The 69,754-nt window shown below is 53.2% G+C and overlaps 1 protein-coding gene and 1 pseudogene across 2 annotated transcripts; one reads left to right on the forward strand and one right to left on the reverse strand.

The window, feature by feature from the left end:
- Positions 1-372: 372 nt before the first annotated feature.
- SLX9 (SLX9 ribosome biogenesis factor) lies at positions 373-34,868 on the forward strand. 2 transcript variants are annotated; one of them, XM_054579114.1, is made up of 7 exons: positions 545-647; positions 2,666-2,879; positions 7,397-7,505; positions 19,615-19,683; positions 32,307-32,457; positions 33,464-33,532; positions 34,564-34,868. In XM_054579114.1, exons 2-7 carry the CDS (start codon positions 2,808-2,810, stop codon positions 34,685-34,687), a joined length of 594 nt encoding a protein of 197 aa, XP_054435089.1. In that variant the 5' UTR covers positions 545-647; positions 2,666-2,807; the 3' UTR covers positions 34,688-34,868. The 2 variants fall into 2 exon arrangements, with proteins under 2 accessions (XP_054435085.1, XP_054435089.1); XM_054579110.1 differs by lacking the exon at positions 2,666-2,879 and having other exon boundaries at positions 373-647.
- Positions 21,393-22,349, reverse strand: LOC129073612 (heterogeneous nuclear ribonucleoprotein A1-like; annotated as a pseudogene).
- Positions 34,869-69,754: the final 34,886 nt, after the last annotated feature.

Consider the following 69,754-nt stretch of genomic DNA (forward strand, 5'->3'; position numbering starts at 1 on the left):
CAAAGTATAGGTTCAATCATAGTTAATAAAACAAATGAACTCGCTCAGACAAGGGTTGTTTGGGCTTCTGGCAGATTCAACCACATTCAGTCCCAGATGTCCCAGGTCACCACGTCTGATAATATGCAGGCCCCAGCTCCAGTCCTCTGATTCTTTTTCTCCCCCAGAGACTGTATGAAAGGCACAAGTGTCGTGTGCTGCACGCAGTCGTGTGTTTTCAACAAGCTTGTTCATCCAGCGACACATGCACCATCCACAGATCACAAGGACTCTGCTGTATTCCTGCAATTAGACCTTCTCTGCCTGAGAGGCGGGGCTTATCGGGGCGGGGTCGGATACACGGCCCCGCCTCTCCTGAGCGACTGCGCAGTCGCTGAGGGGAGGATCTCGGAACCCAGGCGTCTGGGCCCCAGTTTCCGCCGGGCTGAGAGCGCGCGGGATCAGCTTCCGGCAGGCTCTGGCTCGTGCGCCCCGCTTTTTCCGATGCAGTGTGATTCTAAGCCAAAGAGATGGGGAAAGTGAGGAGGCTGCGGGCCCGCGTGCACCAGGCTGCCGTGAGACTCACCGGGGAGGCCGCGCCCGGCCTCGCGCCTCCGGCCCAGGAGGCGGCCCCACCGCAGGCCTCAGCTGGCGGAGACGGGAGGAAGGTAAGGCAGGGGCAGCCAGCGGCCTTGGTGGCAGGAGTGTGTGTGCAACGGGGGTGGCTAGGGTGGGGGCAGGGTCGGCGGGGGTGGGTTGAGGCGCCTCATTGTGTCGCCTGCGGGGGGGGATCCCGGGCTGGCTTCGACCCTGTGGTGCCCCGGGAAGGGTCTCCCGCGACCCCGAGCCCACTCTCGGCCGTGTCTGCTGTGCGACCTGCCGCGCCTTCTGGGTCCGTGACATTTGGTGGTCTCCAGGCTCATTTCACGTTGAGATGGCGGGCGAGAGTTGACTTTCCCCGCGCCTTGAGCTGCGCGCGAGAACCAGACACCTTCCACAACAGCGTCCAGAAATGCTGCGCAAATATGAACTCTTAGGAGTGGAAAGGAAATTCTCAAGGTTAAAGAAAAAGTGAGGACCGAACTGCAAAGAGACCCTGTGCCCTGTAGCAGTCACCCCTGTTCTCTTTACCCTGCCCTAAGCGGTCACTGATCTATTTCCTGTCTCTCTTATGAACATTTCACACAGATGGAGTCATATATGTTGTGGTCTTTGCGGTAGTGTTGTTGGACTTAGGTTTTCAACATTCATCCTGGTTGTATCATTGTTTTTTAAGTCAGGATAACTTTCTAGGGTATGGATAGACCGCGTTTTGTTTATCCAGGGGCTGACCCTTGAGCTGCCGTGGAAGCACTTAGTGTGCAACCAAGGGCTTGGGGGGTGAGATGGGGGTCGGGGGACAGCAGATGAGCCCTTGTAGGTCCATGGGGAGGAAGACTTTGGTTCAGGTGTGTTAATGAGAACAGTCATGTCTGTTGAGCACTTGCTGTGTGCCAGTCACTTTACACCTTCCCGACTGCCCTAGCCCGCGTTTTGCAGGTGAAGAGGCTGAGAGTTTAAATAAACTACCAAGGACACTCAGCTGCTGATGCAGGAGCTGATGTTCGAACCCAGGGTCTGGTACCAGTGTTCTAGCTTTTATAAAAACTATTGAGTTATAATTAATATGTTATAAAATTCACCCATTTAAAGTGTAAAATTCATTGGGTAATTTTTTAGTATATCCACAGAGTTGTGCAAAAATCACTACAAATTTCAGAACATTTTCATTACCCTAAAAAAAGAAACCCCACATTTATCGTTAATCATTCAGAGCAACCACATATCTACTTTCCATATCAACAGATTTACTTGTTCTGGACATTTCATATAAATGGAATATGACAATGTGTGGCCTTTTGTATCTGGGTTCTTCCCCTTATGTGTTTTTTGAGGTTCCTCTTTGTAGTATAATTTTTGCAGTACTCATTTCTTTGTTTTCATTTTTTTAATGGCTGAAAACATTCCGTAATATGGGTAGATTACCATACTATACCACATTTTATTTTTCGATTCATAAGTTGATGGATAGTTAGGTTGTTTCTAATTGTTGGCTATCATGAATAATACTTCTGTGAACTTTCCTGTGCAGAGTTCCCAGTGGACATATAGAATGGAATTGCTGGGTGGTACGGAATGCTGTTTAATTTTTAGAGGAATTGCTTGACTATTTCCCACAGTAGCTGCACTGTTTTACGTTTCTACCAGCAATGTAAGAGGTTTCCAGTTCCTCCACATCCTCACCAACTTTGTTGTTATTTTCTGTCTTTTTTTATTATAGCCATCCTAGTGGATGTGAGGTAGTATATTATTGCTCTGGTTTGCATTTCCCTAAAGGCTAATGATGTTGAGAATCTTTTCATGAGCTTTTTGCTATTTGTACAAGTTTGGAGAAATGTCTCTTCAGGTCCTTTGCCCATTTTTTAATTGTGTTGTTTGTCTTTCTGTTGAGTTTTAACAGTTCTTTATATATTCTGGGTGGCAAACCCTTATCAGATATATATGGTTTGCAAATATTTTTTTGAGTTCTGTGAATTGTCTTTTTACTTTCTTGATGTTGTCCTTGGAAGCACAAAGCTTTTTGTTTCTTTTTTTGTTTGCTTGTTTTTATCCTCACCTGAGGACTTTCCTTTTTCATTACTTTTAGAGAGAGAGGAAGAGAGAGAGAGAAACACCGATATGAGAGAGCAACATTGATCAGTTGCCTCCTGCGTGAGCCTGGACCAGGGATCAGACCTGCAAACCAGGGGTGTTTCCCTACTGGGAATTGAACCCACAACCCTTCGGCCATGGGACAGCGCTCCAACCAACTGAGCCTCACCGGCCAGGGCAGCAGCACAGTGAGGTCCAATTTATCTCACGTGAGCGTCTGGGGGTGGGGGTGTGTGTGTGTGTGTGTGTGTGTGTGTGTATTTAAGATTTTATTTATTTATTTTTAGAGAGAGGGGGAGGGAGGGAGAAAGGGGACAGAAACATAGCTATGCCATGCGCGATCAGTTGTGTCTTGCATGCCCCCAGGCAGGCTGCCTGGTCTAACAACCCAGGCACGTGCCCTGTGCCCTGACTGGGGATCAAACTGGAGACCTTGTAGTTTGCAGTCTGAAGGCCCACCCTTGTGGTTTTGGTGTTGGGGAAATCCAAGGAAATCACAGAACAGCTTGAGCAGGATTTGGTCATGGAGAGAATCTTTGACAGCGAGTATCCTTTAGGGCTTGATGTAGTGCCAGGGATGCATGTCAGTATGTCTTAATTCCCCTGAGAGATAGAATTTGTATAACTCTATTTCCTGTCATCCCTTTGTCCTGCTATATTGTTACACAAATTGTATCTACATGGTATATGTTTTAGCCCAGCCTGAATTTGTTATAATTATTGTTTTATAATTGCTACAAGTTTACCTTTTCTAGGCTCCTTGTTTTGTTTTCGTGGATTAGAATTAGTTTTACTAGTCATTCAAAATCATTTGCTTTCAGCCTGAGAAACTTCCTATTAGAAGGCAGGTCAGTTAACAACACATTGTCTCAGCTTTGGTTTATCTGGGACTTTTATCTTGAAAGATAGTTTGTACGCTTTGCATATGTCATCCCACTGCCTCCTGGTGTCAATGAAGGGGGACCCCCCAAAACTGAATTTATTTATAAAATTTTTGTATTAATTCTCACATATTTAAACTTCAGTCACTTTCCAAGTACTCTCCAGTTAATGCAATTCATTATTGAGATATTTTTTCCCACTGCTCAAAGCAGTTTTTGAACTTGTTGATTTTTATGCCTTTTAGTGCTTCTGCTGACAGCAAACTGTTTCCCTTTGAGGACTTTTTTCATCCAGGAAAACGAAACAAAACAGAAAGTCTCTCGGGACAAGGTTGGGTGAATAGGAAGGGTGGGAAACAGGGGTTATGCTGTTTTGGGTCAAAACCTGCTGAACACTCAGCACAGTGTGGGCAGATGTGCTTGTAAATCACCCACCATGAAATGGGCAAACCCTTTGAAAGAGTCTTCTAAAAAAAAGAAATTCACTGAAGCCGAACGTAGCCTCTCACAGCAATGCCTGCTGGTCCACTGATGCAAATGGGCTCCTAGAACTCTGACCTAGCGGGGGAAGCCTGTTCTACCAGGGGCCTGCTCTCCAGGAGGTAATTCTGGGGTTTTTTATGTCCTCCCTTGTTGCACTGCATGGCGGCTATAGGGGCGCGCCGCCGCGGGGGAGCGCCGCAGGGAGCGCAGCGCTCCCTGAAACCTGGAAACCGGCTGGGGCCCGCTGAGGTGGGAGCAGGGCTCTGAAACCCACAGAGCCCGTCCTGGGGTCATCACGGATGAGGGTGAATAAACACAAAACGTCTCAAACACTCAAACGTCTCCCGTCTGTTTGCTGGGAGAGCAGAAAGAGGCACTTCCCTCTTACTAGAGAAGGCCGTGGCACATCCCTCTAGTGGGGAAGGCCCTGTTGTCCTTTGTTCCAAGGCTTTTATTGAAAATCTTATCGGTGGGGTATGTAACAGGAATGCATACATTATCTCATTACATCGGTAGGCTAAGTTTCACAGTGAATATATGATGCTTTTAACAAGACAAGTGACAGGAGTACACTCATTTACATGGGTCCAAGAGGAGACCAGAGTCAACAATAGAGACTATAGATAAGGGGAAAGTAGACGTAAAGGCGCCTTAAAGATATAGGGTGAAAGGTGTAAATAAAGTAAATGTCTTAATGATACCAGGTAAGGGGTGTAAAAAAAGGTCCTTTGCAGCATGAGCTCACCAGAGATTTGAGGGAGGAACAGAGTACACTCTAAAGAATTTACTTTTAGGCCTGATTACCCCGGGATCTGCCAGATCTGATTTAGGGCTGTTTTTCCTGCACTGTTTCAAGCCTGAGCCAGGCGGAGGAGGGAGCCACAAGGGATAAGGAGACTGCTTCTCGGCTACAGTGAGGACCCCGGCCATGTCCAAGCCAAGCCGAGAGGTGCAGGGGCCATTTTGCCCCTTCTCTGTGTCCCCCAATTTCTGGTCTGCTGCCAATGTCGGCCAATACCTGTCTTAGGTCATATACCTCAGCGCAAGGTAACTTACCCGTCGTTGGCTATTGACCATCCATGGCAAAGCAGAGAGGCAGGGGCTATACCCTTGCCTGGTGGGGAACAGCCAGTCCTCCTCAGGAGCCTGCTTTCCCAAGGCCTCCTGATTATCTCCAGCCTTGGGGCCCTCCAGCCTGTCGGCAGGGTTACAGCTCCTGACACCAGGCCGGGCGTCTCCCAACACTCCCCCCCGGGTGACTGTTCAGCCAGTGCTGGCTCGGAGCTCATGCCTGAGCCCCGCTCCTGGGGCCGTGTGCGCTGCATTGTGTTGGCTTGGGCGGTTGCTCCCAAGAGGGTGCAGCCTGGGCCCCAGGGTTGGCTGCGATCCCAGGAGGGCTCTTGGCTGTCTTTGTGGTGTTCCGTCTGTTATACTCTGTGTGCTCTGCCACATAGCTGGTTGCTGCTAGTGCTTGGTGCTGTGAGCTGCACGGTCTGCACCGATCCCTAGTCCCACAGCTCCCTGAGGCCTGGGTTTTTCCCCGTTCTGTCCTGATCGAGTCGGTACCCTTCTCGGAGGGCAGGGACAGCTTCAGCTTCTCCCTGGTGACACCCCTCTCTACAAGTGGAGCTCTCTACAAGTGTCCCTAATCTTCTTGGCTTGTGAGTAGCCTCACCCTACAGAGCTGGGTAAGGACAGTCAGAACCCGGTATCCTAGACCTTCCCCGCCTGGGGTGGAGTGTCTGCCCAACCAGGGGAGGGGCTGGAGGGGAAGGAAGCCCTGGTTCTCTGGCCTTGCTGTCTTGGAATAGAGTCTTGCAACCTGGTGGGGTGGAGGACTCCGGCTGCCTCTGCCCCGTGAATCCATAGCCTTGGACTGGGAGCTGGGGGAAGGGATAAAGCTCCTGCGGTAGTTCTGCTGTGCTGTAAAGTCTTTCTCTTGTTAATGAGACTTACAGTTTTCACCATTTAAATGGTTGTTGAGGAGAAAGTCTGCCACACCCCTTACTCTGCCCTTCTGGATATGGGTTCCCCCCACAGCCCCAGCTTTTATTTCCTGTGCTGGCCTGGTCAGGTGGGACCTGCTCAGCAGATGAAATCCTGCCAGACTCAAGACGGCAGCTAAAATTGTAAGGAAGCAACCCCATAAGGGAGATTTAGCAGACAGTGTAAGCATCAGAATTAGACTGCTCGGAAGGCAGAAAACAGAATGATTAGACAGAGACTACAAAGTAGGTATGCCTAAAATATGAAAGACATAAGGGAACCAGATAGGAGAAAGGAAAAAAGAAAACCTGACCAAGACTAGACAGATTTGGAGACAAAAAGCAATAAAAAGACCTTGTATTACAAAAGAAGTATGGCATTGAACCTTAACAAGGAAGAGAAAAGTAAACAGAGTCCTGAATTTTAGTTACGTAATGACATTGTAATCTGTGGAAAACAGTCATTGTGACATCCCCTTTTGTGCTCCAAAATGTGAAGTAATGCGATACAAAGTACCACTGTGGAAAACGCCCAAGTGACAGAAGTTGAGTATCAGGGTGTACAGGCTTGCATATGTGACCTGGGGCTCCCCTTTGAGGGGAGGTGTCAGCTGGAGTGGCCTTCCCCTTCCGCCCAGTGTCCCCAGGCTCCTGCACTTTTCCCCCTGTGAGTTCTCTCAGGTCTCCTGTTTACTGCCTCTGGGAAGTCCCCAAGAGCCAGGGCTTGTCCGTCAAGCGCCGTGGATGGGCGCATTTAGCCTGACACCGCCTTGGGGCTCAGGCGAGTTTCTGTTCCATCCCTGTCCTGTCTGTTGGTGTGTGACTCCCTGGGGGTGGGTACTGAAGTCCCTTCCAGGCACCTGTCCTGGCGTTTGGCCCTGGAATGAGCTGGATGGGCATGGGAGGAGGGTTCTGGGTGAGCGCGGTGTGATGGGCAGAGTGACTTGGAGGGTTTTGAAACCTTGGTACAGGGATGCATGCGGGCTGGAAACAGACCAGGGAGAGACAGTGCTGAGGTGGGAGAAGGGACGTGAAGCAGGAGAGCGCTGTAGGAGCGAGGAGATGTGAGGTTTGGGAGGAGATCCTGAATCTGGTCTAGGGTGGTTCTTAAACCAGGAGCACAGCCCACCTGGTGATTTGAGGCAGGCAGGCAGGAAGGTGCTGCCCTAGGGCTCTGGGGTCTGAGCTCCGAGGGTCCTGGGGCATCCCTGCTAGGGAGGGAGGGCAGTTCCCCCAGGTCCTCCTCCATGGATACCTGGCTCCACCCTTGTGCATTTTGAGGCCCTTTCCCTGGGGTCTCCCTGCCTCGTGTTGGGCATTGCTCTTCACCACAAAGCCATATAGCAAGTCTTACATCATCTTCTTTCTCCTTTTTAGGAGTGGGCTTTCGTGAACACTGACATCTTTGCCAGGACCAAGATAGAGCCCAGCGCCTTGGTGCAGAAGCTGGATCTGGACACGAGGAGCATTACTTCCATCAGGAGAGGTGAGCGGGCGTTTACAGGGCCTAGCTGGCTTTGAGTTATTCTTACGCATAGGCCAGAGCAAGTTTCAGTTGCCTGTACATTTTAAAAAGGTTTTTATTAATGGACCAATTTAAGATTTACTAAAATAGAAAGAATGTTATAAAGAAATCCCATGTGTCCCTCAACCATCTTCAACACACATATACTGCATTATTTTGAAGCAAACAGTGTCCTTCATGAATTCTTTAGTATTTGTTTCTAAGGGCTCTTAAAAAAAAAAAAAAGGCATATCTCCAATGCTGTTATATATCTAAGAGAAGTAGCAGTAATTTATTTTTATCAGATAAGCACACAGCGCTCATAATTGCCTTATAAAGTTTCTTTGTAAAACTCAGAGTGCAAACAAGGGCTCGCACTGCGTTGCAGCCCCTCCCACCTTTTCCTTCAGGTCTTCAGCATGTTTCTCTGGTCCAGCAAAATTCTTGGCTAGAGCTTTTTAGCTGAGCATCCCTGGAGGTGGTGAGTGGCTCTGCTCCCCTCCGCGCTGCACTAGGGGGAGCGAGCTCTTGAGGCCTGGAGGGCGCACCACCCCATCTGGAGAGCAATCGTAAGGCTGCCTGGGCGTGAGCTGCACGTATACAGCTGAGCATTGAAAGTAACAGCGGCGTCTTGCCTTGTTAAGAGTACTCAGCCTCCAGAGCAGGGCTGTCTGCCCTAGTCTCTTCGTAACCCTACTATACTTTACCTGCACAACTGTTGCCATTGATTTGATCCTACTGTACGTTTTCATCTTTAAAGTTGTAAGTAGCTGTCCTTCTTGTCTTGCTGCTTTAACAGTGTTTGTGTTCTCATGGTTGGTTCTCTAGTGAAATGATACACAGACTTCTCTTGTTGGAGGATTAAGCAGTATCCAGGTTTTTAGTATCACTTTCCAGGTTTCCGTCTACAGTTTGTAAACAGCTTAGAGTTGTAAGATAGGACTATTTCATTGGTTTGACTTACAAGGTCTGGCTGGACTTTTCCGGACCTTGTAGCAAAGTCCAGCCATTGTTAATATAATGAGAAAGGTTTGCATGACATTGATGTAACGTGGCAGCCAAGGAGAGTGGACTGGAATGCACATGAGTGAATAGTGATGATTTCACTGTACTAGCCAGTGGGGGCGTTAGACCCGTTGAGTGAGCATGTGCACTATATGGCTGTCGCATTCAAAATGACTGAGTGAGCAGGGCAGCGACTCTGCATCAAATTTTGCATTTAGCTTGAACATTTCCCTACGGAAACCATTCAGATGATTCAGAAGGCTGCAGCTGTGGGGAACTGGTCATTGGCAGCTTCATCACAACAACGCACTCGCTCATACATGACATCTCGTGTAGAGTTTTTTGGTGAAACATCAAATCACCCAGGTGACTCAGCACCCTTACAGCCCAGATTTGGCACCCTATGACTTCTGGCTTTTCCCAAAACTAAAATCATCATTGAAAGGGAAGCGATTTCAGACCATTGATGAGATTCAGGAAACTATAACGGGCAGCTGATAGTGATGGGGAGAACTGTGTGAGGTGCTGAGGCGCCTACATTGAAGGGGACTGAGGCATCATTGTCCTGTGTACAGTGGTTCTTGTGTCTTGTACCTTCTTCAATAAATGTCTCTATTTTTCATATTACATGGCTGGATACCTTCTGGACTGACCTCATGTTATCATGCATCTTCTGTGGGGTCATGTTTACATCATTGCTCTGGATTTTTGTTGTGTCCCTGGGGAGATGTATCTGAATCTCCTGGCCATTCTTTGTGTGTTGAAACTGCAGAGAGCAAACATTTTCCCCCCTACCCTCCTAGGGAGCCTGCAAATTAGATTCATAAAGGACAGATCAACAAGAGAAAAGCAGTTTATTAATGTGTACAGTGCACATCATGCGGGCGAAACAGCAGTGATGAAAAACTCAAAGGTGTTGGCTCCCGTAACATCTTGGCAAAGAACAGAACGTTTGTAGCCTTGCAGGTCCCCAACTGTGGGAGGTAAACATGCGGGGAAACGAATGGAGGAAGGTGTTTCGGGGGGAAAGCTGCCACCTTCCCTCCCCTTCATGGCCCCAAAGCTTCCTATGGAGAGGGTGTTGCTGACACTCATTTTTCAGAAGTCTCTTTGGTGTCTGGGTATTTGGGGCAGTTCTGATTGTCTTTCTTAACCTTGAATGAGTGCTTTACGTATTGTCATGGTTAGCTATTTGTCATTTCATACAAAAACTCTTGTAGGATTTTTTAAATTGCTGAGAAAATTATTCTACCAGAGAGCTGACTAATGCTGTCTTCTGACAGTTTCCAGTGGCGGCTATTCCCACCTCTCCTTGCCTCCTGCCTTCCCTGCTGGTTGTGAGGCCAGGTTTGCCCTCTGTAGGATAGGCTCTGCCTTCTTGGTCAAGGTTGGCATTCTGCCTTGCCTGTTGGTGCACAAACCCAGAAGGAGAAGCGATCTGTGCAAAGCCACTGTCCCTGAGCAGTTTGGAGGGAGTTGAGGGGACAGAGCATTAGTTTGCAGTTACAGAACCTGAGATGGAGTCCTGGTGTTGTGCTCTGTTGGCTGTTGGATTTGGGGGCATCTGTGTAGCTTCCCAGACAGCTAATTCATCACGCATCAGATGACTGTGGTGTCTGCTGGGCAGGTGTGCTACACCAGCCTGCCTGCGGGGTCCTTCTGGGCTTCTTCACCCAGGCTGACCAGCGGGACTCTCATGTCAGTGAGGGGCTGGCCCGCTTTGTCCCCTTTCGCAGACAGGGATGCAGTGCTGCGAGAGGTCAAGCCCCAGTGTGGGCGCTGGCCCCTCCTGTTGCTGAACTCAGAGCTGTGAGGCCCCGGTTGGGAATGGGAAGGCCATTAGGACCTCCGTCTGGCACTGCTGGATGGTTCTCTGCAGGACATCGTCATAGTTCCGTGTGCACAGAGAGAGGAGCTAAAGCTCTGCGCCCACCCTGAGGGAGCCCTGGCTCAGCACTCGCACCACCTGGGCCCCACCCCCACCAGACCTGCTGGGCCCTGTTTTCACGCTCCCTTTAGGGGTTTCTGATGCTGCCAAGGGCAGAACCCTGGCCCAGAGCCAAGTGGGTCCTGCTTGGCAGCTGCAGGAACACAGAAGCCCCTTTATCTCTTGTCTCTGAAGATCCTGGAGCCCAGACAGGCCCTGTGGTCCTGAGCTGTGCTCACCCAAGTGCATCCTGGTCTCCTAATCAGGCTCCGCAGCTGCTGGACCTCCCGAGGGAGCCCCCAAGGTGTCCAGATGCTCCAGGTTCCTGGTGGCAGGCGTCTGTGTCTTGCCTCTTCCCTACCCGAGCCTCCCTCTTCAGCAGCTCTTCAGTCTTGCCTGCTTGTTGGCCAGTGCCTGGGTCATGCAGGGGAACAGTGGGCCCAATAGTCGCCAGGCCTGAGCTGGGGCTGGTGGCTTGGGGCAGGGTCAGGTTGTGTGGAAGGTGGCATCTGGTGACTCATGTGCTCACTGCTCAGGAATCTGCTGGGCAAGGTGAAGGTGCCTGACTGCCTGGATCAGCACAGGCACGTCCTTCCTTCAGGTCTTCACCCTGGGCCAAGCCACAGGACAGCTCCCTATGTCTCTGCTGCTCAGTGTCTGCCTTGAAGCCCGTGGGGACTGGAAGACACTGAGCCCCCTCAGAGGGGAGCCTGGCCTGGCTGTGGGTCCATCGCCCGAGTGGATGAATGTCCCTTTTGCTTCCCCCTTGGGCTTCTGTGTGCTCCCCTCCTCCAGGCAGATGCGCTCCCACACACTCCTGCAGCCTCAGAATGCGGCGGGGCCTGCTTTGCGGGTGGCATTGTCCCTGCGTGTCTGCAGGGAGCCTTTGGAGCCCTGGGGCCTTTGGTGCCCAGTCCGCCGCCAGGGTCCCTTCGATCCACCTTGCAGGCAGGGCCTCCATGCTTCCTGTGCGGGGCCACTAAGCTAGAGGCTGTTCCCCACCCCCGCCCAGCCCCCCCGCAGACCACCTCATCCCCCTGAGGTTGGCCCCGACGGTCAGGGCCCCTGGGCTCATGGACCTGCATGTGAAACAGCTTCCTGGATCCTGTGTCCCTTCTTGGGCTGGGGACTTGAGGGTGCGTGGCCGTGCATTCGTCCCCTACCCAGGTCGCTTCCCCACCCATTCCACCTCTAGTCCTGTAGTCCTTTATGCTAGAAAGTTGCAGAGAACAAGCCCGCTCTGTCCTCAGGCACCCAGGGTGGTGGGCCGGTACTCCATCCTGTGGCCTGGGCCGGGCACTGCCAGCCCCAGACTCATGCCCAGAGAGGTGAGCAGGGTGGAGTGGGCCTGCAGGAGGGCAGGCCTGGTTAGGGGCACAGGAGCAGAGGGATGGGAGGGAAGAGCCTCTGCATTGCCAGCACGCTGTGCAATCAGCACGCTGGGCGGCTTGGAGGACACCAGGGGACTGTGGGGGAACTGTGTCTGCTGGGCTCACTGGTGGGAGAGGTTGGGGAAGTGGCGGTGGGGAGTGGACAAAGAGGCTGCAGTGGAGGGACTTTGCACAGGGACTCCTGAGACCTGTGCACCCGCCGCCTCTGACTCTAGGACTGTGCTGCTGAGACTCCCATGTTCCCCAGACAGTGAGAGCTCTGCCTCATGGCCACGCAGACTGCAGTACCAGGACTGCACGTTCCCTGTGCTGAGCGGCCTTCCTCTGTGTGTCCGGCCCACCACAGGTGTTTCCTCTGAAGTGCGAGTCCAGAGCAGGCGCAGGCGCCGGGCTGCTCAGCAGAGGGCAGCAAAGCTGCGTCTCCTACAGCCAAGCTCAGAGCCGGGAGTCCTGTCCTGCCTCCGGAGAGGCGCTGCTGGGAAGCCCAAGGGCTTTCCAGGGGTTCAGAGGTTTTCATGAAGACCCTTACGAAGACCCCTCCTACCTTTCCTCCAGCTTCGCAGTCAAGGGTCGCACAGACTCCACTAGACCGCTTCCCTTCCTCGTGTCCACCCCACCTGCAGCTGTAAAGGGGAGCCAGCAAGAGTGGGGAATGTGGAGAGGGAATTGCTGCCTGGGAGGGACCAGTTTCAGGACGGACCACCTGGCGTTGTTTGTAGCTGCGTGTGGCCCCCTGAGGACAGTGGACGGGCATCTTAGAGTCTTGAGTGGGTGTCATTTACCAGGTGTCGTAGCCTCTTTCTTTGCTGCGTGTGTGTTGCTGGTTGTCGGAAGTGGCTGCATCCTCTGTGGTTGCAGGCTGTTGGCTGTGAGCTCTTGCATGACCCTGGGGCCTGGGCTCTGCTGTGGGGAGCAGGTCCTCGGTGAGGGGGCCTCCACCAGGCCCCAGGGAGGGGCATCCACTGCTTCCAGGGCCAGCCTGGCCAGCAGAGCCTGAAGGCCTGTGTGCTTGGCCAAGTGCAGGACCAGGGGTCTGGGCCTTCCCTCTGGGCCCCTGGTAGCTGGGGGGCTGCTGAGCCTGCATACTGTGGCTCTGGCCTTGCAGTGGCGTAGGGGAGGTGGGGAGGGGCCCTGCTTGCTGGGCTGGTCTCGCCTGGTCTGCCTGGAGCCTGTTGTTTTTAACAAACAGAAGTAGGGAAGGGCAAGGCCAAGAAAGCAGCCCAGGAGGACCCTGCCTGGGCATTTTGAGAGGGAAGGAGTTGGGGCAGGATGAATGGCTGTGGGGCTGGGCCCGCGGGTCCCTGCCTCCTTCTTGGTGGTAGAGGGGCTGCGTCCTGGTCTCTCCCTACATCAGGGCTTCGGGAGGCAGCGTGGGTGCACCTTGCCCTGTGCATGAATACTCCTCTCTCTCCACTTAGGAGCAAGCTGCAGCGACTTGTGTCCCAGTGAGTTCTTCCCAGCTTTGGACTGTGGTGTGTGGATGGCCCTGGCCCGTGGCCTATAGGCACCTGCGGGGATATGTGTGAGCACACTGTGCTGAGAGAGATGCAGTGTGGACGGGGCCGAGGGGCCGAGGAGCTGGGCACTCGAAAGCACCCCGTGGTGGGCTGAGCTTGCCCTGGGCCCATCCGTTCTGTTGATAATCCCAAGAAGGTGATAGAGACAGGCTGGGTTGGTAGAGGCGGGGGTGGGACATGGGGGGCCAGACAGGAGTCACTCCTGTCATGCTGGGGTGGGGGACAGGCAGTGGCAGGACTGTCGGCCCAGAGGGGAGCACTGGAGGCTGGATCCCGCACCCCAGGAGGGCCCCTGCCTTTCTCTTCACTCATAGGTGCTGCTTATGTCTTCCCGTCATTTGGGGGGTTGGGGGGCCCCCTCTGAAGGAAGGCAGCTTTTCAACCACAGAACTGAAACCACAGGTCGCCCCACAGCCTTCCAAATACTGAAGCGATCGCTGGGCAGTGATGTGGCTTTACGTTAGGAATCAGCCCTAAGGTTTGGCGTCTGTCCTTCTGACATACTCGGCGGTTTGAGGCATCTAAGGGTTCATTACGAGACAGGTATTTCAACAAAAGGGCGCGTTAGCAACAATACTTGGCGAGTGTGTTTTGAAAAACATGTTGATGGGGCTGTTGGGTTTGTAGTCTTGCCAATTCTCTTCCAGGACATTGTCTGATTAGGGCAATTCATCCCCAATGTTTTTTTGTATCTTTGGGTTTTTTTAATAGCCACGTAATTACAAAGGTGCAGTATAAATAATGAAGAAAACTTGGACACAGAGAAAAGCAAATGGAGCACAGTCCCTACACCCGCACCTTTGGTAGGTGACCGCTTGTTTCTGGCCTTGCCCGTGGTGGGTAGCACAGTCTTCGTGCGTTCCGGCTGCTTCTCTGGCTGCCTGGTGCTGGGCCGTCCTCTCGCCCCGAGGTGTCCCTGTGGGGCTCACCCACCAATGGCTCCTGAGCTGATGCCCACACCATTGCATCCCCATTAGTAAGATGGAACAAGGCCCACGTCAGTGTGAAAACTCAGGGCAGGGCCTCGGTGTGGCCTCCTCCACCGCTGGCACCTCTGGCCCTGCCGCTCTCTGGCGTGCCCTGACCCTCCCTCACATCCAAGCTTGGAGGTGGTCGGCATGCAGTGGCCTTGCTCCTTTTCCAGCTGTTGAGATTTGTTGGATGGCAGGACTGCACATCTGTGAACATGGGTTCATACGTTTGCAGATAAAACCGGAGGGGTGGAATTGCTAAGGTGAATGTGTGGACATTGAATGTGCCAGTAGATGGTGCCAGGCTGCCTTGTGAAGACGCCACCCATGGAGCTCCCGCCCAGCGTGCCAAGTGTGCCCCTGGCTCGGGCCAGCTGGGTGCAGATGCAGGTCTCTGCCATGTGAGAGTGGGCAGTGGGGTCTGGTTTGTAAAATGTGCTCTTAGAATGAGATTTCATTGGCCATGTTTCTCTCTGAGTGATGCATTTGTGTCCTTTTCCTCAGTTTCCTTCTTGGCTTTTTCTTACTGGTTTGGAAGAGCTCTTTATGTAGGAAGGACCTGTTTTGTTACCTGCCTCCCTGCTTATGTTTGCCCCCCTACCTGTAGTGCCTTTTGAATTTATTCATGTAATTTTTTTCCCCTGTAGATGTTTTACCCTTGAATGTAGTCAAATCTATGTTTTTTTTTTGTGTGTGTCTTGTAACTCGTATTTTTTGTAGCACTTTCATGGCTTTATTTCTTATTTACATTTTAATCTGTTGAGACCTTACAGAGGGAGGTGAGTGATTTCCGTTTTATTTTTCCCCCAAATCTGTGCCTTAGGTTACATTTATCATTGGGGCGAGGAGACAGTCAGTATTGCGGATGCCTTTGTATTTTATGACTTAGGTCACATCAGCCATAACCTGCCGTCGTCTCTCATTGCCTGTGTCCCTTGTTTAAAACAGTGTCGTTGACGTCATCTACAGAAAGGCTGATCAGGTACTGATTCTCCTTACAGTGCCATTAGAACGTACTCATGTGCTACCCATTAGCCAGGTCCTCCTGAAACCCAACACCTGCGAAACAGTTCCTGTCCTCTGACTGCCCCACACTGGTGGCAGCCGTAGTGACTGAGGACTGGGAGAGCAGGACGGGCTGCCGGGCACAGGGGTGGCACTGGGGCAGGCAGACAGGCATCTCCTTGCTGGAACTTCACCTTCTGCTCCACGAGGCTCCTTTATGAGGACAGAGCAGGGGCTCCTGCTCACCAGCACTGCTGCAGCGGCAGCCCCGTTTCCCGGATGAGCAGACTGCAGCCCAGACGGGTCAGGTAGCTGCCCAGGGTGTGTCTCTACAAGCAGGGCTCCAAAGCTCATTGGTCTGCCATACAGAGTGTTTTACCCTCAGCTTCTCTTGTGAAAGCAGTCTGTGCCTGAGTTTGCACCGGGCCTTATCTCCGGGGTGCTAGGTGTCATTTTGGTCCATACCCGAGGGCTGTGCAGGCACCTGAGGGCGGGCACAGAGCAGGGCTCGGGCGCTGGGGAGAAGCCTGGTGTGCTGAGCGGGACGCCCAGGGTGGCTGGCCCCACCCTTCCTACCTGTGCTCTGCGCGGCTGATTGGTTTTTTTTCTCCAAGTAATTTTTTTTATTGTGTTTGTTTTTCCATTACTATTTAGTTCCCTAATACCACCCTCCCATATGCAGTCACCACACTGTTGTCTGTGTCCATGAGTCCTTTTTCCTTTTTGCTCAACCTCTCCACTCCCTACCCTTTCCCCCTTTAGCTGTCATCCTGATTGCTATCTATGAGTCTGTCTCTATTTTGCTTGTTAGTTCAGTTTGTTTATTAGATTCCATTTGGAGTAAAATTGTATGGTATTTGTTTTTTCTCTTAACTGGCTTATTTCACTTAGCATGTTCTCCAGGTCCATCCATGCTGTTGCGAAGGGTAAAACTTTATTCTTTTTTAATGGCCAAGTGTAAATCTCCCATAGTTGTTTTATCCACTCATCTACTAGTGGACAGTTGGGCCGCTTCCATATCTTGGTGATTGTGAATAATGCTGCAATGAACACAGCGGTGCTTATGTTCTTTCAAATTAGTGTTTTGGGTTTCTTTGGATATATTCCCAGAAGTGGGATCGCCAGGTCAAAAGGCAGATCCATTTTTAATTTTTTGAGGTATCTCCATACTGCTTTCCACGGTGGCTGCACCAGCCTGCATTCCCACCAAGAGTACGCGGGGGTTTTCTTTTCTCCACATCCTTGCCAGCACTTGTCGTTGATTGTTTTAACTGTTGTTTTTATCTTAGGTCCTGGCCAATTTTGCTCATCTTTAAGACAGAAACAAACTGCTTGCTGGGTCACGTGGATACTCCAGGTTGGCCAGGCCCGCCCTGGCCTTCGCTTTCCTGGTGCCTGCCCGGGTTCGGGTTGAGCACTCAGGCTGGGATGGTCTGCTCCAGCGTGTGCAGTCCCTCTCACTTTGTCATTCATCAGAAATGCTGCTGGACACCCTGTCCCCCTCCTCTGTGGCTGGTGGGGCTGTAGCGTTGACTTTGGGTGTGTCCGGAAGTATAACATGGGCCCCAGCACATCGGGCCTCACTCTTGGCAAAGGGCTGTAATTCGATGAAGTCATGTGCTCCAGGGTTTGTACGAGTTTCTGACACGAGCAGAATCACCACCTGACTCTTGACAGGACTTGTTTCTGTGTTGTTTTTCAAACTTAGATGACATGGATCTGTTGTAACAGCCAGGAAAATACGTGTGAGGGGAAGATGAGTCAGGGCGTGCATCTTATATAGAACATCCTGGGCTGCAAGCACCTTATCTCTGGGGAACCAGTTAAGGTCAAGAAGTGTGGCCAGCCTGGAGATCGCTCCGTTTCTAGAGCAAACTGGAAGCAGAGACGCTCTCAGCGGGTCCAGCACCTCCGACCCAAGCCTTCCCGCGTGCGCCCGCAGGCCATAGCCCTGACATCGGGCAGGCAGTCATCGGACTGTGTTGTCTTGTGCTCCTGGAATGGCATGCCTGCCAGCCTGGTAGCATCAGCTTCCCCAGCGCGTTCCCCCTCCTGCCCTTGGGCTGGGCCCTGTATGAGTGCTCCAGCCCGTCCAAGCAGAGTCCACGGTCATCCAGCACATGCGCTGGCACTGCCCAAGTCTTCCTGGGGCCCCATGATGGCTTCAGACACACTGTGACGATCTTTGTCCAGCTGGGAGTCAGTTGTGGCTAACATGGCGCAGTGGCTCATACCCAGTGCGGTGGGCACCACGCTATACCTTGGTGGTCCTCCCGCCCCGAGTGTGCCTGTTTGGAGGCAAGGGGTCCTGTGTCTCGCTTCCCACTGCTGCCTGCTGCAGAGGGATGGACGCTGTGGGGCCGGTGAGGCAGCCCCGAGGCGCTCTGTGGTTTGCGGCTGGGGCTGTGTGCGTTGTCTGGGTGCTCTGAGGGGCTGTGCCTGCATCCATGCCTCGGTTCATAGTTTATCTGGGGGGATAGGCCCCCAAATCCCAAGTTCACAGTACCCCTCCGGTGGCCTGGTCCCAGGGGTGCTGGCGAAGCTTCAGCGGGGCCCAGCCTGGGGACACTGCTGCCGAGGCCTGGTAGCTGTGGGCCCACATGTCCTTCTCCATTCCAGGGCTGGTCCATGGCAGTTCCCCGTGACCCAGCCAACCTCTGAGTCTTGCTTTTCTCATCTGTAAAATGGGACTAGTCATGGGGTCACTGACCCAGTGTGCCTAGTACTTCTAAATGTCATCAGGTTTCTTCAGGTAGTTAGCAAGTGTCACAGGCTAGCGAGTGTGATGGGGCCTTGGCACCTGGGAGCGTGTGCTGCTGCACTTCCCCACGGGCAGTGGGCAGATGAGGAAGAGGAGGGTGGGGGAGTCTCAGGCCTGACTGAATGCGGGAAGCACCGTGCTCCCTGCCACTCAGGGGAGGACGAGAGGCTCTGTCAGCTCAGGCAGCCGTGACAGAGCCGCAGCCCAGGTGGCTCAAACAGCAGACATTCATTTCTCTCAGTCCTGGAGGATGGAACTCTGAGGCCAAGGCCTCGGAGGGCTGGTTCTTCCTGAGGCCCCTCTCCTTGGGGTGCAGACAGCTGTCTCCTCCCTGTGTCTTCACGCGGTCGTCTCTCTGCATGTCTCTGTCCTGCCCTCTTGTTAGAGGGGCACCAGTGTTGTTGGGTTAGAGCCCCCCCATATGACTTCTTTTCAACCTAATTACCTCATTAAGACCCTCTGCCCCAACACTGCCACACTCAGAGATACTGGGATTAGGGCTTCAGCATGTGAATTTGGGGGACGGAGTTCAGCCTGTGACAGTAGAGGTGTGCAGACAGGCCACGGGTGGCGAGGTCAGGGCGGTGGCAGAGGGGAGGCTGCAGACCTGGGCGGTTGAAGTCACCACAGAGTAAGGGCAGACGGTACCTGGGCGGTGGCACAGGAGCTGAGGGGAATGGCGTGGGCGGTGAGGTCAGCTGGGCGGCCGCGGTTTTGATGACGGAGCTGTTCTGGGTAACAAAGCAGAAGGTGTGTGTTGTACTCCACAGCCTGGTACTGGCAGCCGAGGCCGGGCACATACCCCTGTGGGCAGGCGAGGGTGGACAGAGGGCTCTGGGAGAGGGCCCGTCTGCAGGAAGGGGGTTTCTTGTTATCCTGGTTGACTCAGTGACACAACGGGGGGCTGCCTCTTGCTTAGACCGCACTCATCTGGGTCCTCTCAGCTTCCAGTGGCACATGTGCAGAGACATCCCAGGAAGTTGGGGACGGTGAGCCCAGGTCCTGGGCTCAGCAGAAGAGGGCCCTGGGTGCCGCGAGATGCCCGGCCAGTTCTTGATGGCTCACGGGTCCTCTTCGAGTTGCGTGACTCTCCCTTGGCAGCGTGCATGTGCCGCAGCGCTCCTGAAGGTCATCCCCGGGTAGGGGTGAGGAGGGAGGGGGGTGAAGGCCTGCCTGGACCTCCTGGGGCAGCCCTGTGGGAAGTGCCCGGCGCTTGCTTCAGAGGGACGCCAGTGCATAGGGCCCCTCCTGCCTTTGTGCTGCTGTGCAGCGTGGGGTCTGCAGCACCGCAGGAGCCGCTGCTCCATGTGCCCCTGGGGCTGTGAGAGGCTGGGGCTGGCCTTGTCCTGGGGCAGCCCGACCGCTGTGGCTCAGTGGCCCATATGGCAGTAGTGCTGCCCGGCACCGTCAGAACCTGTCCCGTTCTGTTCCCAGGCTTTGTGGGCAGGGAGCTTCAGGCTTTGTTTTGCGGGAACGGGGATGCTCCTCTCATTGCACGTGTGCTCTGTCCTCAGGTGCCGAGGCGAAGACGATTTTGCCCAAGAAGGAGAAACTGAGGCTGAGGCGTGAGCGGTGGCTACAGAGTAAGTGCACCTCTTGTGTCCGGGGTGGCGATGTGGCTCACTCATAGCCAGGGCGGCGCAGGTTTCCCCATCCTCTGTCCAACTCATGGCCCCTTGTTGCAGACCGGGGTGGGCCACGCTCAAGGCGGTGGGCTGGGACCTCGCAGCATGCCGGAGATGGCCTGTGATGTGACAAGGAGGTGGCCCTATGTGAGTTTCTGCAGAGCCTTGACTTCTCCCTAAGAAAATGGTCTCAAGAAGGCACTGCACTCAGCTTCTTGTGTGTAGAAACAATGTTTTTGGTCCTGTGATGAATTTGTAATTCATCAAAAGTGTCACATGTTGGTCATGAATCCTTTGAGGGACAGAACTCCCCAAAGGGACAGGTGAAATCATGTCCCTTGAGCATGTGTCCTTTCAGACCTCCGGGCACACACCTGCACAGGGCGTCTGGGCAGCAGCGGTTCTCTGTGTGGTCCAAGGACCCCTGGATCCTGTGTCTTCTGAGGATCAGTGGGGCATTTCCCTCCAGACACCTGTCTGTAACGGTGGAATTCCTTCACGCACGGCCAGCGAAACGTCTTGTGGCAGGTCGAATGCCACTCTCCCTACTAATTTTGTTTTGGAAAATATAGTTATTTTTCATGGTGCTGAATATTTGCTAATATTTTTTCTAAAGATTTTCTCGTGATGATTGTTTTGTAATTTTTTTCTATTGTTGTGTTTTTAGTGTGATTCTGCTAACTTACAAACTTCTCAGAATACAGTTGGCCTTCTGTGCACAGATTCAACCAACCTTGCTTGACAATACAGTCACAAGCCACGTTCCAAGAAGGGTGTTGTTAGGGCGGATGCCCAGAGGCAGTCACACTCACCAGGATGGTCGCGCCCACTGCACACCGAGGCACGTGGCACAGCCTCTTGCTCCTGGGCTGCAGCCTGAGCAGCAGGTCACGGTACAGCGCTGGGTTCAGTCAAGCACAGGAGAAGTGACACAGTCAGGAGGCCAGGCGAACACGACTGTGTGAGGCTGCTGCAGTGTGACGTGGCTGCCGTTCTGCGGCACACTTTTGTTTTATGTAGAAAGTGTACACTCTAAAACAATGTAGTAAATACACAAACCCTTAACATGGTGGTTTATTATCATGGTCAGGTATTGTGGACTGTACACATGTGCGCGTCCTGTAATTTTTCAGGTTTCTTTGCCGCATGCTGTTCATCTGTCTGCGTGTCTGCCTACCCGGCTGCCAACCCATCCGTGGTTTATCTGTCTGCACTTCCCCAAGGAAGGGCAGGCGCCAGTGCACTTTCTCCCAAATGCTGTTGCTAGAGTTCAGTATTTGTTTATGGTCCTTTTTTTTTTTTTTTTTTTTTTTAAAGATAGTTGTTCAGCGTCATGATCAGACTATTACATTTAGCAATCAATGGCATGGGTGCAAAAAAAAAAAAAGAAAAAAAAAAGAAAAACTACGTTAAAAACGCTTTGTTGGAATGCTTTATACTTTCCACAGAACAGAAACTAAAATAACCTGTTATACAGTTTAGTCACAAACACAGTCCTCGAGTTTTTTGCCCATTCACATGAGTATTGTCTAAAACGTGTCTTCTTTGTGGCAGCTAGGCCCTGCCACCACCGTGCTTGGCTGAGTTCACAAATCTGTCGTAACCTGTAGCTTCCCTGTCACTTCTCTGGCTCTCTTCTCCTGCTAAGCTTTGTTTCCTGGCAGCAACTAAAACCTGCCACTGCCGTAGCTACTGCTGCTGCTGGAACCGCCATAGCCACCTTGATTTTGTGGTTTGGCAAAGTATTGGCCTCCCCCACCGTAGGGGCCAGAGCTTCTGCCTCCAAAGTTTCCTCCTTTCATGGGTCCAAAATTTGAAGATTGATTGTTCTAATTGCCAAGATCACTGTAGCTTCCACGACCTCCAGAACTGCGTCCATCATTCCCAAATCCCGCACAGCCGTTCCCACTGCCACCATCCCCACCACCACCGCGGCTGCCCCCAAAGCCGCCTCGACTGCTGCGGTTTCCTCCACGGCCAAAGTTGTCATTCCCACCAAAACCGTCTCCGCGACACCTCTGGAGTTTCCAGAACCACTTCAACCTCTTTGGCTGGATGAAGCACTAGCCATCTCTTGCTTAGATAGGGCTTTCCTTACTTCACAGTTGTGGCCATTTACAGTGTGGTATTTCTGAATGACAATCTTGTCTACAGAGTCATGGTCATCAGGTTACAAAAGCGAAGCCTCTCTTTTTGCCACTGCCTCGGTCAGTCATGATTTCAGTCACTTCAGTTTTCCCATACTGTTCAAAAATAATCTCTTAGGTGATGTTCTTTAGTGTCTTCTTTAATTCCACCAACAAAAATCTTTTTCACGGTTAAGTGGGCACCCGGGCTTTGAGAATCTTCTCTCGAGACAGCCCTCTTCGGTTCCACAACTCTGCCATCCACCGCGTGTGGCCTTGCATTCCTGGCTGCATCCACCTCCTCCACAGCGGCATGTGTGACAAACCCAAAGCCTCTGGAGCGCTTGGTGTTTGGACCTCTCATCCCCACACAGTCTGGGAGCGTCCCCATTGCTCAGAATGGCTCCTCAGGCTCTCATCTGCCGTTTCGAAGCTCAAACCTCCGATAAAGAGCTCCCGTAGCTGCTCCGGCTCTTTGGGGGACTCTGACTTAGCCATGACGACCGCAGGAGAGGAGACCTCACCAATGCTGACTCAGAGGTGGCCACCAGCAGAAAGGCTGTTTATGGTCCTTTTTAATTTTTATTTTTAGGTAAAATTTAATACAATAAAATGCAAGTATGTCATAGAAGGGTTTATGACAGTTGCACACACGTGTGCAGCCATAACCCTGTCACTACAGAACCTCCTCGCCCCCAGAAATCCCAGACTGCCCGAGGGTCGGCACCGCCTGCTCTTTCTGGGCCACACTTCAGGTTCACTGCTCTGGGGGGCACATAAATGGAATTTCTGCGTGTTTAAAATTCATCCATGTTACATGTGGCTGCGGTCCATGATGTTCTGTTGCTGGGAAGCGTTTCTTTATATGGACATAGTAGTTGGTGCCCACTTTTCTATTGATGGACACCTGGTCTTTTTTCCCTTTTAGCTGCTATGACTAAGGCTGCTATGAACATTCTTTACAAGTCTTTTTGTGGACTTATGTTTTCATTTCTCTTGGGTAAATACTTGAGAATGGAACGCTGGGTCATAGGGTAGTTGTATGTTTAGTTTTACAAGCAACTACCAGATGTTTCTCTAAAGTGGCTGTCCATTTACACTCCCACCAACGACGCTGGGAGCGCTGGCTGTGGCATAGCTTTGCCGACACGTGGTGGTGGCCTTCTGCGGAGCACCACACGGTGGCTCAGTGTGGGATCAGTGTTCATTGCCACAAACCAGCATCTTCATGTCTCAACTGCGTGTTTGTGCGTCCTCTTCACTTGAGTGTTTCCGGAGGGTCTTTGCCTTTTTATTACTGAGCTCTATGGATTCTTACATCCTGCACATCAGTCCTTGGTTAGGTGTGTATTTCACAAATAATTTTCTCTCAGGCTGTGACATCCTGTTCTTCTAAAAACCTTTATTATTTTGGCTTTTATATTTAGGTTTCTGATCCATCTTGAATTAATGTTTGTCTGTGGTACGAGTTCCCCCCCGCAGTCCCCACCACGTGCACATTGAGCTATTCCGCACTGATTGTTATAAAGACTTTATTTATTTATTTTTAGAAAGAGGGGAAGGGAGGGAGAGAGGGAGAGAAACATCAATGTGTGGTTGCCTCTTAAACGCCCCCACTGGGGACCTTGCCCACAGTCCAGACTTGTGCCCCAACCAGAAATCAAACCAGTGACATCTCGGTTCATAGACCGACACTTAGTCCACTGAGTCACATCATCCAGGGCCTGAGTGACTTTATTTTTGTTTCCCCAGATGAAAAAAGTCCTCAAAGGAAAACATTTTGCCAACGTGGAAGAGGTGAAACAAAAGATGGCAGAAGCACTAGAAAGCATCAAAATTGCCAATTTCAAAAACTGTTTTGAGCAGTGGAAAAAGTGTCTCGATAAGTGTATTGCATCAAATGGAGAGAACTTTGAAGGTGCTTGAAGTTTAAACATGTAAGAAATAAATACACAATTTTTTAAAAAAGATTTTATTTATTTATTTTTAGAGAGAGAGGAAGAGAGGGGGAGAGAAACATCAGTGTGTGGTTGCCTCTTGAGTGCCTCCAGCTGGGAACCTGGCCTGTACCCCAGGCATGTGCCGTGACTGGGAATTGAACTGGCGACCCTTTGGTTCGGAGGCCAGCACTCAGGCCACTGAGCCATACCAGCCAGGACCAAATACCCAATTTCTAATAAATAAATGCCAGGTTTTTTGGATCGCCCCTCATAGTTTGTGTCATCAATGTTGTATAGATAGAGGTCTCACATGGTTTCTTTTTGATAAGCTTATTGCTAACTGTTTTATAGTATTTGAAGCAATTATAAATGGAATTCTCAGAAGCTACATTTTCCATTTTTCTGCTAGGGCATAAAAGTATTTTTAAAATACTAATCTTGTATCTTTTGACCTTGCTAAAATCGTATTAGCTCCAGTAGTTATTTCGTAGCTCCCTTAGAATTTTCTGTATTCATACTCATGCCACTTTATTAAAATAGAGAGTTGTATATCTTCTCTCAAAGTTTATTTTTGAGTATTCTCATCTTACTGACTCAAACCTTTGGTGCAGCAGTAAAAGCTATGAGAATTGTCTCCGGTCTTGGCAGCCAAGGGTGGGGCCATGCCAGTGTCCTGCCAGCATGCTTCGTTCAGCGGGGGAACCCCAGGCCACGTGGGGCATAAAGCAACTTGACGTCATGCATTTTGTTTCATGCCCTATTTACATGGAACTTCCCTTCAATATTTTGTAGAAGATTAGCAAACGTGGGCTGGACAGTAAGGAGGAATGACAAGGACGACGTGTTATTGCCCTGCTTCTGAATTCCGTTACGGGACATGGGCGGGCTTTCAGGAAGCTGGCACCAGCCCTCCTGGGCGCCATATAGAAATGCAAGTGTTCAACACAGCCTGTGTGGTTGGTTTTAAAGGCCTGATTTGCCCATGTTATGTTTTCTTTTTTTAGAATAATTCTTTATTTTTCAATTACTGTTGAAGTACAATGTTATATTAGTTTCAGGTGTACAACCCAGTGGTTATACATTTATATAACTTACAAAGTCATCACCTTGATAAATCTGTTTTTTATTTGACATCATACATAGTTATTACAGTACAATTGACTATACTCCCTACACTATACTTTATATCCCTGTGGTATTCTGTAATGACCACTTTGTGCTTTTTAATTCCTCCACCTTTTTCATCCAACCCTCACCCATACCTAGCAACCCTGGAAATGTCCTCTGTATCTGTGAGTCTGTTCCTGTTCTGCTTATTTGTTTATTTGGTTTTTAGATTCTGCATATAAATGAAACCCTATGACATTTGTCTTTCTCTTAATTTCATTCAGCACACTGCCCTCCAGGCCCGCCCCTGTTGTTGCAGATGGCAAGAGTTCATCCTTGTTACTGGTGGTGTCATGTTCCATCGTATGTGTGCACCACTTCCGCGTTCATTCAGCCATGATGGGCACTTCGGTTGCTTCCATATCTTGGCTGTTGTAAATAATGCTGCAGTGAACATACGGACTTACATATCTTGATTTCATTTAGTGGTTTGGGTCTATTTAGATAAATAATAAGAAATGGAATTGCTGGGTCCTTCTTTGTCTCTTGTTACAGCCTTTGTTTTAAAGCCTCTTGGTTGTTCTAAGTATTGCTACCTGAGCTTTTTTATTTGTTTGCTTCCATTTTCATGAAATATTTTTTCTTATCCTTTTGCTTTTCGTCATTATGTATCTTTCAATCTGAAGTGAGTGCCCTGTAGACAGCATATGTAAGGGTCTTGTTTTGTTATCCATTCAGCCACCATTTATCTTTTGATTAAAGCAGTTAATCTATTTGCATTTAAAATGTTGATAGATATGTATTTATTGCCATTTTATTGTTGATATTTTTGACCTCTTCTTCTTAAAGAAGACCCTTTAACATTTCTTATAATACTTATTTGGGGGGATGAACTCCTTTTGCTTTTTCCTGTCTGGGAAGTGCTTTATCTGTCCTCAATTCTAAATGATAGCTTTGCTGGTAGAGGAATCTTGGTTGTAGGTCCTTGCTTTTCATCACTTTGAATATTTCTTGTCAATCCCTGCTGGCTTACAAAGTTTCTGTCGAGAAATCAGCTCCCTTGTAGGGTACCTAACTGCTTTTCTCTTGCTGCTTTTAAGATTCTTTTTGTCTTTAACCTTTGCCGTTTTAATTATGATGTGTCTTGAGGGAGGGCTTTTTAGGTTCATCTTGTTTGGGACTCTGCATTTCCTGGACTTATAAATCTATTTCCTTTGCCAGGTTAGGGTAATTTTTTATTATTTTTTAAAATTGGTTTTTAATTCCTTTCTCTCTTTTCACTTGGTACCCCCATGATACAAATGTTGGTATGCTTGAAAATGTATCAGAGGCTCCTTAAACTATCTTCATTTTTTTTTTTTTATTCTCTCTCTCTCTCTTTTTTTTTTTTTTTTGCTGTTCTCATTAGGTGTTTTCTGCTTCCTTCAGATTTGATCATCTGCTTCATCTGTTCTACTATAGATTCCTTTTAATGTTTCCTTCATTTTGGTTATCATAGCCTCCATCTCTGGTTCTTCTGTCTCATTTTTATATTTCTGGTATCTTTGTTGGATTTCTCACTAAGTTCTTGTACTCTTTCTCTAACTTCATTGAGCAGCCTGATAACCATTGTTTTCAACTCTACATCTAGTAGATTGCTGTCTCTATTTTGTTTAGTTCTTTTCCTGGAGTTTTGTTCTGTTCTTTCATTTGGGGCATGTTTATTTGTCCTCATTTTGGCAGCCTCCCTGTGTTTGTTTCTATGTATATGTAGAACTGCTACATCTCATGGGCTTGATATTGTTGCTTTATGTAATAGGTGTCCTGTAGGAACCAATGGCACAGCCTCCCCTGTCACCCAAGCTGGTGCTTCATGTGCACCCCACAATGTGGGCTGTGTGCATCTTCCCATTGTAGTTGAGCCAAGAACACATCAATGGGAGGGATTTTTCCCCAGGCCGATAGGTTCCAAGGACCGGCTGTGACCACACTGGAGGATCTGCTGTGTAGGGGCCAAGTCCGTGCAGCTGGACTCATCAGTGGGCCTCTGGTGCCCAGTGAGTTTGCCTCTTGAGTATGCCACTCGTGTAGGTGGTTGGTTGGTGCTTTGGTGTGGTCTGAAGCTGTCCACTGGTGTGCTGGCTCTGGAGCCTCTTGGGAGGTGCAGACCAAGATCAGCTGCCCGTGCCCTGCCCAGGACCACCCAGCGTGAGCTACAAAGCGATCTGCAGGTGGCTGCTATTTGTACTGGGTTTGGAGGTTCCCAGGAGAAGCCACGCTACAAACCAACAACGGCTGCTGCTAGTGCCGGGCCTGGGGCCACTTAGCAACAGGTATAGGGCACGTTGAGGCCAGATGCTGCTTGTTTGGGGTTTGTGAACCTTTGAGAGATTTTAGAAAGGTCTGAATCATGAGTCAAGACAGACCGTTGGTATGTATTGTAAAAGCCATTGGAAACTTTTGGGCTTGGGTGGCCCCACAAGTTGGGTGGGTTGAAGTCTGAGGGAATCACCAAAATGGGGTGAACCGTGTTAACCAGTTTGATGGAGACTCAGATATGACGCCTGTCTGCTGTCTCTGTTGGGGGAGGGCTCAGCAAAGGAACAGTGGCCTCTGCCAGCACTTCTGTCTGGGGAAAAGCTGCCTTTGTTCAGCCCCTGATGGACAATTCAGCTTCTCCCCCATCTGTCCCTGGCACCTTTTAACTGCTGCCCCAGCGCTGGAGCGCAGAGGCCGTGAGTCCGAGTCAGTCAGGGTGTGGGCCCTTCAAGAGGAACGCCCGGGACTCCAGAAGCCCTCCGTCTCGCTCAGCCACAATCTGCGCTGGTTTTCACAGCCAGTAGTTATGGGGGCTTCTCTTTCCAGCACTGGAACCCTGGGCAGGGGGCCTGGTGTGGGGCTGGGACCTCCATAGCCAAGATAGCTCTCCTGATTTTTAACAACCACACATGGGTGAGGGACCAGTCTTGACGTGGCTTCTTCTTTCTATCCTTAGTTCTGGGACTTCTGTTCAGCTAGGTTTCGGGCAGCTCTGAATGATGGTGGTTCTGCAGTTTAGTTGTAATTTTCATGTGGTTGTGGGAGGAGGTGAGTACCGTGTTTACCTACACTGCCATCTTGACTGAAAGCCCTGCTATGCTTCCTTGATTGCACCTCCAGCGAGTTTTAAATTAAACCTCTCAGGATGAAGCCTGTCAGTCTGTGGGAACCTCCCTGCACTGAGCCTTGAAGGAGAGTGTGGGGGCAGGGGCGGCTGTGCCCTGCCCCCAGTCAAGCCCCTGGGGATACTCTCCAACTGTCGTTGCTTCAGAACTTGCTGCTTTAGACCACAAAGTTGATAGAAGGAACTTTTTCTTGTCTCCCTTTGCTCTTGAGTAGGCTGGCCATGAAACCCTGCTTGTGGTGGGACAGACGTCAGCATGTGGATCAGTCCAGTCCAGTCCAGTCCAGCACCCTCAGAACGGTTTCCTGGAGAGACAGGGGTGTGGGGGGCCAATGAGGGTGAGGAGGCCCCCGGGTCCTGGGGCGCCAGGACTGACCTGGCCTGCGGGGCAAAGGCAAGGAGAGCAGGGGCCGAGGGCAGCAGGGCGGTGCTTGCTCAAGCTCGCCCTCCGTCCTCCCTCCACCACTTCTCTGCCATGAGGGGTGGTGGGCTCGGTGGGGCACAGGGCCGACACCCCTTAAATTCACGGTCCGCCCCACCTGGGCACCCCCTCCCCTTCCAGGCCTGGGTAGAAGGAAATCCACGCCTGAGGACAGAGTAATGTTTTACTGCAAATAAATAATAAGCTATGAAACTCTTCAAGGAAAACTGATAAAGCTACCAAACTTGCACCTGGCTTTCCGCTCAGGAGTGAGCACTGGTTGGTTGTGTGAGGTTAAACGGCAGACCTTTCTCTTCACTTGCGCGCTCATGCTGGGGTGCGGGGCTTTAGAAGTGCATGGTGTGCGTGAGTGTGTGGATTGTTGCCTGTGGGTCTACCCTCTTGCACCTTGCCAAGTGCAGCTCCTGCCCAAGGCCTGTGTCCCTGCCAGTCCTCCCCCCGAATGCCCGCCCCCCTCCTCCCATTCGCATGCTTCCCCAGCCCCCAGGGCAGCGAGGCAGGACCTGCCCGACAGCTCTCCAGGCACTGGGGCGCCCTGTGGGTCTAGGAGGGCTGGGGGACGGCGTACTGCTCCCTCTGACGCCCTCACTCAGTCTTCCTCCAGCGTTTGGGCTCCCTGCCCCTGCTGTCCCCAGACCCCCCACATTTGGTCATTTTAGACTGTAAAATCTGCCACCCTGACAGGTGAAAAATGGCATTCACCATTGTCATTTTCCTTCATTTCAGGTGGAGCTGAACAGCTCTTCCTGTGTTTTTTGGCCTATAATTTCTCTCTGATTTGTCATGATTAATTCTTGTATAATTAATTTTTAAGACTAGCAGGAAGGAGGGAGAGAGGGATTCATTTTCCCCCAGAGGGATTCATTGGTGTGGAGTTTGGCTTAAAGTCCCTGCCTCCCTGCAAAGCCCTCTTACACATGGGTCTGTTTGAATTTCTGTCCTTTCCTAACTTGCTTTAACATCCAGTAGGCCAACTCTTTGGTTGCTTGTTTTTTCCCAAAACTGTTTTGGCATTTAAGGCTTCTTAAAGAATATGATTTATAACCAGCATCATGGATTCGTTGAAGACTCCTGTTGGGCCGTGGCCGAGGTGTCAGACTTGTGGGTTGGCGGGGAGGCTGGGCCTGCCCGCGTGGGCTGTCACAGCAGCCGGGGTGTCCTCAGGTGGGGGGCAGCCCGTCCACCGCCCCCGCCTTGGCCCTGCACCGCTGGCCGGGAATGGCGCGGGGTCGCAGGCATGCGCTTCTCCTTCACAGCTGCATGTGGCTGGTGTTTCACTGCGTGTGATACTTCCCGCAGGCCTCGCTGGTAGGGCATCTGTGTCAGATGATGGCAGTTCCTTCTGTTCATGGTTTCATTGTCATTTTTATCGTGACCGGATTGTGAGTTCTATTGGATTCTTTTTGTTACTTCCGGTGACTAGTGGCCTCCCCCTCTGAAGCAGCCACTGAAGTGGACCGCGTGGCAGACATCGCCACGTGAGCCATCCTTGCATGCTTCAGACACTCCCTAGTTGGATGCCATGGGTTAGTTTAAAATGCGTTGACTTTGATCGGTTTAGCATTTGCATCCACCTTCCTGGGAGCCACGGTCTCTGCTTTGCTGCACTTGGTCCTCGGTCCTGGTGTGGCGTTGTTGCCGGGTTTGCCTTCCAGCCGGTGAAGGGGTGGTGGCTTTGGAGCACCGCCCTGCCCGGCTCCTTCCCCAGCCTGAGGCTGCTACCCTGAGGCCCCCACCCCAGCCCCTCAGCCCTCACCCCACACCCCCATCCCTCCCTGCGTCCTTGAGCTCTCTAGGAAGTGGCATCTGGTATGACAAGGTGCTGAGCAAACAGTTCACCCTCATCCTGGAAGGATGGGAAGATCTGAGATGTCACTTTATGAGCCCCAGTAACTCTGGGGCTCTGAGAGAGGGTGTGGGGTTCGCTGCACAAGGGCCCAGGAGGATGGGTGGTCTGTCCCCTGGACTCAGTTATCTGGGGCCAGGAGAACAACCCATTCTCCACAGGCTGGGCCTCCTAGAACTGGCTCTGGGCAGCCCAGTTCTGGGGTGTCAGGGCGGGCAGTGCCGCCTCGGCTATGAGCTGGGAGAGGAGCTGGCCTTCGGGAAGCCTGCCAGGTGCCTCTCCCTGGTGGAAGATGAATAGTGTCAGTTTCTGGAAATTCTCCTCTTGACAATGCCTGTTTGGGTCCCCACTCGCCAGTCATCTTCCACACATTTGCTGGGGCGGGTGCCACACACGCTTTCTCAGCAGTAGTCAGTGGGCTGTCCTGAGTCTGTCCCTAGGCACAGGACTTCCCGTCCCCGCCTCTGTTTTCTCCCGGCCTGCTCTGTGCCTGGTGGCCATCACTGTTGTGCCACCACCGCCTCCTGGGTCCTCCCTGTGGGGCCGATGGTGGCCACGGCTCTCTGAAGGGTCTGGCTGTGGAGTCACAGGATACACGAGGGCACAGTCTGCTACTGGACCACTGTTTGCCTCTTCTTCTCTCTTTTTTTTTTTTTTTTAAGATTTCATTTATTTATTTTTAGAGGGTAAGGGAGGGAAAAAGTGGAAGAGAAACATCTGTGTAGTTGCCTCTTGAGTGTCCCCTACTGGGGACCTGGCCTGCAACCTAGGCAAGTGCCCTGAACGGGAATCAAACCAGGGACCCTTTGTTTCTCAGGCCGACGCTCAATCCACTGAGCCACGCCAGCCGGGGCATGCCTCTTTTCTTTGGGGGCATCTTGTGCTCAGTGAGGAGCTAGCTGTGAATTGCACTGGTCCTTTGTCAGGAAGGGGTGTTTTAGTTTCCTGTTTAGATGTGATTCAGAGTTCGTACCTTGTTATTTATAGCCCAACACACCAGGGTGAGGTGGCTGTCAAGCTCAAGTCTCACCCAAGCCCATCACTGCACTCATTTCCAGGCATTTTTAGGAGCAGGCCCTTTTATACATGAGCAAAGTCTGGTGCAGAGCAAGGCACCAGACCGGGCAGCACAGCTCAGTAAGCACAGCAGCCCCCGGCCATCCCCGAAGTCTGTCTCGGCTGCCTGTGTTTGAGCCACTGGCCTGGCCCCTGTCCCTGGGGAAGGGAGGGCCTTTGTCCAAGATCTGTGCTCCCACTAGCAAGCCAGCATTTTCCACAAGCCACACTGTGGAAATCGCATGTTTGATTATGTGTTTTATTAGCAATTTTGAAATATATTTTTAAATGGAAATCAAATTTCAAGGCTGTGCTCTGCTGAGGCCCTGCCCACACTCCTCTGGGCCCAGCGCGGCCTCGTCCTGCGGCTCGTCCGCACCCTGCTGTGCTCCGCCACCGTTCCCCAGCCCGCGCCCCCTTCCGGCGCTGTGCAGAAGCCTTCGGAGACGTCCCCGGGCACCGGTCTCCTGCCCACTTCAGTGAGGGAGTCGCACCCTCACCCCGAACCACCACCTGTTCCCGCGGGACTCTCTGTGTGTGCATCGCAGGAGGCGCTCGGGGAGCGCAGGAGTGTGCAGTGTTCCCACCAACCTTGCTGTGACGGTGGCTCCCCCCACCCTCTAAGAGCCCTGGCCTCGAGTTTTTTTCAGGAGGAAAGTCCTCAGACCCTACACTCCAGTCTCATCATCAGCCATGTAATTTAAAAGTGCACCTCTGTGATTAGGGGAAAAAATAGCCTGGAGCCAGCCTGCCCTCCCCAGCCCCCCAGTTCCCAGGGCGACTTGCAGGTGCCAGTAGGACAGAAATGAGTGGCCTGCCTGTGGCAGGAAGGGCGCAGGAAAGGGAGCAGGCCCAGGCTTGGGCTCAGATGGCTGGGCTCCCCAGCCTTCGGCTCCTTCGCTAACCCCTTCCCCTTCCTCAGAAATTGAAGCCCTAAAGCTGGCCGAGCAGAAGCTCAAGGCGGAGCGGAAGCGGCAGGCCACGGTGGTGGTGGGGGACCTGCAGCCCCTTCGGGACGCCCTCCCTGAGTTGCTGGACCTGGAAGCCAGTGCCCGGCGGCCACACGCCCGAGGGTGAGCATCCACCTTCAGCTACCAGGAGAGCCCGGGGCTGTGGTGACCAGGCTGTGAGTGGGTCAGCCCAGCCAGGGGCTCTCCCTGGAGACAATCCCGAGTGGGCCGAGGCGCACGCCTGTCAGGACAGTGGAGGGGACTGCGGCCAGTGCGTGAGAGCCAGCCACGTCTGCTGCCGCTGGGTTGAGATTGACCTGGCCTGGCTTTGTCCACAGTGTCCTTGACTCATGGGGAGCCTGTTGGGGTGGATGTCAGACCTACCCGGGTAGCTGCCCACCACGCCCTAGGCCCTGAGGCTGCGTGAGTCCTGGCACCTCTTGCCTCCCACCCTTCAAGGAGGGCGTAAGCCACTCCAGACCCCATGGGCACTGAAGAGACTCCTGGATTTGTCTCAGTCACCTTGGGACCGGAAGAGGCTATGGGAGGCCTCAACTCACCTGCCATTCGACCTTTTAAGTGGGGGTAGGGATCCAAGGCACGAGGCCTCTGGCTGGTAGAGCTACGTTAGACCCTCTTTTATGGATCCCCGAGCGCATGGCCACCTCCTGGGGCTTCAGCTGGAGGAAGGGAGTCCTGAGCCCAGTTCTGCAGGCGCAGGTTCCGGGAGAGCCATGCCTCACGCAGGGGGACACAGGGACAGGGACAGTGGCAGGAGGAGTGGAGCGGCATCCTGGAACAGACAGAGGTGGCACCAAGTCAGGCTGAGCCAGAGTGATGGGAACATGGGGGTGCAGGGGTTGTCCTGGGTGGGCCAGAATGTTTTTCATTTCCTGCTTTAAAAGAAACGTCAATGAAAGATTCAGCCTCCTGGCCTGGAGGCTGAACTTCGCAGTTGGCCAAGGCTGGGCGGCGTTTCGCCCCTCCCGCCCCTGGGTCCCTCTCCCCCGGAACCCCCTTGTGCTCCCGGAGTCCCACCTGCGGAGAGGAGCACTGGTCGCGGCACCATCCTGAAGCCGTGCCGTGGGCTGCAGCCTGTGGGGTGCTGACTCGACCTCTCTCTCCACAGCCGAGCCAGCAGCAAGCCCCGGCCGGCCGAGCTGAGCCGGATGAGTGCGGCGCAGAGGCTCCAGCTCCTGTGAGTGTGCCCCCCTCCTCCCTCCCTGGGCCGTTGGGTGTCTGGCCAGGTCCCCCAACCTCAGTCCACTCGCGTACTGTGGGCAGCTCGGCGGGGGCCAACTCTGGGGCACAACCTGGTCGGCATGAAGTGACCTGTTTGCAGTGGGACCAGGAAGCCCCTTCCCTGGGGCAGTGTTGAGAGCAGCTGCCGCCACGGGGTTGTCCTTGGGCCTAGGTCCTTGTGGGGGTGGTGCTGTCCTAGGTGTTATCACCTGGCTTGGGCTTGTCTAGTGGGGTTCAAGGTCTCCTGTTAACTGCCAGTAACGGTGGGGCCTGGCCTGGTGTGGCCTTGCCCACGATCACACATGCAGAGGCAGAGCATGGGCTCCCCGCCCCCCCCACCCCCCCACTCCTGAGCCAGGCTGTCTCTGCTGGGAGGGCAGCAGGTGCCAGGTGCCGCCTGTCACGGTGGTGCCCTGCTGTGAGCAGAGCTGGCCTGGGGCCTGTGGGGGACGCAGAGCTCCTGGCCTTTCGTGCCTACAGTGGCCGCGTCTTTTGGCAGTGCTGGAAGGCGGGTGCCTCTTATGTAAGGCTATCTGCAGGGCATGTGCAGGCTGCTGCCTCCCTGCACTTGGCAGCCTTTAATAGTAGTTTCTTGTCAAGGTCGGGGGTGGGGGTCTAGATCCCTCCTCCCTGGGGAAGGGGCAGAGAGCCAGCACCTGCCACCCCATGGGTGAGCACAGTGGCTCCAGGGTCACTGTGACCATGAAGAGACCCCAGGGCAGCCTCTTCCCTGCACCCAAAGCCCTGCTCAGCTCTCAGGCCCCCATAGCCTGACCCAGAAGGCTGCCCCCGCCCCTGCTTGAGAAGCTGGGGCTGCCTTCCTCTCTCCCTACCCCTCACTCCAAGCGGTCCTGTCCACTCCAGGGTCCAGCCTGCACTGTGGTGCCTGGGTGTGGGGTGGCCCAGCTGAGGCAGGTCCTGGGTGCCAAAAGTCCTGCCTACTGCATCGGGCATGGGTCCGCTGACCTCTGACCTCAATTCTTTCAGTGAGGAAGAAAGGACTCGCTTCCGGGACTTGCTGGCCAGTCCGGCCTACAGAGCCAGCCCCCTGCTGGCCATCGGGCAGCAGCTGGCCCGGCAGATGCAGCTGGACGGTGGTGGCCTGCTCTGACCTGTCCAGGGAGCATGCTGTGAGCTCTGGGGACACACATGAGGTGCCAGAGAGGACCTACTCCTCGCCATTGCCACTCTGAGCCTGGAGAGCAGCTCCTTCGACTTTTCCTCACTTGTTGGGACCCGTGGGGCAGACCAGCTCCCCACCCCCACCCCCAGAGGGTCAATAAACGCAGTATGAACTCAGACAGTGGGGACCGTGCTTCCTTGTGTGCCCTGGCTGTCCTGTGAGTAATACAGTTACTGTTGTTATGAGTCCCAGGTTGGAAGGTCAGGCTGCAGAAACATTGACTTAAACCCTTGATCCGAGGATGTGCAAGGGGTGGATGCCTTGCCCAGGCCTTGGAGAATGGGCATGGGGTTTGTGCTGTGTGGGGACTAGCCGCCCGTGACCTTCAGGGGAATGGGAGGGCGTGCGGCTCAAGCGAAGGGTGAGCCCTGGGGTCCACTGCACGAGGGACCCGGTCACTGGTTGCTGGAATCACCTTGGAGCCTTGGTGTGGGTCTGGGTCCCACCCTCAGACAGCTGGGTGATTGGACTGATGGCTGTATCAAGGTCGCACTTGGCTACCTGCCCGGCACTCACCAGGCCCTGGTGCTGCCATGAGTCAGCCCTGAGAGGAACTCAGACCCCATTTATGCCCTAGGCCCTGGGTATCTCAAGGTTTGTCCTGGACAAAGAGCGCAGGTGATGGCCGTGCAGCATCAGCCAGTAGGGTGAGTTACGCAGGGCAGCTGTGCCTCTCAGGTTCTCGTGCCACTTGAGGCCAGGTGTTGTATGAACGGCACCTCTGCTGCATCTGGAATGTTCCTCATGCAGAGATAAAGCCGGTGCTGGCAGCCTGGGCTGAGGTCGTGGGGCTGAGAGGTGGGGCCCAGCCCCTCCACGCCTCTCTGGGTTCTCGCCCGATGACTAGGGTTTTCCAGGGTGCCTGCTTCCAGGATATCAGCAGAGCCAGCTGGCTGGTGGAGATAGCAGGACGCCAGCCTTCCGGGCCTTCTGATGTCGCGTTCCCGGGGCGCGGGTACCCTGCTTCTGGACCTGAGACAGCGGGTCTGTACAGAGAAAGAACCTTCTGAATTTCAAGTCAAAGAGACTCAACTAAGCTGCATTTTTCTTCTAAAGACGTTCAAATAATGTAGGTTAAAATGACAGTTATTTGCATATTCCTTATGTTGGTTTGTGTCTTAAGTTTTTCTTAAGATGGGAGAAATCTTAATTGTCAGATTCTTGGTACAAAAACAGTGATTACTTGTATTTCTGAACCCAAATGTATTTCCGGTGCCAGAGAGGCACTTGGGCCATGGAGTCTGTGGGCCTCCTGTCAAGTCTGGAGCCTTGTCCTTCCTTATTGCCTTGGTCGCTACATCTGAAGGAAGTCTCTGGGAGCCAGGCGAGCTGGGGCCCTGGCTGGAACCTTCTCTCCGGAGGGGAAACTGAGGTCTGGAGAGGGGGAGGGCCCCTTCCTTGACGGCTGGGTGGAAGCATGGCCCTGGGAGCTGTTGGTGCTTTTCCTGATGACGTCTTCAGAGCTTCCTGATACCCCCATGACCCCCACTTACACACTTGGCCTGTCTCCTCAGTTCAGGTCGGCACAGGGCTCGAGGTGCCCTGAGGAGGTGCCCCTCCCTTTCCCTGGACCAGCCCCCTCCCAACAGCCCCCTCCCTGCCTGCGGTGCCTGGGCTTCAAGCACTCCCACCTCAGCGACTCTCCTGGGCGGGGGAGCAGATTCTAATTACGTAACGATGTTTAATTAGAGAATCTAGTACCAGTCAGCCCTCTGGCTGCAGGGCTCCCTCGGGTACAAGCCAAAGCCTCCCTCTGCCTCCTGCAGGTGCCCTGGGCCTGACGGACCCGAGCCCCCGCTCCCCGCCTCCCCAGGGCTGATGTTCCCCTTGTCCTCTGGCCTGTCACCTCCAGGACCCATCTTCAGGTCCATCTCTTCCATTCAGAGAGACCTGGGTTCTCTCCAAGTGTATTTTGGGCCCCTACCCTGGGGCCAGGGACATCTGGGAGCTGGGCCTCTGGACTGGGCCTCGGAGGCACCAGGATTACATGCTGCCTCTGCTTGTGTCTTTTACCTGATGAGAAGACATTTTATGGCACAAAGGTATGGCCCGCTCCCCAGCCTCCCCTCCTCAGACTCCTCCCCAATTTGGGGGAGGGTTAGTATGTGGGGTCAGCTCTCCGTCACCTCGGCAGCCATTAGACGAGCCTAGCTTGCCTGCCGGGACTGCTACCAGCGGGGCGCCTGACCCACGGGCTCCCCAGAAAGTAGACCCTTTAACAGTATGGAATCTTTTCCAGAAATAGTCCTTTACTTCTCAGATTCAAAACGCAGCCTGAGTGGTATTTTTTAGCTCTTTATTGTACAAATGTTAGGCACATAGAAACTAGGAAGGAATTAAAGGCTGTCCTGCGTGTCCACAGCCGTCAGTTCCAAGCCCAGCCCCCACCCAGGAGACCCAGGCGTCACCTCTGCCACCTGGAGCGTTTCCACAGGCAGCTCAGAAGGCAGGGCTCCTGGGAAGTGTGACCACAGACCCAGTGCCAGACCAGACACATCAAACAGCAGGATCTTAACGTTAGCAAACGTCCTCCTGATCTGCCCCCGGTCTTGTAAATGTCCCATTCTCTTGGCGGTGGTTGGTGTCACTTCGCAACATTCAGGTCCCCTGGGGCACCTGCCTCTGCTGCTGCCGGCCCGTGCAGTCCGCTGGCCCCCCTTGTCTCATTTGATTTTTAGGGATCACTTCTTAAACATTTAATTTTCTATAATTATGTGAAATATTGCATGGTACCAAAATGTCAAGCCTACTAAATAAATTGCAAACCTTTCTTCTTAATAGTGGTGCTGGACAGTTAGAAATTATGGTTTTGTCTTATTCTGGGGTAATTACCACTTAAAAACAGCACCGTGTTGCCCCTGTAGGGGGTGTCCAGGTTTGCCTCTGAAGCCTGGGGTTGCCCTTCGCCCTGGGTAAAGACGGCTGGGCTGTGGTGGGGCCCGAGAATCTGAGGTCCTCCCCAGGCCCCAGCTGGGGGTCCTGGCCAGGTGCTCCAAACATGGGCCCTGGGTCCTTGGTTTGTGTAGATGAGAAAAAATAACCCCACTGTTGGACACAAAACTTGGTTAAGTGGTGCTAGACACCCTGCTGTGTCCAACGCCACATCCTCGCTGTCCTGGTTCCCAGGAGAACCTCACGTCCTTATACCAGCCCAGTGGGGACCCTGGGCAGCCCGCATCCTACAGGAGTGATCGGAGAGAACGGTACGGAGAATAAATGAGGGAGACTGCAGAGGGCTGGGGGAGAGGATGGCGCCCTGGGGGGGTGGGTCCCGTGGGGCTGAGCCGATGGCTGCTCTGAGGGGATCCGGTTTCCCAAGGTGGCACACAGCTGACTCCTCGCTGCACTCAGAGACCCCTGCTTAGTTGAGGAGGTTGTTTCGTGATGCTTACCTGCACTCCTGGGAACATATCAGCTATTGAGTGTGTGTACACACATAGGTATTCTTGCATTGTGGTTGTGTGTGCTCCCAAGTGTGCAAGTGTGCATGTGGGTGCACACGCAAATGGTGTGACCGATTTTCCACCTACTGAGTGGCTTGACATTCTCCAGGCTCAGGATGGGCCTGCACCCTCTGCCCCCGCTGGAGTCAGGCATATCTGTGGACTTGACCTGTCCACAAAAGTACATGTATGTGACGTGACACTTTGGGGAAGCTTCCAGAGTCAGCACATGAAACCCAGTGTTCACATGGTAACCAGCAACGCTTCAGATGGTGGCCTGCTCTGGGGTCTGGTGTGAGGACCTCTCAGAGCAGGGCCTCAGCCAGCTCACAGCGGGCCTGTGGGAGCAAGAAACCAATGTCGGCTCTTGTGGGAGTGTTTGTTACGGCAGCACAACCCAGCACACGGTGATGGATATACAACCCTCCGGTTCCCACTGAGAAGGTGGAGGAACAGTCACTCCATTCTGGAGTCAGGAGAGGTGCCACCAGCAAGTCAGGCCAGAAGTATTGAGAAATAACTTTCTGGAAGAAATGGTAAGTGAGGCTTCCAGGGAGTGACAGAAGAGGAGCCCCCACTGTGGTTTCCATCCTGATGTCGCATGCTGGTCCTGCTGTCTCCAGTGAAGGGAGCTCGCGGGACAGGTGCCTGCTTGCAGGAGCCACGTGCACGGGACAGACACCGAACACCGCCGCACGAATGGCGATTCTCCACCACGCCCTGGGGAACTGGAAGTGATCCTCAGTCGCACTGAGGTCAGCAGACAGCTCGAGAGGGGCTTCCAAGTGACCGCGGTCCAAGAGGAGGCAACATCGCAAGACAGTGCATTTAGAAAAGGCTAGTACAGAAAACGCTCTCCAGTGAACCCAGGAGGCAGCCAAAAATGTCGTCGGAGGAAACTTGGATCTCAAATATTTTCATTCTGTGCAAGAGAGAATAAATAGTACATGAGCTAAGTGTTCACTTCCAGACTATAGAGAAGAAAAATGAGATAGCCTGAAGCCCAAGGAAGCAGGAGGAACATGTGAAAAAAACATGAAAGAAGTGGTGGGTTTCACAAACAGGAAAATGATAGAATTTAGAGTCCGTGCAGCCAAGACCTAATGGCCCTGGGAGTTGCTTTCAGAGGAGTCTCGTGACCTGAGCTTTCTCACCTGCGCGACTGTCAGGAAAGTAGTCCTTGCTCTGCCAGGAGCGCTGGGACCGGATGACCAGGGGCTTCAGCCTGTCATCTTACAGCCAGGCAACCTCTCTGCCCCAGCCCCTCCCCCATGCATGGGGATAATAACAGAGTGTGCACATGTTAGGCCTAGTCTGAACGCATTGTGGTGCTGCTGCTGTACGTTGGTGTGAGGCATGTCCTGACCTTTCTCCCCTGAGACTGCCCTGCCGCTAGGAGCTCTCTGCCCCACTTGGTGACGCTGGGAGAGGGCAGAGAGCGAGCCCTGTTTCTACTGAGGAGAAGGATTTGGACTGAGTGGTAGGAAGCTGGGCTCCCAGGACAGTACAGAGGGTCAAGGACCTTGGCTGCTCAAAGGGGTCGTTTGTCATGACCAGGGGGTCTCTCAGGGATTTGGGAAGAGCCAGAGGCTCTGCTGTCTGCGTATCTGAATGCCTGAAGAGCCACAATGGGGCTGCGGGCCTGGAAGGTGCCCTCTGCACCCTCATCCAGGGCCAGCTGGGGTGGGAGTCTGAGGCCAGGGTGGTGCCCGGGAGTACCTGCCACAGCCATGCCAGGGGGAGTCCCGCGGCCCCACCTTTTCTGTTCCATCCAGGAGAGTGGACTGCAGGGATTTCAAGAATCTGCAGGCTACCCAGCAGCTCCAAAAGGACAGGGACTCCCACACCAAAGGGAGCGGCGCACCCTTGTCTCCTCCCTCCCAGCCCCAAGGATGGGCTTGCTCAGCTAAGCACTGCACCGCCGTCAGGGGAAAGCAGGCACCTCTCTGGAGCATTGTTAGGGGCAACAGTAGTGGGGGACCCCATGTCTGTGTCTGTGGCTCCTCTCCTAGCTCAGCACATGGCCCCTGAGTGCCACCCTCCTTTGCCTGTGTCTGGCTCAAGGGCCTTGTGCAGGAAGACAAGTCACAGCCGGGAGCGAAGGGAAAGTGTTTAGATGAAACTAAAACAAGACTGTCATCTATTAACAGCGGCTGTAAAACAGAACTTAGCCTTGTAACAATATTTTGGTTTTGTTTCCACTCTGCACACCTAGAAAAATGTGAGTGTGACCTTGGTGCCGTGGAACGTCACATTCCACGAGCATCACAGCATTTCTGCTGTCATTCAAGATCCGACCATGTGCACCCCAACCTCAAAAGGCCCCCGCAAAATCACTGCTCACTGTGGGACTGAAAAGGGGTAAAATACAGCCTGGGATGTTCACCACAGCCCAGGTGTTGGTAAGAGCAATGATAAGTGGGCACCGGGCTCTTGGCTGAGCATCTGTGGAACACTCAGCCCCACAGAGGGGTCTTTCCTGCCGTGTGTCTCAGGGAGGCAGGCCATCTCACCTGCCGAGTGGAGCTTGAGGCCTGGGTCACAGCTCATGAGAACGTTTTCCCTGCCTTTTGGTGCAGCCCCTCCTAATACGGCAATGATGCGGGTCCTGTGTGAGCGCAGCAGAATGGTGACTGGTCCAGGTGAGACCTGGGTCCCTCCTAAGGGGCGCTAGATCTGCCCAAGTGTGGTGGCTGTGGTGTTGGCCTGTGTCCCCAAAGCTATAGGCTGTGGGTTGGGAGAGCTGAGGCATGTGGGGAGGAGGAGGAGGAATGGTTGGGGACAGCTGTCACACATTGCGGGTCAGTGGTGAGGAGATGTTTGCCCATGTACCCTGCATTCCCACACGTTCTATACACAGTTTCCATTTAATTTATATTTATGAGGCTTTATTAACATTTATTACATTTCTGTCCAGTGATGTATTAGATGTTGAGCTGATTTTTCTGTAAGTGCAGTGTGGTGCTGACATGGGGCCCACATGTGTGTGCCTGTGCATTTGTGTGTGCATGCATGTCCAAATGTGTGCACGCATGTGTACACATAGGCGTGTGTGCAGATGGGCCTCTCTTGTTTTTGAACTTGGACTCCTGGGTTCAAGGCATCCACTTGATCGAGGAGCGATGACCTGCAGAGTAAGCATCTGAAGCGGGTTGACGGCAGTAAGTCTGGGTGGGCATTTTCTCTGAGAGATGCCACAGTTCCTCCATCGCCCATCAACAGCCCAGTCTCAGCTTGGAGGGCAGAGCCTTGTGGCCTCTCCCTCCTGCCTCGGGCCTTGGGGCGCCGGCAGCCTCTGACTGGCAGGCCGGGGCAGAGTCTGTTGAATCAGATGGTGTTTCCAGGATCCAAATTACAAACACTTTCCAGAAGCAGCAGGAACAGCCTGTCTTTCAGCAGAGGAAGGAAAACAAGAAGCTGCTGGCTACCACACCTGGGACAGCTGGCTGCCACCTGGTTTGGGGAGGTGGCTGGGCTTGTCAGCTCTGCACGTGCAAAGGCCCTGCAAATGTCAGCCGGCAGACTCGGGGCTGCAGTCAGGGCCCCAGGGACCCAACCCCGTGGCCGGCCCAGGAGCAGGTAGGGAGGAAACCCAGCTCTGCTCTCGGCTCCGCCAGCCTGCCCCCTGGGGCCAGGGGAAAGAAGAGCAGGAGCCCAAGATGACATCTGGAAATAGGTGGCCTGGAGCCTGACCTGGCCAGAGCTGGGGCCACATGAGCACCAAAGGACATTCAGGCTCTGGTGGGGACGGAAACAGGTTTTTCTTCTAACCTTCGACCCTGCTGGAGAGACGGGGCTTGGCCCACACGCTGCAGCTTCTTGGCGTTTGACCTTTTCCCACAGGTCAGACAACGCAGGCCCGCTCTGCTTGGCCCTGGGTCTGTCTGCCCAGGCTGCAGCCCTTGGCAGCTGGGAGCCGGCTGTGGAAGCGGAGCCTGGCCCAGCTCTTGCAGGACCCTCTCCTGTGTGCGTGGGCCCAGGTGGCAGCGATGGAGGGGATGGGCGAAGGGTTGGGGTGGGTTCTGCTGGCCATGCTCTGCGCTGAGCCCCGGGCTGAGAGGACCTCCCTGGCTGGGGAGAGAGTGAGCGAGGGGCTGCCCTGCCTGGTGCCCTTGAGTCCCACAGTCGCCTGGCATCCAGGCCCCAGCTCCCACTTCACACAGTGGCCGTGAGGTCGTGAGGTCGTGAGGTTGTGAGGTCCTGATCCTCTGGGGATAGGCATCCAGATCCGAACCCCCGTTCCCAGTGAGCCTCATGTGCAGTTGCATCGGGAAGTCTCCCAGGCCAAGGTAGCGGAGGGAAAGGCCCCCAACTCGCGCTCCCGGGGCAGGTGAGCTGTGGGCCCGGGTGTGGGGAGACCAGAGTCCCTGGGCCACAGTCTGTGGCCTGTCCTTCAGCCCCCAGCGTCACGCTGGGTTCCGGCTCCGTGGGTCACGTGGTCCCCAGAAGCCCTGTTCGGCACAACCGCCCTATGTAACCCAGCAGGAGCTGGCTGCAGTGGGGGCGGCATCACACGCTCACGCCTCCAGGAGAGACACCTTTTATTTTTAGTCTGAATCTCCAGCTTTGCGGGAGTGCGGGGGGTGGGGGGAGTGGGGTGGCGCTGAGGCAGCGCGGCCACAGGAGGAGGCCGCGGGAGCTGTCACCGCACATCACCCCTGTGCTGGAGTGTCCCCTCCCTGCTTCCCTCCTCAGGCCAGGAATCGCCCTGGGGGCCCTGGGGCCATCTGCTCCCTGAGGACAGGCAGTCCCCTGAGCCTGGAGGAAGGGGCTGGGGGTGGGCCCTGAGCCATCCACATCCCTGAGCGGGCCCATGGCGGGGACGGGCGGCAGTTTGACAACCATCAGACAAAACCCTCTTACGTAGAGGAGACCTGACCCCAGTTCGGCTGTGCTGCCTGACAGCTCCTGGCTCAGCAGCTTCCTCCAGGAGGCCAAGGGGAGACTCGCGGGACCACCAGCACCCTCACTCCCTGCGCAGGGCTGGGGACTTCGGGGACTGCCGGCCTCTGTCCACCACACTCGCCTGCCTTCTGCTGAGCAGCACCCTGTGGGTGTCCTGGACCCAGGGCCACCCAGGCCTGCGGGGAGGGGCTGAGGCTGGCCAGCTGGGAAGCTGGGGAGGGAGTGGAGGCCAGGCCGCAGAAGCTCTGCTCTAGGCCCTGCATCAGGCTCCCTGGGTGCTGGGGGCAGCGCGCTGGCCTCCCCTCCTCCTGCCGTGGGGTGGGGTGGGGTGGGGTTGCTCGGGAACAGCGATGGGGCAGGCCGGCAGCTAGAATGCTGTTTTGAACCAAGTTGAGTGCTTTTGGAAAAGCCTTTGGTGTGGTTTATGGGCACATATGCTCTGCTGGGAGAGAAGAGGAGCTGCTAAAAGGAGATGCAGGAGCTCTGAGTGTGGAGGGCGGCAGAGCCTGCAGCTGGGGTTGGCCCCGGCCAGGGTCTGCAGTGCCGCCCAGGCAGTCCCTGAAGCCCCAAGAGGCTACATGGGGCGAGAAGCAGCAACTCAGGGTTATTCCTGGTCACTACGAAGAGAATCAGGCACCTTGTCTGTCTTTCGCCAGTTAGAGCTCAAGGCTGCTTTAATCGGCTCGGGCCACCGGAACAAACAGCGCAGACCAGCCTCGCAGACTGTGGCTTCAACAGCAGACGTTTATTGGCTCCCAGTTCTGAAGGCTGGGACTCTAAGATCAGGGGGTCACAGGGCTGGTTCCTTCTGCGGCCTCTCCCCTTGAGTCGTAGACGCTGTCTTCTCCTTGCGTCCTCACACGGTCGTCCTTCTCTGTGTGTCTGTGTCCTAACCTCTTCTCATAAGGACACCAGTCAGTTGGATCAGGTCCCACCCTAATGACCTCATTTTACCTTAATCACCTCTGTAAAGACTGTATCTCCAAATATAGTCACATTCTAGGTGCTGGGGGGCTAGGGCTTCCACATACGATTCTGGGAGGCACAGCTCAGCCCATAGGAGGGGCATGAACAGCCTTAGTTTGGGCGGGGTAGCTCTGGCCACCCACCTGCCTGGTTGCTGGCCTCTCAGGTCTCCAAGGACATGTGGAGGTGACGGCTGTGTAGGGGCCAAGGGTCTGATCTGAGGAGCGGCTAGTCGTAGGGAGAGTCTTGTCTGTAGGGCCTGCACTGGCGGGGTCCACACAGAGTCCCCAGGCCTCACACGCAGCTGGCTAAGTCCTCCCTGCCAGGATGGCGCCCAGGGGAGGCTGCTTAGGGACCACCTGTCCCTGTCGCCCGCACAGCTGTGGAGCCATCAGGACTGGCTCCAGCCAGGGGGGCTGAGGGTCCACCTCTGACTGTCTCTCTCAGGGGTGGCCAGTCTTTCGGCGTCTCTGTGCCACAGTGGAAGAAGAGTGGTCTTGGGCCACACATTCAATACATTGCCACACGTAATCACAAAAAAAATCCCGTCATGTTTTAAGTAAATTTACGATCATGCGTTGGGCCACATTCACAGCTGTCCTGAGCTGCGTGCGGCCTGCAGGCCATGGGTGGGACACCCCAGCCCCCATCTCTGCTTTTCAGGGCTTGGTCCCGACAAGCTGCTAAACCTTCCTCCTCCCCTGGGAGCGCAGCCCGTTGGCGAGGGAGGGTTTCAAAGCCCTTCTGCTCAAACGGAAGCCCATGTTGCAGGCTGAGTCCTGCCTGACTGGCCAGCAACTTCGCTCAAGGTCCGTTTTGTGAGCTCTTGGTTGGTGTCAGGTATTAAGTGAAAATGGGGCTCTTCAGCCAAAATAGCTCGGGAGGTGCAGGGCTGGGCACGGCTGAAAAGGGACTCTGCAGCAGGACTTGGGAGAACCTTCAGTGGGCTAACATGAACACTGACCCTTTGGGGGGTGGGTCACCAGGGTGTCTGGCTGCTTTCTCCAGTGCAATTCAGGCAATCTCAGGAGTCTGTACGGGCGCAGACTGCCTTGTGACCGCGTTTCTTGCAGAGGGGGCCCTGGTCTCTTCGACTCTTAATTGTGTGTTGTTTCCTTGATTCTGGCCCTGGGGTTCCCCTGCATCAGCAGATGAGGTAACGGCGGGGGCCTCTGCAGGCCAGCAAACTGGAGCGTCTGTGGGAGACTGACCCGCGCTGGATCCCGGGTGTGGCCGTGCTGACGAGCTGACGGGATGTGGCCCCTTCAGTCCTGACCTCACCCCGAGGAAGCAGCGTCCAGAGGCACCCCTGTCCTTGCTGGAGGCGGGGCGGGCTTGTCTCAGTTTGTCAGTGAAGCCGGAGACAGTGGGAGGTAAAAAGACAGGCAGAGTGACACATCCTGCCACTGTGGGTCCACATGGACCTCACTTTCAAGACTCCCCACTGCGTGGGGGGTGGGAGAGCCCTGGGGTTTTCTGGGGAGTGGTAAAGCCCAGGACAGCACCCTGGGTGGGGGCCCTTGGACAGTGTCGCTGCCCTCTCTCCTGCCCAGTGGCCCTGGCACCGGCTACCTGCCACCTTCAGCCCTCACGGCACATGTCCCCATGAGCTCCTGGAGGTGCTATGCTGGCGCCTGGCACGGCACTGGGCGGAGAGGCGCTATCAGGGATGTGTTGAGTGACTAAATAAACGTAACCAGGTGGTAACCAGCTGTCGAACGAGTCCTGACTTGTGTTTCAGCAAAGCTGCACCTAAATTGCATTTTGATCAGTTAATTTCCAATTGATCTGATGGAATTTCAGGAACGTTTTCTCTCTCTCTTTCACTCGCACTCACATTTTCCAATCGGCAGCGCTCCCACATGCAGGGACGGTGCACGGTAGCCTCACATATTTGTAGCACATGTGCTCCACACGTGAGACCCAGAGAAGGCTCTTGTAAGAGGACTTTCATTAAAGAGGGAGTGTTGGGTTGAGGGGGCCAGAGGAACCGGTTCAAGCTCCGGGCTGCTGCTCTGCGGGCTCCTCCTGGGGACACCAGGCCCTTTCCAAGTTAGGGCGCAGCGGTCAGAAGCAAACTTCGTGTGGGAATTGCACAGGTGCCAGGGGAGGAAGAGGCACACGCTCCTTACGATCCTACTTCTGTTCTCCAGGGGCCAACCAGCCCCATACCCGGCCTGCCTCCTGGGCCCACCTTGGCTCCCTGACCCTCTGGACGATTCTTCCAGTAGCACCTGGCCCTCTTGGCTTGAGCCATTCAGATACTGGGAGCCCCTGCCTCTGATACTCTGGTTGGCAGAGTCCGCACCCCAACCCCCATGCTGGCCTCTCCCCCAGGCAGCAGGGGGTCCCGGAGTTCTCAGTGCAGACTGATTAGGGCTATTTGAGGATACCCAGCGCTTGTTCTACCAGGTACGTAGTAGGGCTGCAATTTCTGTCTGCTCTGGCTTGGCCACGAACCTGCTTTGCAGATGAAGTGAGGGGAAGAAAGTGTCACTTCTGGGCAGGGGCATTAGAAACTCTGGCTCCTTCTGCTGCCTGCATGCATCAGGTGGTGCTACTCTGGCCATCTGGGCCTGGAGTGACTTCCTGGCCGGCTGTGCAGGCAGGGAGTGTGTTCAGGCAGGACCCAGCCCACCCTGACTGACTCGAGGATTGAAGCAGCGGGGTCAGGAGGACAGGGGCCTTGGCTCTGGCCCTGCCCTGGGGCCCAGAGGCACCATGTTCTCCAACCAAAGGAAATGAGACGAGATCTCCCTCTGGGGTGTGGGGAGCTTTGGATGAACGCGGCCTGGACTTCACTCTGTCTTCTCTCTCCAAAAGTTTTTGGCTAGTGGATTGGTCGTGTGGAATTTTTTCCAGGCCAGGATAATCTCCAGTTAGACTATGATATTTGCAAACTCTGCAGTAGCAAGCAGATCTTTGCTGTGATGTTTTCTGAGAAATCTATTCTCTCCAAGTAGCCCTAACCACTTTCTTGCAATGCTGCAGAGAGCAGGGGACCCTCTGTGGGAAAGGCAGAACTGTAAACTCCAATACAGCCTCCTCACCGCCCTCTTGCACGGTCAGGTCAAGGCGGCCGGTCCCTGCCTTCCTGCCTCCTGCGGGCGTTCCCTCGCAGGCTCCTTAGCCAGTCTGTGAGTTCCTCAGTCACCCCCTACCCCTCAGGTCCCACAGGCCCTGCAGACATGCCCCCGCCTGCTTTCAAGTTTGTGGTTCTCCAGCAGAAAACAAACTCGATGTCAATTTCACGTTTGTGCAAACGAAGGGCTTGTTCTAGGGATTGTCTCCCAATAAAGAGACTCCCTGTCCTGATCACTTAATTCTGCATTAAAAAACAAAAACAAAAAAACCTCAGAGAATTCGGCATGAGAGACACCCTTTAAGATAGTGTGAGAATCCAGCATGAGCCGTCGGCGGCCCACGTCACATCCAATGGTTGCTTCAGGGCTTCAGGCCCAGCCCAGGAGTTGCAGCGATGCCGCAAGCTGAGGACAGATGACGATGACTCACTGCTTGCAGGCCGGATCCCTGCTAACTCTGAATGCCCAAGAGAATTGGCTGAAGAATAGAAGAACTAATACAAAAGATCGGTAAGATGTTATTACAAAAGTTCGAGCAACCTCTTTCCTACATATAGGAATAAGTAGTTCAGTTCGAAAATAGACTGTATCAGGTGGAGAATGCCCCAAAGATGTCTGCACAGACTAGTTTCTGGCTTCTGTGAATATCACCTATATGGCAAAGGATGTGATTAAATGAACGATTTTAAAATAAGGAGATGATCCTGGGTTCTCTGGGTGGGCCCTAAATGGCGTTACAAGTGCCCTTGTAAGATAGGCAGCGATGGGATTGCCTCACGAAGGAGAGGCCGTGTGAAGGGGGAGGAGGCAGGAGGCTGGAGAGGCGGGCCTCGAAGGTTGGAGGGAGGCAGCCCCTGCTGGCCCATGGCCCCTCCTCGGGCAGTGAGGGGCTGCCCTGTTCCTACCACTGAATCTCGACTCAGGAGAGCATTCTGAGCCCTTCTAACACCTGACATCGGACCCAGAAGTTGCAGTCACACCACTGAAGGGCCAAGGGAAGCCAGTCTTCTCCTCAGGCCCCCTCTGCCCGCCTACTATGTGGCCTAGTTGTCAGAAAAGGGCGTTCGAGTGTCCTCACTGGAGGGTGACAGAGTCAGCGCCCCTGGTTTGGAGAGCAGGGCAGTCAGCTGGCTCAGGGTGGGGAAGGGTCTGACCCTGCTCCAGTCGAGTGTCCCGGCCCCACTGGGCCCACTGAGGCTGTCTTGTTTCCCGCCATCCCCGCCTCACTGCTGTGGGGTCAGATAGGGTCACGGGGCGAAGCCCTTCCTTCTGCCACAGCGCCCTGCTGACAAAACGAGACTGCGGAGGAATGAGAGACCATGGTGGGGCCCAGTTTAGAGGGCCTTGAACAGACCAGCAGAACAGGAGGCACTGGGCTGGGAGCCCCGCCTGGAAGGGGCCTGGCTGAGGCCTTCACCTGCATCCTGCTGCGACCAACGAGACGCCCCTCAGGCGAGTGGGAGCCTCCAGGGGCACGCCCTCGGCAAGGCTCGGGGCGAAAAGGGAGGGGTCACAAGCTGGGCCAGCACTTGAGGGTGACCGAGGCCAGGCTGGCTGTGTTCATGCTGGGCAGACTAGCGTTTATAGAGATCATGGAAGTCAGGCGTGACCCAGAAAGAAGATATGGCAGCCAAGGAACTGTGTGCCCCAGCACGTAAGAGTCAGAAAGATGATTTCTTAAAATGCGGGAATTCATCATCCTCTTGTCCAGTTTCCCATGAGCAAGAGCTGGGGGCTTGCATTCAAGGCTGACTCTGCCCCGCACCGAGAACCTGGCTGAGCTGCCTTTGGTTCCTTCTTGGAAGATGAGGGGCTGAACCATGGGCCCCGCCCCCACCGCTCATGCCCCGCCCCCCAGTCTGGTACCCCAGGGCCTCTTGCACCAGGAGTGACGGACAGAAGTCAGGCTCCCCAGGCTTGGGGCACAGTTACCAAGGGGCAGGGGATGCCTCGCCTACCACCTTCCTCACCCTGAAGGGTAGCTTCTAGAATTTCCTGCAGGAACACACTTGCCTCACCGCACTATAAACACAGAATACTTAGAGCCAGAAATCAATGGCAGATGCGAGTGAATTAGGCCTCGGAGGGAAGAGGGGGTGCTGGGAACCTGCCAGCCACCGCCGCGGGTGTGGCAGGATGCCAGGGCTCTCGGCACAAGGGTGTCCGGCGTCAGAACGTGGCCAGGCTGTTCCTTGAGAGCCCCTGGGTGAGCCCCCACGTGCGGCCCATAGGCCCGCGTGCATAGCTGGATTGCTGGCTGGTGCCAGGCACTACCCCTGTCCCCGGGGGCCACGGAGCACCGTGGACATGCCTGCCGTTGGTGCATCCCTTTAATCATTGTTACCTGCTCTAAAAAAAACATCGTCTCTTGTGACATTTTTGAAAATTGACATATAATTTACCTACCTTGACAATCTCCTCAAGGTGCATGTGTGGTTCGGTGTCATTTTGGACGTTCACACACATTGTGTAACCACCGCCACTGTCTCACTCCAGAGGGTTTCGTTACCCCAGACAGAAACCCTGTACCTTTTGGTGATCCCTCCCCTCTCTCTTTTCCTCTAAGCCTTCCAAGCACGAATCTCCTCTTGTCTCTATGGATTTCTCTCTTCTGGATATTTTACATGAATGGACTCTTACAGTGTGTGATTTTTAACGTGTAGCTTCTCATCACGTAGCATAAAGTTTCCGAGGCTCATCTATATGAAAAGGAACATGTTAGCACATTCCTTTTCATGGCTCAGTAATATTCCACGGTGTGGACGGACCACCTTTTGTTTATCCATTCATCAGGTGATGGACACTTGGGTTGTTTTCTCCCCTTCACTATTATGAATAATGCTGTGACAAAAATCCATAGGTAAGGTTTTGTGTGGACATTTTCATTCTCTCAGGTATATGCCTCAAAGTGGAATTGCTGGGTCATATGGTAACTGTGTAACTGAGTTTACAAATGAAAAAATGCATTTATACTGTTTTTTATATTTACCTCTGGAGTTACCTGTACCAATGCTCTACAGTTCTTCATGTTGATTCCAGTTACCATGTAGCACCCTTTCATTTCAGCCTAAAGACCTCTCTTTAGTATTGCTCGCAGGGCAGATTTGCTAGCAATGAATTCTCTCAGACTTTGTTTATTTTTGTTCATTTTGTTAAAATTTTTATATGTTTTCATTTTACTTGTTCACAGGAAAATATAAATAAAATAATACTTTTATTGTTTTATTTTGTAATTTGTTTCCTCTTAATTTCTTTTTCATTTCTGAAGGACAGTTGTACTCTATGCGGAGTTTTCGGTTGATAGCACTTTGGCTGTGGCACCCTGCTGTCTTCTGGCCTCCATGGCTTCTGACGAGAAATCAGTCAGCCTTTGATCTTCTTTAGGATGCCTTGTATGTGATGAGTCAGTTCTCTCTTGCTATTTTAAGATCTCTGTCTTTGACTTTTCATAGTATGATTATGTGTCCAGGTGTAAATTAATTTGAGTTTATCCTTCTTGGTGATTGTTGAACTTCTACAATATGTAGATTGTTTTTCATGAAATTTAGGAAATTTTTGGCTTTTTTTTTTCAAATATTTTCTCGGCTTTTTTTCTCTATTTCTGGGACCCCATTCTATGTATTTTGGTATGCATAATGGTGTCCCACAGATCTGAGACTCTGCTCATTGTTCTTTACTCTTTTGCTCTGTTCCTCAGACTGGCTTGGCAGACCTATCTTCAAGTTTGCTGATTGTTTCTTCTGCTTGCTCAGATATGCTAGTAAGCTCTCACTGACTTTTTCCTATCAGTTATTATACTTTTCAATGCTGGAATTTCCATTTCATTCTTTTAATAATTTCTATCACTTGGTTGGCATTTTCTATTTAATGATACGTTGTTCTCATATTTTCTTTTAGATTTTTATACCTGGGTTGCCTTGAGTTCATTGAACATATTTAAAATAGCTAATTAAAGTCTTTGTCTAGGAAGTGTAATATCTGGGCTGGCCCAGGGACAGTTTCTATTGATTGTGCTTTTCCTTGCATGAGACATGCTTTTTTGTTTCTTTGCATATCTCTTATTTTTTAAAAAAACTGGACACATGTTTTTTTAAATGCTCTAATGTGTCAACTCTTGGAAATCAGATTCTCTTCCCTTTACGAAGCCTATTGTTGCTATTTGTTGTTGTTGATGTTTATTTAGTGATTTCTCTGAACGAATTCTACAATTGTCATGTGTTCTTTGTATGTGGGGCCACTGAAGTATTTTTTCAATTAGATTAGTGATTAGCTAATGATTGAACTGAGATTTCCTTAAATTCCTGGAACCAGTAAGTTTCTCAGTCTTTGCTGAGGAACTCTGCATGTGTGTTGGGGTGCTCCAATACTTGGCTGGGCAGCTGACAACTCTGCCTTAGCTTCACTTCCTGCCTAACCATTAGCCAGAGGTGAGAGCTCAGGGCTTACTGAGGTCTTAACTGAGCATGTGCAGTAAAGATTCCAAGGGAGATCGTAGGAACGTTCCAATCTCCTTGTAGATGTCTCACTCCCTAGCTTTCCCTTTAAAGCTTGTTTGTTAGCCTATTGTTCTTTTGTTTTGTTTTTGCCCCTACTGTTTTCCACTGTCTCAGAAAGCTGCAGTGTTAAATGACAGTTTCTGATTTTTTTTTTTTTTTAACAACTGCCCTTGGGGGAAATGGCTGTTCCTAGTGGGTGAGCTCTGAATCAAGTCATCTGAAGACAGACTTGAAAGTAGGGTCTTCCAGGGATCCCCCCGATAAGTCTGATAATGACGACTCCCTGGGAATGGGGTTTTGCGGGGCGTCTGCTGTTGCTCTGCTCCCTCCAGTAGCTGCCAGGCCGTCAGTCTTCAAGGCCGCTGGGGTTGGCAGATGGGAACAGGGTGTATGAAAAGCCACAAAACGCAGTGTTCTTACCAAGATTCAGCTGTTTCTTGAATAAACACTTCTCATTTCAAGTCTTTGGTTAATTTCTAGAGCTCTGAAAAAGTTGATTCTGACCGATTTTTGCCAGTGTTCTCATTGCTTTTGTGACCAAGAGGCTCTTTGGATGTTCTTATTCTACTGTTTTCCTGATGTCATTATTCAGAACGTTAAAAACAACTTTATAGATGTAAAATTGACACATGATAAACCACACACATTTAAAGTGCACAATTTGACAAGATTTGACGTAGGCATACACACCTATGAAACCATCACCGCAATCAAAACAATGACATATCCTCCCCCACCCCGAAACCTCCTTGTGCCCCTCTGTGAGCCCTCCCTCTGCCCGCTGTATTGCTTTCTACCTCCTGGCAGCTACTGGTTTGCTTGCTGTCGCTGTAGCTAATTAGTTGGCATTTTCTACAGTCTTACATAAGTGGAATCATTCTGTCTCTCAGTATCATTATTTTGAGATCCATCTATGTTGTTGTGTGACTCAGTGTTTTGTTCCTATTTATTTGCTGATTAGAATTCCATTGTATGGACACATTACAGTTTGCTTATCCATTGCCCTGTTGGTAGACATTTGGGTTTCACAGATAAAATTGCTATGGAAATTTATGTACAAGTCTTTGTTTGGATGGGTCCTTTCATTTATCTTAGGAGGTAAAATGGCTGGATCATATGGGGAATGTGTGTTTAGCTTTTTAAGAAATTGTCAACTGTTTTCAAACGAAGTTGTACATTCTCATCAGCATTACATAAATTGTTCCACATTCTCACTAACACTTGAGACTGCCATTTTTAGCTATTCTAATAGGTAGATAGTGGTATTTCATTGTGGTTTTAATTTCCCTGATGACTAATAATACTGAGCATTTTTTGTGTGTTTTAATTCATTATCTGTATATGTTCTTTGGTGAATAGTCTGTTCAAATTCTTTGCTCATTTTTTAAAAGAGTCATTAATTTTCTTCTTCTTACTGAGGTTTGAGAGTTCTTTATATATTCTCAATACAAGTCTTATCAGACACATAGTTTTTTCCAAATATTTTCTTACAGTTTGTGGAGTGTCTTTCTTTATCTAAATAGTGTCTTTGGAAGAGCAGAAGTTTTAAATTTGGATAAAAATCTCATTTATCAATTTATTCTCTGAAGGATCATACTTTTGGTATTGAATTTACAAAATTTTTGCCTAACCCAGAAGGAATAAAGATTTCCTCCTATGTTCCTTCTAGAAGTTTTATAGTTTCAGGTTTTACATTGGTGGTCCATTTTGAGTTGATTTTTGTATAAGGTGCGTGGTGTAGATAAATGTTTACTTTTCCCTATATGGCTAGCCAGTTGTTCCTACAGCATTTTGTTTAAAAGACCCGACTTTCTCTGCTGGACTGACTGCTTTTTTCTTAAGGCTCCATTGTCCATGTGTGTGTGTGGGTCTGTTTATGCACATTATTAATATGAATGTCCTCTCCCGGTTACTATTTTTCTAAAGACTTGAAGTCCTCCAACTTTATTCTTCTCTTTCAAAGTTATTCTATTACATGTCCTTTGCATTTCCCTGTAGAATAAGTTTGCCGAATCCTACCAGAAAAAGCAGGAATGGCTTCTGGGACTTCAACTGACATTTTGTTGCATCTATAGGTCAATTTGAGGAGAACTGATATCTAAAGAATTTTAAAAACAGAAAAATTTTCTATTTTTGTAGGTTCTTTTAAATTTTTTCAGCATTGTTTTGTTGTTTTATGTGTATAAGTCTTTTTACATATTTCGTCTGATTTGTCCATCAGCATTTCATTTTTTATTTAATTATACATGGCATCATTCTTTTTAATGTTCAGTTGTTCATTGCTAGTATACAGAAATACAGTTGAGTTTTATATATTGATACTGATCCTGTAAACTGTTAAACTCACTCGTTAGCTCTAGTGGATTTTTTGTAGATTCCATTAAATTTGTTGGCATAAATGAATGTGTCATCTACAAATATAGCTTTACTTCTTCCTTTCCAATCACAGTGCTTTTCATGTTCTGTTTTTGTTCTGAATTGCCGTGGCTAGAATACTGAACGGGAGTGGAAAGGGCGGACACCCTTCTCTTGTTCCTGACCTTAGAAGGGAAGTGTTCGGTCTCACTAGGAAGTATGATACCAACCGTAGGTTTTTTGTAAAAACCCCTTATCAAGTGGAGGAAGTTCCCTTCTATTTCTAGTTTGCTGAGAATTTTTATCAGAATGAAGGTTGGATTTTGTCATGTGTTTTTTCTGTCTACTGAGATTATCATATTGTTTTTCTTTTAGTTTGTTAATATGGTGAATTATGTTGATTGAATTTTGAATGTTCAATCAACCTTGAATTCTTAGCCTAACTCCACTTCTTTCTGATGTCTTATCTTTTTGCATACTGTTGGATTCCATTTAATAAGCTTTTGTTTAGATTTTTATCTATGTCATCAGAGATATTTGTCTGCATTTTTGTCTTGTAATATTGTGTCTGATTTTTGTGTCAGGAAAATGCTGGTCTCATAGAATGACTTGGGAATTATTTCTTTCTTGTCAGTCCTGTGAAAGTGTTTATGTGGAATTGCTACTTGTTCTTCTTTGACTGATGGAATTCCCCAGGGCAGCTATCTGGGCCCTGGGGTTTCTTTGTGGGAAGGTTTTTAACTAGAAATTGAGTTTGGTGATTGGTCCTCTGCTGTGTGCCCAGGGAAGCCCTGAATGCAGTGCGCTTCTTTCTGGTTCTCCGTCCTTCAAGCTGTGGCTGCCGTGGGCTCCCCAGTTCCCAGCATCCCCAACCCAGGATGTCCACCAGGCTCCACCTGGGTTACCTCCGTGTGCCGTGGCCGGAAACTCCCCCCAGGCAGCCAGCTGGGGCACTCGCCGCATCTGTTCCCATCCCTCAGCCTTCGCGTCTCTTTGTAGCCTGACGTCCAGTGTGTTGAAAACCCTAGTTCTCAGGTTTGTCAGTTTTGTGGTTGTTTCAGGCAGGAAAGTAAATCCTGTCCTGTCACTCCACCTTGGCTGGAAGTGGAAGTCTCCCTGGAGCGCAGCAGTGATGCATTCGTCTGGGAGCTCCCTCGAATGCACCTTTCTTTGAATGCACCTTTCTTTGCCTTTTGTGGGCGGGCTGTGTGAACTCCGTGAACTCTGCCTGTCCCCCAGGGGCCAGCATGTCCTGGAGCCGTCGCCCCGGGGCCAGATGTTGAGGAGCCCGGCTGCAGACTTGGCCTCATCCACCTCCGGCGCAGCTGGAGCTCAGGCCAGTGGCTGCCCTGAGTCGCTCTGACCAGGAGCGGTGAGAGCAGGCCACCAATGCCAGCACACGCTCTCCGTCAAATTAAGTATCTTCATCCATTTGCTTGATGTAAATCTTAAATGTAAGCAGTGGATCTGCTTGCAAGTGAATTATTTATCAGGAAATGGACAAAGCCTCCCAGGAGATCAATACTCGGGTTGTGAGTTTTTATTTTCCTAAAAGGATCGCTAAGTGCTGGCAGGCAGAGGCGGCGAGGAACCGCTGCGGGGATCTTGGGCCAGCCTGGGAGCGGCAGCCCGTGGCCAGCTGGGGTTTAGGGTGTCAGTGCCATGGAAGGAACTGTGGGGCCAGGGGGAGGCAGTGTGTGCAGTTGGGCACGTTTCTGGTGAGATAGCCAGCCCTTCCGTTGTTGCAGGCGGTCAAGGTCAGGGGTGGCTGGGCCCTGCCGACTCGTCTCAGCAACTGACCAGTGACTGTGCAAGGGACAGTCATGGGGAATCGGCCCTCAGGTTCGGGGGGGACAGCTGGTTCAGCCAGGTAAATCAGGGAGCAGGGGACCCCATGGCTGGGGGAGGGCCAGGACCCACCACTGGCAGGGGTGGGCCTCTGCGAAGCCCCTGGGGCTGGCCTGGAGGCCCCGCCTCGTCCCCCTAGGAGGACGGCCTGTTAGCGGGCAAGCGGCTCTGTCGTCCGCTGCAGCCCTCACGTCACGGGCCGAGAGCAGAGCTGCGGCTTCCCCGGGAGGGTGCCCAGGCCTGGCCGCTCCTGTGAAAGCCAGGGCAGGGCCAGGACAGGGCCAGGACACTCCCCATGGTGTTATCGGTAGCCTCGCTTCCCCTTTTTATTACAAAATGTGTGTGTGTTCCTTTTAGAAACTGAAGAAAGTGCAGATAGGCCAAAGGAGGATAATAACACTCTCTGGTATTCCGACCACTCAGACAGAATCCCTCGCTACGGACTTTACTGTGTGGCGTTTCAGGCGTGTGCGGGACTGCACTGTTTTTGTTCTCTGGCACCATGTTCTCACTTCACGACATGAGCACCTGTCCACTTACACACACCCGCCATTTTCCCTGGACGTGTCACACTCGGCGGGCTGTGTGTCCCAGTCCCCATGGCTGCATGCTTGGTTCTTCCCGGATTTCACTCAGTGAAGCATGCAGCCATGAGGATGCTGGTGGCCTTAGGTCTCTTATCTGCCTGACGTGTGACTGGGGACCCCCATTTTCAGACGTGGGTGTGTGAGGCAGGCTGGACTGCCCCCCCTGGGCAGAGGCTGGGTCAGGGATGGTCACGTGGCCTGAGCCCAGCCATCAGAACCCCCCCGGGAAAGAAGTGCCCTCTGTTCCCAGAGCGTGCTAGCTGTAGGGGCACCTCTGCACCACCATGGAGGGAGAGGCAGACCCTGGGTGTGAGAGGGACAGGACCTGGTGACGTGGTAGGTCCCAAGTCAGAGTCCTGTTTGTGTCTCTCTTACACCCGCCGAGGGTGCTTGCTTGCTTGTCTGAGCTGGTGGGAGACACACCCGGAGTAGACCTGGTTTGCAGTCAGAAGTGTGTAGACACGTGTAAGGGGTACCAGGAGTGGGGTGTTGCACATGGCAGCGCTGGAGGGGGCCTGGCAGGTGCAGGCGAGGTGGGGCAGGGGGTGCTCTGTGGCCCCAGGCAGTGGCAGAGCGCGCCTCCCGCCACGTGGCAGGACCTTGGACTCAGCCCAGGGGTTTACCCAAGGGCTCAGCCCAGGGGCTTACCGAGGAACATTGTCTTGGCCACTTCCTGGAGCTTCCACCCCTTTTGGCCCAGCTCTGCTCAGGCGCTTGCAAGGCGAAGAGAACCCAGCCCTGTGGGAGGGAGAAGCCCCTTGAGAGGACGGTGGGGTCCCAGCTGGTGAGGGTGGGGGGTGTGCCCGCCCATCCTGGAGGGAAAGCAGATGCTCTTCCCCAAGTAAGGCCAGGTGCACAGCTCTCTCCTGCGCCTGGAACAGGGAGGGCCTGCTGCTTGGACACCCTTCCTTGCCCTCCCGAAGCCCCGTAGTATTGGCTGTCATGGGCCACCCCCTGGAGGTAGCCGGGGCAGTGAGAGCGAGGCCCCTCCCCCCAGCCTGTGGCCCCTCGTCTCTGGGCCGAGGGCCATGGCAGGGCCTAGGGTCTGCCTCAGAGATGGAAGCCCCAGGCTGACTCTTGTTCGGAGGTCAAACACCATTTTCTCCTTTTGGCGAATGGGCCTGCACCCCAATCCCACAACTGAGCCGATGCCGTTGACCCACAGGAACCCCCAGTTCTACAAACAGAGGGCCAGGATGCCCAAACCCCAGCGGCCGTGGACCCCTGCCCCCACTGTGAGAAGCGGACAGCTCATGTGCTGCCGTCCCCAACTCCACTCTGCCCACTCTGCCTGTGGCCACTGAGAGAAAGAGGCAGAAATGTTGGGGGCCCTCCTCAGACTGTCCAGCTGGGCTGTCGGCAGCTCTTGGCCACGCTGTGGCCCCGGCCTCTTCTCGGCCCCGTCTGCTGCTGCACGGTTTCCGCAGCCCAGTCTTCCACGCCGGGCCGGAGCTGCTCCATCCTGACCGCCTTTGGGCTTGTAGGTCGCCCAGCGGCCAGCACCTGACCCCGTGGGGGCCTCTGAGATAGGCTGCGGTGGGGAGCGGGGTGGGAGTGGTTAGTGGGGACTGGGCCTTCTTGCGTGTGGCAACATGGGACCGCCCTCGGCAGTCCCTGCGCCTGTGACCTCGGTGAGACCTGGAGCCGGGAGGAAGACAATGTGGGAGCCGGGAGCACAGAACCGGGCGGGAGGACGGCAGGGAGAGGTGGTGGCAAGGCGGCTGCAGGTGGCAGGGGCCAGGGAAGGGGCCAGGCAGGGACCATGGGTTTTCTTCTTAAGCTGTTCAGACTTTTACACTACGTGTGAGTGTGACTTTGACAAACTAAAAAACGCAAACTGAAGGTGGGTCCTCTGGGCCCAGGGGAGCCCCCTGGATTCTGCCCTCCGCTGGCTCTCAGGCTGCAGCCTGTCAGCAAACCCTTTACTGCCAGATAAGGTCCAGTGACTCACGTGTGATGCGGAGGGAACGAACGGATGGGGTGTGAGGTGCGGGTTGGGCAGGGTCCAGCCGCCACTGGACCCCCTCCCCATCCTCCCTGCGAGCTGGACCTGGACATGGAAGGTCCAAGCTCCCTCCGGCCTCGAGCCCCCGCTGGCCCCGGCGCCGGGTCCCTGTGTGGGGCACTGAGAGTGCCAAAGTCAGCAGCGGGGCCCGGAAGGCAAGTGCGCCGGCCTTATCTGTGCCTGTTTTCCTGGAGGCTAGCTGTGTCTCTGGCTTTCTGGAAACTCTCACCCCCAGCTGATATTGGACATTCCCAGACATTTTTTGGGCCCCTGGGCCGCTGGCATCCTGGTGGGCGGCGCTGGGAAGAAGGCCCAGCTCTGGCTCCCACAGGCCTAGCTCTGTCGCTGCTGATGCCATCGGTCACTGCTCTGTTTTTGTGGGCAGCACACCCAGGGGCTCCGTTCCCACCCTGCACCCCAGCCATCACGCTGCCCCGAGGGGCCCTGTGCGTGGGCCACTGCCGCTGTGGACAGGCAGGGGACAGGCTCTGAGGAGGGAGCAGCCAGCTGGGCCTCGGGGAGCACGAGCTGCCAGCGCCAGTGAGCGCGCAGGCAGCCGGGCAAGTGGCTGACACTGTTCAGTGCTCAGTGCCTTCTGATCCCTCGATTCCATAGATGGAGAGACTGGGCCGCGGGTTGAAGGAAGCCAGTGGACGGTGGCCCCGTGCCCCCTGCGGTGCCTTTATGAAAAGCAGTCTGACGTCCTAGTGAGACCTCGGATGACATCAGGAAAAACACAGCATAGGATGCACTCTGGGCAGGGAGACTCCGTAAATGAGAACCAAGCTCTCCTCCACACAGCAGTTCCACTGCTCACGTGGGCTGGTCGGCGCCTCGCTCCCCAGCAGCAGCCCCAGGGAAGTCTGCGTCAGGAAACCCATCCCACCGCAGCCTGCAAAGGACGCCCCAGCCTCAGCCTCACGCCTCCATGGCCGGCAGCGACCTCCTAGACCAGCCTGGTCTGTGGATACTTGTCCTGTGATGTTGGCGCCAGGGTGTGGGCTTGACCGAGGGACAGAGTATTGCAAACATGCTGCCACCATCTGGGGCCAGGTTGTCTCCGTGTATGTCTGCAGGGGCGGCGGGGTGGTGGCGGAGGGGGCGCGGGGGTGGTGTGACCATCGAAGTGTTTTCGGCAGGTAGCCCTTTCCTGAAGGCTGCGGATTGCTGGAGATGGGGGCATCTAGGGCTTAATGTACCACCATTTCTGCCAGTCCCCGTCCTCGGAGCTGGTCATTTTCATGGCCCCATTTGTGGGTCACTGACAGAAAACTTAGGGGGTCCAGGCCAGGGGTTGGGGGCTGCCTGGCCTCATGGCTCCGGCAGGTGTGTTTGGGCTGGAGGGGGGACACGCAGGGAGAAGGGGTCCCAGGTGAGGAGGGATTCCCCAAGCAGAGGTGAGCTACGGAGTCTCCAGCCGGTCAGTCCCAACTGCAGGGTGGGAGCGCGCAGATCAGCTCCTCTGAGTTCCCCGCTGCAGCCAGAACAAGCCGGAGGCCAGCAGCGCAGTCAGTCCCAGGGGGCTGCCATGGAGGTGTGGGCAGGGCAGGCTCCTCCTGGAGGCTCCAGGGCAGAGTTGGTTTCCTGCCTCTTCCAGCCCCAGAGGCTGCGGAGGCCCTTGGCTTGTGCTCCCGCCTCCGTCCCTAGGCCGGACATGCGGGGCCGAGTCCCCCTCGCTTCACATCGCGTCCTTCCCTCCTGCCTGCCTCATCCACACTCAGTGCCGTTGTCACAGCCCATCCCCACAATCAGGACTGTGTCTCATACAAGGTCTACTGAGGGCAGCCTTCGCTCCCCTTTGTCATGTAACCTAACAAGTGCACAGGTTCTAGGGATGGGACATTGCTGTCTTAGGGGCCGCTTTCCTGCCAACTACCTTCACCAGGGCTCTACAGGTGTCCTCACATTGCAGCAGGGCCCAGGGATGCCAGCCTTGGGACCTGACAGAGGACAATAGCCATTGGGAGAGGGTAAGGCCTCACATATGAGTCCCAGGGTGCTGGGCAAGGGGAGCAGCCTTAACAAGAGCCCAGAGGGCTGCACGTGATCCTCTGGGAGTGGGGGAGGTTCCTCTCCAACCTATATCAGCTCACCTGAGTGCTTGTCAATGGTGTGGGTGGTGCTTAGTGTCAGGTGTGGAGCACAGCTTCTCAAAGGTCTCCTGGGCTCCACGCGGATCAGCTGCAGTGGGTCAGGGAGGCCGAGAGGCAGAGTTCTGAGCAGCTCCCAGGGATGCTGCTGATGCCGTGAGTAGGAAGGGGTGGAGGTGGGCAGGTAGCAAGGTGCATCCAGAAAGGTCGGTGGTGAGAACTAAGGACAGCCTCCACGTTGTCCAGGGCACATCTGAGACTTGGCGTCAGGCCTGGCCAGCAAGGACAGGCTCGAGCCAGTGGGCAGGGCTGCGGGACCCAGGATGCTCCAAGCCTGCACATCAGACATCAGCAGTTCTGCCCTGGGCACCTCTCCCAAAGCTGGGACAAGCGCATGCTCCACCACCGTGTTGTTGGCAGTAGCTGGAGGAAACAACCTGAAAAGAGAGAAATCAAACACTGGCTCTGGTTTCAAAAACAAACCCAGAACCATCCCCACTGCCACCAGGCTTGTCCCAGGAACTCCCCCTACTGCCACCACCCCCTCCAAGGCCAAGCCACCTCTCCTCTGCCCTGCTCTGCCCTGGCACCCACCCCCATCCTGGATACAACAGCTGGAGGGACCCCTTCCAAGGGCTGCCACTTGCAAGGAAAACCTGTTCCCCAGCCCCCTCCTGCCGTGCCCCCCGCCCCAGCCCCAAGCTCGCACTCCTACCCCACCCATACTCTTGCCTGTCAAGCGCTTGCAGCACCTGGCAATCCTCCTTCAGCTGCCTGCTCACCTGTGACCTCTCGGATGTTCTTCTGGGGCCCCCACGCCAGCCTCACCCCCCACCCGCCCACCCAGCACCACTAGGCCTCCCAGCCGGCTCCATCTTTCTCGGAACGCTTTCCTCCAACAACCTGTGGGCTCGCTCGCTCACTGTCTCTGGCCACTGCAGTCCTCTGGGCGGGGATCTCGGACAACTTGGTTCATTGTGGCCAACATTCCATGGAGCATTACCCAGAAGCCAAAAGCACTGACTGGAATCCACATATTTGACGGAAGAGACGACAAAACATGATGTTGACGGGATATGACATCTGCCCCGACTGTTACGTGGATGCCAATCAGGCATAGATAGAAGGCCACATACCCATGGCTCATGGAGACACTTGTGTACCAAGGAAACAGTGAGGGGCTGTCAGGGCACCTGCGGGCCACAGAGTGCCTGCCCCACGAGGTGGGACAGGGGGACGGGACAATGAGACAGTGAGGCAAGGAACCGAGCTGGCCACTGTATGAGCGACCGGGCTTCTGTGGTATAAGGTGAGAAAGCAGCATGCAAGATGGAACAGGCAGCTAGGCCCACTAGGAACAGCGAGCACCTGGCCCAGGAGAGATGCAGGGACCACCGTGATGACCCATGTATCCCAAGTAGGTCAGGTCCATGTGCCAGGGCTGCAGCACCGCAGTCTCTGAAGTAAACAGAGAGCACGGACCGCTCCCTTGACCCATCTTCACTGGAGGGAGGGGCTCCATCTCTCTCCTCCTGCTCTATTTGTTGGGGGGGGGGTCATTGGCCAGCAAGGACGGAGCTGGAGCAGGGGCTGGGAAGCGCGTGAGCATCCTCATGTGGGGACGCGACAGTTTTCTAGGCGCCCTTAGAAGAGGACTCATGACAGGATCACACGTCCTGATTTCAAAACTTCCTGTGAAGCTACAGTGATGGAACCATGGTGAGGACGGATGTATAAACCAACGGAATAGCGTAGAGAGCCCAGAAATAAACACTCACACCTGTGGGCAAGTGGTGTCTGACAAGGACATCAAGGCCATCCGGTGGGGAAAGGACAGAAGGGAGGGATGTCCTAGTTCAGGGGGACAGAGGTCAGTGGCGTGTAAGATACCCTCACTCATTGCCTTCTCTTTCCAGCTCATTTCCTCGCTCCCTGGGAGGGTCCTGGGACCACCTCCCAAATGAACCACTGACAGGCAAACCTTCGACTGATGATCCAGTCCTGAGGGAGTCAAACAGAGACGTACCCCCAATTTAAAGTGGCAAAAATGTCCCCCAAAAGAGAAACACAAGTAACCAGCAACTGTATAAAAATGCTTGGGAATCTAAGAATTGCAAATCCTATTTGGAAACCACACGACTATCTCACCCTTGAGATGGGTGATGGGTGGAGTCTTCATACCATGGGAAAGCACACAGGGCCCCGGAGCCTGCGAGCCCGGGAGCCTGCCGTCCCACGCCTTCCCGGGACACCATCTGGTGACTTAACAAGACACGGCGACCAGTAGACACATGCCATTTCACATTTATTATTAACTCCAAGGAATTAATTGCATAAATGTGCAAACAGATGCAGGTACAGATAAGATGTGCCAAGTGAAAACAAAGAAAAGCAACGAAACTCAAAAGCCTGATGACAATGGATTTTATGTAAATTAGCATTGATTTCCACAATGAAATCCATGTAGCCGTTAAAAATGTGGCTGCATTATATCCTTGCTGCCATAGAAAAATGTTTACAATACATTGAAGTGAAAAAAGTGGGATTATCATGCAGTATGCAGAGCAGCGACCCGTTTCTATAACTATGTGGATGCTGACAGGCGTAATTTTTGCACAGGAAAATGTCTAGAAAGGGCAGAGCAAACTTCCAACCATTGCCACTTTGGAATGGTGGATGGCCTTAATTATTTTGTTTTGCCTGCCTACGTTTTCTCGCTTTCCCATAATAAATATGCATTCAGTGTGTGATTTGAAAGAATCTGGCACTTGCTTCTGCCAGAGTCATTGCTGATTGCCACGTGCTCCGGTAGTTTATAGACCACACTGTCCTGCCTTCATTAGTGTTTGTGTGTGCTCCAAATCCAGAGGCGAGGTCTGCACACCCATCCCGCTCTGACCTGTCATGGCAGGGGCATGAGTCCCTGGATACTCACACCAGAAGCAGGGAAGTTATAATCAGCTAAGCTGACGTGGAATAACTGTGCTTCATCCCAAGAGTCATCTCTCTGCTCCTCTGCTTTTCTGCTTGGCTCTGGTGACTTCCTGTCGACCTCATTCTCAGGGACCTCAGCCAGCCCCAGAGTCCTCTCTCCCAAGGGCAGTAGTTCTAAGCAGAGAGCACCTCTTTCCTCCTGGTTCCAGCTAAAGTCCCAGGGAAGAAGTTCATTGGCTGAGATTGAGTCATATGCTCACCCTGAGCCAATCACAGTGGTGGGGCCAAGGGTGGAGTGCACTGATTGGTCAGGCCAGGGCCTGACCAATCAGTGCACTGCCCATCACTTGAGCAAAGGAAGTGGGGTCAGCCCAAGAGAACTTCATTAGGTGAGAGTGGGAAGAAGCCCCCATGGGAATTGGGGTTTTGGGGCTCATGAGAGGAGCAAGGATGTGCCTACCACTCATGTCTGGATGCTTCTCACCAAGGCAGGGTCCTGCTCTATGCTCGCCCCACTGAGCATGCAGAACTTCTTGTTGCGTGATTGAGTGACGCAGCCATTGAGGAGGGGCTGCTCCTCCCATCCCCAGGACAGGTGACCTCCGGGAGGCACAGAGCCAAGCCCTGGCCAGGTGCTGGACCCTGGACCAGGCTCACATGTGGCTGACCCCTATCCTGCCTCCTCCACTTCCAGAGGCCCAGGCCAAAGGCAGGAGAAGGAGGCTCTGGGAAGCTGTGTTCAGGACCCCTTGGCCATGGTCAGGCTTATGGGGGAGGAGGACTAGGAGAAAGAGGGAGGAGCCTCTGTTCATGCCCTGGGGTCCTGACTGGTGCTCCAGGAGCACTACAGGCAAGTGGCAGCTCTGGGAGAGGGCCAGGGTGACTTCTCTCCAACATGGGAAAGGGCCCAGCCAAGGGGACGTGAGGGGCCAATGCCAGGGGAGCCCTGCACCCCCACTCCCTACACCCCCTCGCTGGGCCAGCCAGCCCAGGGATCTCCCACTCCCCCCAACCCAGCCACACTCAACTGGGGGCAGCAGAAAAGTGACCCCCCAGAAGCCACAGCCAACACACTGCAGCAGCCCAGACTGGTGATCCTGGACACATGGGACTCAGGACAAGGACTGGGCAGATGCATGACCAGCTGGACCTAGCAGGCAACCCTCGCCCAAGATAGCCTAGACACATGCGCGGCCTCTTTGGTCCCAAACCCAGCCAACGAGCATCCTCCCTGGGACATCAGTGGAACCAGAAGGAAAGAGGCCGCTGAGATCGCTCGCTTGGGGGATGTGACCCTGGGGCTGCCTGGGGCCGTTGCAACAGTGGGACTGAGGGGGAGTCTGCAGAGCAGGTAGGCTGGCAGGTCCTTGCAGAGCAGCGAGGCGGGATGGAGACAAAAGTACACGTGAGGCGCCCATAAACAACCAGTGCTGTGTGTGCAGAAACGGTTTTATTTTTATCACTGAGCATCCTACTGCACTGGCTGCGCTCCTCTGTATTTCGGGGCTGTGCCTTTCAAATATCCCAGGTAGGGAGGCCTCTTCCTGGACCCCTGGAGCCCCCTCTGCTCACCCAGGTACCTCTCAGCAAACAGCGGCTCTGCCCACTTGAGCCCAACACAGGAGGTTTTTGTCCAGTCGCCTTTGCTGATGATGCAAGGTCATTTTGTGACTCCCTGGGCTGTCTCAGGAACAGAGAGGCTGAGGCTGGGAGAGCATCTGTTCCCCACCAAGCAGGGTCCCAGCAGCACGCATGCAGCCTGTCAGGGACCCAAGGCCAGGCCACCCAAGTGCTGTGAGGTGGGAACAATGACAAAAACACCTACGCAGCACACAGTATGTGCATTTTATAAAGCAAAGCTGGCCTTGCCTGGTGCACGCGCCACATGACAGAGGCCTTTTCATCTTCTCATGCGACAACCACAAAGAGCGCTTCTCCTTGGAGCATCCTTGGTTCCACCAGCCCCACCCCAGGCACTGGTACACAGGTCACCTGCTGGCGGCAGAGGCAACCCCTGCCCCCCTCACACACCTCAGGTCCAGGCAGGGGAGCCCTTCTCGCACCAGGGATCTTAAACACACACAGAGAGGACTGCTATTTCTGGCAGATCTGGGGACTTGGTTCCCTGCCCATCACTCCCACTGGAAGCAAAAGTGCTGAATAAAACATGAGCGGTGTTTTCTCAGACGCTCGAGTGAGCTGGCAGGTGAGGAATGAACACTCACAGGCTGAACCTGTCGTGTGCGTAGGAACCAGGAAAGCCGGGGGACGCCATGTGCTTGGGCGGGGGATGGGGGGCATTTGCTGGACGGCAAATTTGAATGGAGCTTGGCCCAGAGGGCCCGCTGGACACAGCTCAAAGCTGACCGGAGGAGGGCAGTCTGGTGGGAGGCCGCTGCTGCACGAGGGACCACACCCTCCACACAAAGATGAATTAGAGCAGCTGCCCAAACCACCCCCCACCCACCCAGGGGAACGCCCGTCTCTAATTGTGGCATTGAGCGGAGGAGAAAACACCTCTCTTGTGATCTGTGACCACCAGCTGGCCCTCACGAGGCTGGCATCCCAAATGACGGGACCTAAGGGTCCAAAGCCCAGAAGTTCAACTGAAGTGGTTTCAGGTAGGCAGTGATTATGGGAGAACCCAACCTCAATCCAAGCTCAAGGGGCTCCCACAGGTACAAGTTCAAGACACACAAAATCACAGTAAGAAATCATAAAGCACACAGGCGACAGATGTGACTCACAAATGCTCTGATTATGGGATTTTCGGGACAGAATACTCAGTCAGCGAATGCTTAACTAAATTAAAAGGGATTTAACATACGAATAAAGAGTGTGTGACCATAAAAATAATGATCAAGCCAAACTGAGAAAGACCACGTAGGATTTCTAGAAATGAAAAGATACAAGAAATGGAGATGAAGCTCAATGGATTAAAAATAAAATTTAAAAAAATTAAAATTCAGTAATCAGTGGATTCATCTGATTGCAGTTAGATATAGTTAAAGAAAGAACTAGCGAAAGAGAAGGTAGATCTTAAGAAATTCTCTCTCATTCAGCTGAAACAAAAACATGGAAAATGTGAAGAGTGCATGATAAACAGGAAAGAAAGTAGCAAATGTGTACAGTTAAACCTAAAAAGTAGACTATCTAGAACAATACATGCGATGACTAGCCATCAAGATAAAACTAAGGTAGGACACGCAAGAGCCCAGATGGCAGGGTGGGGCTACTTTCAGACCTTGGTAAGTTACATACGCAGTAAGATGCCAGATGCAGAGCCCACAGCTTCAAAACTTGTTGACAGGAAGGGGCTGCAGGCAAGGAGCGAGAGCAGTATAATTATTCAAAGGTGGCAAACAGAGGAGAAAAAAAACACAGGGAAAGGGGGACAAATGTCAAAATAACATTTAACAAACATGCAGTGTGGAATCAACAATGCCCAACACCTGCCCTGGCTGGTGTGGCTCAGTGGACTGAGCGTGGCCTGTGAACCAAAGTGTTGCTGGTTTGATTCCCAGTCAGGGCACAGGCCTGGGTTGCGGGCTGGGTCCCTGGTGGGGGGAGTGTGAGAAGCAAACGCACATTGATGTCTCTCACCCTCTTTCTCCCTCCCTTCTTTAAAAATAAGTAAATAAAATCTTTAAAAATAAAACAACAATGCCAAAAGCTGACCTTTGAAGGTGACTGATAAAATTGACCAGCCCCTGGTAATCCTGAAGAAGAAGACGAAAGAAGATACAGATTAATAGCGCTGGGAGAGAGAACAGAAGACAAAACCACAGATGCTCCAGAGGTTAGAGAGGGCATGTTATAAACAATTTTATGTTGATATATTTGAAAACTTGAGTGAAGTGGACAAAATTCTAGGAAAGTATAACTCAAAAGCAAATCAAGAATAAATAACCTCAGTAGTTCTATAAACATCATTTAATTAGATCAGTAGATAAAACCTTTTCAGAGAAAACCTAGATGGTTTTACTGGCAAGTTTTACCAAGATTTAAGAAAGAAAGAGTTCTAATGTAAAAAATTATTTCAGAGTATATAAAACGATTTTTCAAAACTCTATATGATATGTTAATGGTAACCTTTCATTTAATTTTTAAAAATTTTTTGTTTATTTTCAGGAAGAGGAGGAGGAAGAAAGAGAATGAGAAAAATATCAACGTACAAGAGAAACAAATGGTTGCCTTCAGAATCGAATCAGCAACCTTCTGGCATAGACCAGCACTCAATCCACTGAGCTTCACCAGACAGGGCATTAATGGTAAACTTTTGAAAGCATTTCCTTAAGATCAGGAACAAGGCAGAGGTACCCACCATCCCCATTCTAGTCAACATGGTAATATAAGTCCTAGGAAAGCTTCGCAGGAAAGATAAGAAAAGAAATAAAAGGAAGCTTAGACAGAATTTTCATTTTTTCACATACATGTCGGTGTGCCAGGGCTGGGATGGGCACCATCCTCTTTTCCTGCTGCATAGTCTCCTCAGCATTTGGTTGCTAACTCATAGTCTCTAATGGCTGCCCAAGTGCTGGCCATCGTATCTGTATTTCAGCCAACTGGAGAAAGCTATGTGAAAAGGAAGTATGTCTGCTCTGTTTGAACACTACTCAAGAATGCTGACCACTTCCACATCACTCGCCAGAGTATATTGACAGACTTACCTGTCGCCTGGACTCTGGAGTCCAGAACACATGGAGAATGAGCCCAGGATCCCAGGGACAATCACTCTGAACTGGGGGGAGAGACCAGGCAGGGGGCAGACTGGTGGCCCGGGCCAGGACCAGAGGCCGTCCCCCTTCCCTCAGGAGCTCTGCCATGCCGCCGCCACCCACAACCTGCCCAGCCACCAACCCCTTTTCTGGACCAGGGAAGGAGGCCAGGGGGTGACAGAGGTGATGGGTCATGACTCTGACCCAGGATGCAAGATGCTGCCTGACCTGGCTTGTTTCAATGTCACTGAAAGGGCAGACGCTTGGAGCAGCTGGTGTGCCGCCGGATCCGTGTACAGGCAGGAGGGCTTTTAGCACATTGGCAGAGCACAGTCGTGCTTTGTCATATTTTCAGCAATTGTATTTTTAGCTCGAGCACTCAGGAGCAACCTGGCCGTGCAGACCAGAGCCTGGGCTCCAGCTGTAGGTCCCACAGAGGCCAGACAGCACCCTGTCAGAGGGGTCCAAACCAGGGGTCTTAGGGGGCTGGCACACACCCTGGAATGGGGTAAACGCCTGCCAGACAAACGAACCCCCTGTCCCACTGGAGCGCAGGAACTGCATTTAAGCAGGAGCCTGTGGGGGCTGTGCCTGCTGCGGCAGGGCACGGGGACCGAGAGGCAGTGTGGGGACATGGCGACACTCCGAGGTGGAAGGGCGGCAGAGGAGGCAGAGGTGGCGAGACCCGGGAGCTGTACTACATGGGCCTCAGGCACCTTTTTGTAGAAGAACCGTCTGTCCCCACTGCAGGCCCAGCAGGAAGGGTGTCAGCACCCCGAGCCCGTGGGCCGCAGCCCAGCGGCGGGTTTCGCGGATGTCGGTTGAGGAGGGGCCGGCGCCCTGCCAGCAGGCCCTGACACTCAGCAGGGCTTGGCTCTCTCGGGCAGGTTGGGCCCAAGAGAGGCCTGAGTGCCCCGCACCCTGCTTGGTCCAGACTCATGAATGGGGTGGTGAGTTTTTGGTTGCTGGCTGGCTGGCTGGCTGGCTGCCCTCCTGAGTCCAGCCTTCCCCTCCCGGCCCTTGTGAGAGAAGCCACGGCACCTCCAGCCCCACTGGGAAGCAGGGTCCACGCGTGAAGTCTCAAAGCCCAGGATGTTAGAATGAGAGCAGAGGTGTAGAGATGGAGCGAGGGGGGGTCTGACAGGAGGGAGGCCAGCGCAGGACCCTGTCCCTGGCTGCTGCCCACCCGCCTCAGAGGCCTGGCCCCTGGTCTGGTGGGAAGAGTCCCCGCGCTCACTGAGGGGCAAGGTGGACCCTGCACAGCTCTGGGGCACTCGGTGTTTGGGGAATGTGCAGACTTCCCCATTTCAAGCCTTACTATTGAAAACAGGGACCAGGATTGCTTGCCCCGCCCCACCCCATTAAGACCAGGCTGTCTCTGGTCCCCTGTCCAAAGGCGCCGCTCACGTCCCCAAGAATTGGTGTGATAGACAGCCCCTCATCTCAAGTGTGGCCTGGCCCGGGGCCCCTAGTCCCTCCTGAATGGACTCGGCTGCTCAGGTGCCCGGGAGCGGAGTTCACCCGGCCTCCCTCTCTCCCCACGAGTGTAATGAGGTCCCAGATGG

This window comes from Pteronotus mesoamericanus, unplaced genomic scaffold, assembly GCF_021234165.1.
Source record: "Pteronotus mesoamericanus isolate MK-2021 breed Mesoamerican mustached bat unplaced genomic scaffold, CSHL_Meso_final contig_116, whole genome shotgun sequence".
NCBI lineage: Eukaryota > Metazoa > Chordata > Mammalia > Chiroptera > Mormoopidae > Pteronotus > Pteronotus mesoamericanus.

Coding starts and splice junctions, on each gene's coding strand:
- SLX9 (XM_054579110.1), top strand. CDS start 510: ATGGGGAAAGTGAGGAGGCTGCGGGCCCGCGTGCACCAGGCTGCCGTG. Junction 32,458..33,463: donor CGGCGGCCACACGCCCGAGG/GTGAGCATCCAC, acceptor CTCTCTCCACAG/CCGAGCCAGCAGCAAGCCCC. Junction 33,533..34,563: donor GCGCAGAGGCTCCAGCTCCT/GTGAGTGTGCCC, acceptor CAATTCTTTCAG/TGAGGAAGAAAGGACTCGCT.